Raw genomic sequence first — 63901 nt, 5'->3', positions numbered from 1 at the left:
TGGACACATTACCATGTACGGTGGGTTCATGATGGACACATTACCCCATATGTTGGGTCCATGATAGCCACATTACCATGTGTGTTGGGTTCATGACAGCCACATTACCATGTACGGTTCATGATAGCCACATTACCATGTATGGGTTATGACAGCCACAGTACCATGTACGGTACATGACAGCCACATTACCATGTACGGTTCATGATAGCCACATTACCATGTATGGTTTATGACAGCCACAGTACCATGTACAGTTAATGATGGACACATTCCCACGTGTGTTGGGTTCATGATAGCCACATTACCATGTACGGTTCATGATAGCCACATCACCATGTACGGTTCATGATAGCAACATTACCATGTATGGTTTATGATAGCCACATTACAATGCACAGTTAATGACGGCCACATTACCATGTACGCTTCATGATGGCCACATTACCATGTACGGTTCATGATAGCCATATTACCATGTACGGTTCATGATAGACACATTACCACGTGTGTTGGGTTCATGATAGCCACATTACCATGCACGGTTCATGATAGCCACATTACCATGTATGGTTTATGATAGCCACATTACCATGTACGGTGCATGATAGCCACATTACCATGTACGGTTCATGATGGACACATTACCACGTGTGTTGGGTTCATGATAGCCACATTACCATGTACGGTTCATGATAGCCACATTACCATGTACGGTTCATGATAGCCACATTACCATGTACGGTTCATGATAGCCACATTACCATGTACAGTTCATGATAGCCACATTACCATGCACGGTTCATGATAGCCACATTACCATGTATGGTTTATGATAGCCACATTACCATGTACGGTGCATGATAGCCACATTACCATGTACGGTTCATGATGGACACATTACCACGTGTGTTGGGTTCATGATAGCCACATTACCATGTACGGTTCATGATAGCCACATTACCATGTACGGTTCATGATAGCCACATTACCATGTACGGTTCATGATAGCCACATTACCATGTACAGTTCATGATAGCCACATTACCATGTACGGTTCATGATAGCCACATTACCATGTATGGTTCATGATGGCCACATTACCATGTATGGTTTATGATAGCCACATTACCATGTACGGTTCATGATAGCCACATTACCATGTACGGTTCATGATAGCCACATTACCATGTACGGTTCATGATAGCCACATTACCATGTATGGTTCATGATGGCCACATTACCATGTATGGTTTATGATCGCCACATTACCATGTACGGTTCATGATAGCCACATTACCATGTACGGTTCATGATAGCCACATTACCATGTACGGTTCATGATAGCCACATCACCATGTACGGTTCATGATCGCCACATTACCATGTACGGTTCATGATAGCCACATTACCATGTACGGTTTATGATAGCCACATTACCATGTATGGTTTATGATAGCCACATTACCATGTACGGTTTATGATAGCCACATTACCATGTATGGTTTATCATAGCCACAGTACCATGTGCAGCTAATGATGGCCACATTACCATGTACGGTTCATGATAGCCACATTCCCATGTACGGTTCATGATAGCCACATTGCCATGTATGGTTTATGATAGCCACAGTACCATGTACGCTGTGCAGTTAATGATGGCCACATTACCATGTACGGTTCATGATGGACACATTACCACGTGTGTTGGGTTCATGAGCCACATTACCATGTACGGTTCATGATAGCCACATTGCCATGTATGGTTTATGATAGCCACAGTACCATGTACGCTGTGCAGTTAATGATGGCCACATTACCATGTACGGTTCATGATGGACACATTACCACGTGTGTTGGGTTCATGAGCCACATTACCACATGTGGTGGGTTGATGATGGCCACATTACCGTGTAGGGTGGGTTCATGATAGCCACATTACCATGTACGGTTAATGATAGCCACATTACCATGTACGGTTCATGATAGCCATATCACCATGTACGGTTCATGATAGCCACATTACCACGTGTGTTGCGTTCATGATAGCCACATTACCATGTGTGGTGCATGATAGCCACATTACCATGTGTGGTACATGACAGCCACATTACCATGTGGGGTACATGATAGCCACATTGCCATTTCCGGTTCATGATAGCCACATTACCATATACGGTTCATGACAGCAACATTACCATGTACGGTTCAAGATAGCCACATTACCATGTACGGTTCATGATAGACACATTACCACGTGTGTTGCGTTGATGATAGCCACATTACCATTTCCGGTTCATGATAACCACATTACCATGTATGGTTTATGATAGCTACAGTACCATGTACAGTTAATGATGGACACATTACCACGTGTGTTGGGTTCATGATGGACACATTACCATGTACGGTGGGTTCATGATAGCCACATTACCATGTACGGTTCATGATAGCCACAGTACCATGTACAGTTAATGATAGCCACATTACCATGTACAGTTCATGATGGACACATTACCACGTGTGTTGGGTTCATGACAGCCACATTACCATGTGTGGTACATGATAGTCACATTACCATGTACGGTTCATGATAGACACATTGCCATGTACGGTTCATGATAGACACATTACCACGGGTGTTGGATTCATGATAGCCACATTACCATGTACGGTTCATGATGGACACATTACCATGTACGGTTCATGATGGACACATTACCATGTACGGTTCATGATAGCCACATTACCATGTACGGTTCATGATAGCCACATTACCATGTACGGTTCATGATATCCACATTACCATGTACGGTTCATGATGGCCACATTACCGTGTATGGTTCATGATAGCCACATTACCATGTACGGTTCATGATAGCCACATTACCGTGTATGGTTTATGATAGCCACATTACCATGTATGGTTCATGATAGCCACATTACCATGTATAGTTCATGATAGCCACATTACCATGTGGGGTACATGATAGCCACATTGTCATTTCCGGTTCATGACAGCCACATTACCATGTACGGTTCATGATAGCCACATTACCATGTACGGTTCATGATAGCCACATTACCATGTACGGTTCATGATAGCCACATTACCATGTACGGTTCATGATAGCCACATTACCGTGTATGGTTAATGATAGCCACATTACCATGTGTGGTACATGATAGCCACATTACCATGTACAGTTAATGATGGCCACATTACCATGTCCGGTTCATGACAGCCACCATGTACGGTTTATGAAAGCCACATTACCATGTACGGTTAATGATAGCCACATTACCATGTACGGTTCATGATAGCCACATTACCATGTACAGTTAATGATAGCCATATTACCATGTACGGTTCATGATGGACACATTACCACGTGTGTTGGGTTCATGATAGCCACATTACCATGTACGGTTCATGATGGACACATTACCACGTGTGTTGGGTTCATGATAGCCACATTACCACATGTGGTGGGTTGATGACTGCCACATTACCATGTGCGGTGGGTTCATGATAGCCACATTACCATGTACGGTACATGATAGCCACAGTACCAGTACCATGTACGGTTAATGATAGCCACATTACCATGTACGGTTCATGATAGCCACATTACCATTTCTGGTTCATGATAGCCATATTACCATGTTGGGTTTATGATAGCCACATTACCATGTGTGTTTGATTCATGATAGCCACATTACCATGTACGGTTCATGATAGCCACATTACCATGTACGGTACATGATCGCCACATTACCATGTATGGTTAATGATAGCCACATTACCATGTACGTTTCATGATAGACACATTACCATGTGTGTTTGATTCATGATAGCCACATTACCATGTACGGTTCATGATAGCCACATTACCATGTACGGTTCATGATAGCCACATTACCATGTACGGTTCATGATAGCCACATTACCACGTACGGTTCATGATAGCCACATTACCATGTGCGGTTCATGGTAGCCACATTACCATGTACGGTTCATGATGGCCACATTACCATGTATGGGTCATGATGGCCACATTACCATGTATGGTTTATGATCGCCACATTACCATGTACGGTTCATGATAGCCACATTACCATGTACGGTTCATGATAGCCACATCACCATGTACGGTTCATGATCGCCACATTACCATGTACGGTTCATGATAGCCACATTACCATGTACGGTTCATGATAGCCACATTACCATGTACGGTTTATGATAGCCACATTACCAAGTACGGTTTATGATAGCCACATTACCATATACGGTTTATGATAGCCACATTACCAAGTACGGTTTATGATCGCCACATTACCATGTACGGTTCATGATGGACACATTACCACGTGTGTTGGGTTCATGAGCCACATTACCACATGTGGTGGGTTTATGATCGCCACATTACCGTGTAGGGTGGGTTCATGATAGCCACATTACCATGTACGGTACATGATAGCCACAGTACCAGTACCATGTACGGTTAATGATAGCCACATTACCATGTACGGTTCATGATAGCCATATCACCATGTACGGTTCATGATGGCCACATTACCATGTATGGTTTATGATGGCCACATTACCATGTACGGTTCACGATAGCCACATTACCATGTACGGTTCATGATAGCCACATTACCATGTACGGTTCATGATAGCCACATTACCACGTGTGTTGCGTTCATGATAGCCACATTACCATGTGTGGTGCATGATAGCCACATTACCATGTGTGGTACATGATAGCCACATTACCATGCACAGTTAAAGATGGCCACATTACCATGTCCGGTTCATGATAGCCACATTACCATGTACGGTTCATGATAGCCACATTACCATGTACGGTTCATGATAGCCACATTACCATGTACAGTTAATGATAGACACATTACCACGTGTGTTGGGTTCATGATAGCCACATTACCATGTACGGTTCATGATGGACACATTACCACGTGTGTTGGGTTCATGATAGCCACATTTCCACATGTGGTGGATTGATGACTGCCACATTACCGTGTGCGGTGGGTTCATGATAGCCACATTACCATGTACGGTACATGATAGCCACAGTACCAGTACCATGTACGGTTAATGATAGCCACATTACCATGTACGGTTCATGATGGACACATTACCACGTGTGTTGGGTTCATGAGCCACATTACCACATGTGGTGGGTTGATGATGCCACATTACCGTGTAGGGTGGGTTCATGATAGCCACATTACCATGTACGGTACATGATAGCCACAGTACCAGTACCATGTACGGTTAATGATAGCCACATTACCATGTACGGTTCATGATAGCCACATCACCATGTACGGTTCATGATGGCCACATTACCATGTATGGTTTATGATGGCCACATTACCATGTACGGTTCACGATAGCCACATTACCATGTACGGTTCATGATAGCCACATTACCATGTACGGTTCATGATAGCCACATTACCATGTACGGTTCATGATAGCCACATTACCACGTGTGTTGCGTTCATGATAGCCACATTACCACGTGTGGTACATGACAGCCACATTACCATGTGGGGTACATGATAGCCACATTGCCATTTCCGGTTCATGATAGCCACATTACCATGTACGGTTCATGACAGCCACATTACCATGTACGGTTCAAGATAGCCACATTACCATGTACGGTTCATGATAACCACATTACCATGTGTGGTTTATGATAGCCACAGTACCATGTACAGTTAATGATAGACACATTACCACGTGTGTTGGGTTTATGACAGCCACAGTACCATGTACAGTTAATGATAGCCACATTACCATGTACGGTTCATGATAGCCACATTACCAAGTACGGTTTATGATAGCCACATTACCATGTACGGTTTATGATAGCCACATTACCAAGTACGGTTTATGATCGCCACATTACCATGTACGGTTCATGATGGACACATTACCACGTGTGTTGGGTTCATGATAGCCACATTACCATTTCCGGTTCATGATAGCCACATTACCATGTATGGTTTATGATAGCCACATTACCATGTACGGTTCATGATGGACACATTACCACGTGTGTTGGGTTCATGAGCCACATTACCACATATGGTGGGTTGATGATGGCCACATTACCGTGTAGGGTGGGTTCATGATAGCCACATTACCATGTCCGGTACATGATAGCCACAGTACCAGTACCATGTACGGTTAATGATAGCCACATTACCATGTACGGTTCATGATAGCCATATCACCATGTACGGTTCATGATGGCCACATTACCATGTATGGTTTATGATGGCCACATTACCATGTACGGTTCACGATAGCCACATTACCATGTACGGTTCATGATAGCCACATTACCATGTGTGGTACATGATAGCCACATTACCATGCACAGTTAATGATGGCCACATTACCATGTCCGGTTCATGACAGCCACCATGTACGGTTCATGATAGCCACATTACCATGTACGGTTCATGATAGCCACATTACCATGTACGGTTCATGATAGCCACATTACCATGTGTGGTGCATGATAGCCACATTACCACGTGTGGTACATGACAGCCACATTACCATGTGGTGTACATGATAGCCACATTGTCATTTCCGGTTCATGACAGCCACATTACCATGTACGGTTCATGATAGCCACATTACCATGTACGGTTCATGATAGCCACATTACCATGTACGGTTCATGATAGTCACATTACCGTGTATGGTTAATGATAGCCACATTACCATGTGTGGTACATGATAGCCACATTACCATGCACAGTTAATGATGGCCACATTACCATGTCCGGTTCATGACAGCCACCATGTATGGTTCATGATAGCCACATTACCATGTACGGTTCATGATAGCCACATTACCATGTACGGTTCATGATAGCCACATCACCATGTACAGTTAATGATAGACACATTACCACGTGTGTTGGGTTCATGATAGCCACATTACCATGTACGGTTCATGATGGACACATTACCACGTGTGTTGGGTTCATGATAGCCACATTACCACATGTGGTGGGTTGATGACTGCCACATTAACGTGTGCGGTGGGTTCATGATAGCCACATTACCATGTACGGTACATGATAGCCACAGTACCAGTACCATGTACGGTTAATGATAGCCACATTACCATGTATGGTTTATGATGGCCACATTACCACGTACGGTTCACGATAGCCACATTACCATGTACGGTTCATGATAGCCACATTACCATGTACGGCTCATGATAGCCACATTACCATGTACGGTTCATGATAGCCACATTACCACGTGTGTTGCGTTCATGATAGCCACATTGCCATTTCCGGTTCATGATAGCCACATTACCATGTACGGTTCATGACAGCCACATTACTATGTACGGTTCAAGATAGCCACATTACCATGTACGGTTCATGATGACCACATTACCATGTATGGTTTATGATAGCCACAGTACCATGTACAGTTAATGATAGACACATTACCACGTGTGTTGGGTTCATGATGGACACATTACCATGTACGGTGGGTTCATGATAGCCACATTACCATGTACGGTTCATGATAGCCACATTACCATGTATGGTTTATGACATCCACAGTACCATGTTCAGTTAATGATAGCCACATTACCATGTACGGTTCATGATAGACACATTACCACGTGTGTTGGGTTCATGATAGCCACATTACCATGTACGGTTCATGATGGACACATTCCCACGTGTGTTGCGTTCATGATAGCCACATTACCATGTACGGTACATGATAGCCACATTACCATGTGTGGTACATGATAGCCACATTACCATGTACGGTTCATGATAGCCACATTGCCATGTATGGTTTATGATAGCCACATTACCATGTACGGTTTATGATGGCCACATTACCATGTACGGTTCATGATAGCCACATTACCATGTACGGTTCATGATCGCCACATTACCATGTACGGTTCATGATAGCCACATTACCATGTACGGTTTATGATAGCCACATTACCATGTATGGTTTATGATAGCCACAGTACCATGTACAGTTAATGATGGCCACATTACCATGTACGGTTTATGATAGCCACATTACCATGTATGGTTTATGATAGCCACATTACCATGTACGGTTCATGATGGACACATTACCACGTGTTTTGGGTTCATGATAGCCACATTACCATGTACGTTTCATGATAGACACATTACCATGTACGGTTCATGATAGCCACATTACCATGTACGGTTCATGATGGACACATTACTATGTACGGTTCATGATAGCCATATTACCATGTACGGTTCATGATAGCCACATTGCCATGTACGGTTCATGATAGCCACATTACCATGCACGGTTTATGATAGCCACATTACCATGTACGGTTTATGATAGCCACATTACCACGTACGGTTTATGATAGCCACATTACCATGCACGGTTCATGATAGCCACATTACCACGTACGGTTTATGATAGCCACATTACCATGTACGGTTTATGATAGCCACATTACCATGTACGGTTTATGATAGCCACATTACCATGTACGGTTTATGATAGCCACATTACCATGTACGGTTTATGATAGCCTCATTACCACGTACGGTTCATGATAGCCACATTACCATGCACGGTTCATGATAGCCACATTACCATGTACGGTTTATGATAGCCACATTACCATGTACGGTTTATGATAGCCACATTACCATGTACGGTTTATGATAGCCACATTACCATGCACGGTTCATGATAGCCACATTACCATGTACGGTTCATGATAGCCACATTACCATGTACGGTTTATGATAGCCACATTCCCATGTACGGTTCATGATAGCCACATTACCATGTACGGTTTATGATAGCCACATTACCACGTACGGTTCATGATAGCCACATTACCATGTACGGTTTATGATAGCCACATTCCCATGTACGGTTCATGATAGCCACATTACCATGTACGGTTTATGATAGCCACATTCCCATGTACGGTTCATGATAGCCACATTACCATGTATGGTTTATGATAGCCACATTACCATGTACGGTTTATGATAGCCACATTACCATGTACGGTTTATGATGGCCACATTACTATGTACGGTTCATGATAGCCATATTACCATGTACGGTTCATGATAGCCACATTACCATGTACGGTTCATGATGGACACATTACTATGTACGGTTCATGATAGCCATATTACCATGTACGGTTCATGATAGCCACATTGCCATGTACGGTTCATGATAGCCACATTACCATGCACGGTTTATGATAGCCACATTACCATGTACGGTTTATGATAGCCACATTACCACGTACGGTTTATGATAGCCACATTACCATGCACGGTTCATGATAGCCACATTACCACGTACGGTTTATGATAGCCACATTACCATGTACGGTTTATGATAGCCACATTACCATGTACGGTTTATGATAGCCACATTACCATGTACGGTTTATGATAGCCACATTACCATGTACGGTTTATGATAGCCACATTACCATGTACGGTTTATGATAGCCACATTACCACGTACGGTTCATGATAGCCACATTACCATGCACGGTTCATGATAGCCACATTACCATGTACGGTTTATGATAGCCACATTACCATGTACGGTTTATGATAGCCACATTACCATGTACGGTTTATGATAGCCACATTACCATGCACGGTTCATGATAGCCACATTACCATGTACGGTTCATGATAGCCACATTACCATGTACGGTTTATGATAGCCACATTACCATGTACGGTTTATGATAGCCACATTACCATGTACGGTTTATGATAGCCACATTACCACGTACGGTTTATGATAGCCACATTACCATGTACGGTTTATGATAGCCACATTCCCATGTACGGTTCATGATAGCCACATTACCATGTACGGTTTATGATAGCCACATTCCCATGTACGGTTCATGATAGCCACATTACCATGTATGGTTTATGATAGCCACATTACCATGTACGGTTTATGATAGCCACATTACCATGTACGGTTTATGATAGCCACATCACCACATGTGGTCACTGCCGCCACGTTGGCCGCAGTGGCGGCGCCGTTAACAATATCCAGATGTGTGAAGGAGGGAGTGAGGAGGGAGTCACGAGGGGGTTGTGGCCAAAGGAGGTTTCAGAGAAAGATCCACGTTTTGAGTTTATTCAAGGGAAGGAAGGACCAGTTCCGAGTCGGAGTGTAATGAGACATGTCGATGTGCGTTGTGCTGTCACTGCTGCTGTTCTACTGCTGTCTGCTGCACAAAGTGTCCGCAGCTCCTGGTGATGGACACCTATCCGGTGTTCCCTTGGCAAAAGACGGATCCCTGAACGGCGACTACATTAAGGAGTCCCTGTTTGGAGGCGTCAGAGAGGTGGACAACAGCAAGCTTGGGCTTCTCTTCGACATGTGGGTTCTTGTCTGTGTCTGTCTGTCCAATCGCCTCGAGGTATGTCCGAATTATGCACAACTGCTTTTGAGATGTCGACTAACTAAGGAACTAACCAACTAACTGACAGGGTATTTTAAAGCAATTTGAATGGTTTCTCGAAGACAGGGCAGCATGTAGAATCATACCAACACAATCATAAGACTTTAAACAAACAAACAAACAAACTAATCCCTATTTTGGGAGGGGCCCTCTCCCCTCCCAACCTGTATACCTCCTCAGACCACAGTTTTTCCAATGCTGTGAACAAACATTGCTACATCACGTATGATGAAGGTTGTGGTGAAGTTTCAACAAAATAGTGTGTGTAGGTTCTGAGAAAAAAGCAAATACCTATTTTGGGGGGCAAGCCCCCCCCCCCCCCCATAGACCACCTTAGACCCTGATTTTTTTTTAATGCCAGGCTCAAACTTTGGTACAACAAGGGTGATTAAGGTTGTGCTCAAGATTCATCAGAATTGCACATGTAGTTTCTGAGAAGAAAGCAAATGATGTGTGTGTGTGATTGTGATTGATGCCCGCACATTACGCGACATGTGACCAGTCTTCTTTAGGTGTGTGTGTGTGTGATTGTGATTGATGCCCGCACATTACGCGACATGTGACCAGTCTTCTTTAGGTGTGTGTGTGTGATTGTGATTGATGCCCGCACATTACGCGACATGTGACCAGTCTTCTTTAGGTGTGTGTGTGTGTGATTGTGATTGATGCCCGCACATTACGCGACATGTGACCAGTCTTCTTTAGGTGTGTGTGTGTGTGATTGTGATTGATGCCCGCACATTACTCGACATGCGACCAGTCTTCTTTAGGTGTGTGTGTGTGTGATTGTGATTGATGCCCGCACATTACGCGACATGTGACCAGTCTTCTTTAGATGCATGTGTATGATTTGATGCCCACACGTGCTTGTTGTTAAAAAAAAAAAATTATGTTGAAGGTTCCAGTCACGAACTGCATAGTCCTCACAAGGTCAGGCCTTAAATAAAGGAGCTGCATTGATAGAAAAGTGAAGAAAGAGAGAGTCAGGGGTTTTTGAGAAGGGGGAGATCATAAGTGTATGGAAATACAGGGTAAGGTAAAGAGTTCCAGAGTTTGGCAGCGGAGAAGAAGAAACAAACATCATCACGGGCCACCCTTGATTTGCCAATGGCCACACAATAATCACGTGATGAAGGGGCTTGTAGAGTATTCCGTGGTCTCGCTAATAGTTGAGGTACACAACTGTCGTGGGTTTAATAAGCACCTGGTTGAACTCGGACAGTGTACAAGAGATTTATTAATTATAAAAATAATACATGCATGGGAAATGCTGAAGTGGCGTGTAAGATAGTAGCACCACCATGGATGACATCACAGTCATTACAATCATCTACAGCCCGCACCAACATCTCCGCGAGCTGCAACCCGTATTGGCTTTATATACGTTCCCCCAGGGTCAGAATAACTGATAACACCGCTCCAAGTTGACAATAAGCCTCATTCTGAGAATGTTTTGCCAAGGCCAAACATGGGATATGGTCAACAGTTTATACGACAGTCAGACGCTAATGAAAATAGGTCATAGTGTGTCGCTGCTGCCACCATCAGGATAGGGAACCACACAAGCAGAAAGTTCTTTGGAGCAGAAACCAAAGTAATATCTGTAGAAAAGAGAGAAAGAGACAACTTTGTGACGTAATTTGAGAGAGTCGAGTTTTGAGGTCAGATTGGGAGCGTTCATGAGTCGGACCACTTTTGATTCAATTTTGTCTGTAAGTATGTGGAGCTAGAACCTCCCCAGGTGTGAGAGAAGTTTTCTATACAAGGACGAATCAATCCTTCATACAGATGAAGAAACTGTTGAGAAGAGAAGAAACTTCGACATCTGAACAGGAACAGACTAGTTTCGTCGAGGCAGATTTAGATATTTGTGTAATGTGTGGATTCCAGGATAAAATTGATGTTAGGGTAATACCTAGTAAGTTTATTGTATCACATGGTGTAATTGTGGAGCTTTCAAAGGAGATTGGAAAGTTGAGAGGAGTTTTAGAGAGAGATGGGAAGAAATTGAATTTTAGAAACATTAAATTTAACCTGATTACATTTGTCCCACTGGGAAATCTTGTCCAAGTCTGAATTTAAAGAGGAGGCTGTGATCAAACGAGGTGTAGATCGAGTGAGGGAGGATGGAACAGATGGGAAAAACATGGAGGAATGAAATGTAGATTCATCAACATACGAGTGCATTTGGTTATTTGTTGAAGAAAGCAGGTCATTGATATAAAAAAAAAAAGGAAGAGTGTTGTAGATAGGACAGAACCCTGAGGAACACCGCTGTTGATAGGGAAGGAGGGAGATGTTGAGCCTTGGACAATTGCAGAGATAGAGTGGTCAGAGAGAAAGCTCAATATGAGAGAGCAGAGTGATGGAGGAAAGCCGAAAGAGAGAATACCTGGATATCAGACCCCGATGCCAAACTCTGTCGAAGGCTTTTGAGATATCAAGACCGACAGCAAAGGATTCCCCAAAGTCTCTCAGAGAAGAGGCCCAGACATTAGTAATGGTAAGAAATGATATCATAAAAGAAAAAGGATATCACCATGTAAGAAAGGATATCACCGGTAGATCTTGCCTTGCGGAAGCCATATTGATGGTCAGATAGAAGACTGTGGGATTCAAGATGCTTGAGGAAATGGGAATTGAGAAAACATTGAAAGACTTTGGAAATAGAAGTCAGAGCAATAGGAGGGTAGTTGGAAGGGTTTGAGGATTACCCTTTTTTTTTCTTTTTTTTTATACAAGATCGAGGCTCGTGAAAGAGCGAACATTAATCACACAGAAAGACAAACAGACACATCAAACAAATAACATCGGGAGCGGTAGACAAGATGGGGAGAGAGGGGGAAGGACACAAACACAACATTTGAGAGCAGGGACCGAGAGACATGGAGACATCGAGAGATCTGTGGGAGGGAGAGGGCTTTGGGGGGGAGGCATGTGAAGGGGGGGGGGGGGGGGTGGGAGAGGTATAAACATATTGACACTGCCAGGACTTCCAGGAAAGAAGTTGGAATTTCAAACAAGGTGGATCTGGGGTGAATTAGTGGGGGTAGAAAAGATCAAGGTTTTGGATGGGGGAAGATAGGCTGTGCTAAGGCATGCTTCCAGGAAAGACAGTTATTTTAGGTTTTTTTGGATTGTTAGTCATCCAGTGTGGAATTAGAGGAGAAAGAGAAGCAAAAAGAGTTGCTTTATCATTCGGAGAGATAGCGATGGTATTGGTATCATCGGAACGGAACAACGAAGGAGAGGTAGAGCCACACAGGTAGCGAAGAGGCCAAAAAAAGATCAATTAATGGAAGAAGATGAGAGGTTGACTCATTTCTTTTGGATAAATGAATACTTCGTCTCACGAATAATATGATGATTTCCAGCAGATATGAAAGCTCAATGTGAGTTGGAGGAAGAAGAGTTTTTCCATGTCCCATATGGCGCATCCCTTGCACGAATGAACAAACAGTTGGTAGGGGAGACGGACATTATCATCAAACGCCAAACGGGAAAGAAGGATATTCCTGTAATCGTCCCGGTCTTGTCTACAATATCTGCTGTGAGTGCGATACTTTGCATAGCATGCCTGAAAAAAATACTCGAACGTCAGGACGTCAGGCCTCGCCAGCCAGTTTGTGAAAAGCTTGGGCCAAAAACTACACCCGACAACACCACAAGAACGTGGTAATAATCGTGGTTGGTAAAGAAGAAGAAGCTACACACTGTGGCAACGCCCGTGGTTGTCAATACATCATACACTTCGATCCGAATGCAGCTTGCACATCTTTTTTTTTTTGTCTTCGTTTTGTTAGTTTATTACGTCCTCTTATTCTGGCTTTTCTGTTTCACTTTTATCAAATCTACAATAGCGATCGTTCGGGGCGGTGTATAATCATACATCAGCGTCAAGTCGCCGATTCAGTTGGAGACGTGGCACGGAAAAGGGGCGGGGCTAACAAAGAGGAGGTCGCTCGCCCGGATGTAGTTATTAAATTTTAATCATTCCAATCATGTATAAATTTAAAAGGTTCGCAATTTGTTTATTCGCGCATCAATCGCATCGCGACGAGAATAAAGGTACGTAATACGTATGGTGTACACAACTTGATGTAAATAACACTCCCCTCCTGGTCTTGAGGGTGTGCGTCCCGGAGTTCTGAGGGAAGTGGCACAGGTATTATCAGGTTACCGCTTACAAATGTATGAGAAATCTTTGTGTGAAGCCGAAGGTGTTTCCATCGCGATAAATCAGTAACTCAAGAGGTAAATCTAAATCTGCAAGTAGAACAAGTCCAGAGACAGAAGGGCCGCTAAATTAGTCTGTGGTAACTATGGTGATAGGACTTGTAGGTGTATAGAAAAAACTAGTCTGTGGTAACTATGGTGATAGGGCGTGGGGTGTGTAGAGAAAACTAGAGTGCCTGTGGTAACTATGGTGATATGACGTCGGGGTGTGTAGAGAAAACTAGAGTGCCTGTGGTAACTATGGTGATATGACGTGGGGCAGTGTAGAGAGAACTAGACTGCCTGTGGTAACTATGGTGATAGGACGTGGGGCAGTGTAGAGAGAACTAGTGCCTGTGGTAACTATGGTGATAGGATGTTGGGGTGTGTAGAGAGAACTAGTGCCTGTGGTAACTATTGTGATAGGACGTTGGGGTGTGCAGAGAAAACTAGAGTGCCTGTGGTAACTATGGTGATATGACGTGGGGCAGTGTAGAGAAAACTAAAGTGCCTGTGGTAACTATGGTGATAGGACTTGTAGGTGTATAGAGAAAACTAGAGTGCCTGTGGTAACTATTGTGATAGGACGTCGGGGTGTGTATAGAAAACTAGAGTGCCTGTGGTAACTGTGGTGATAGGATGTTGGGGTGTGTAGAGAGAACGAGAGTGCCTGTGGTAACTATGGTGATATGACGTTGGGGTGTGTAGAGAGAACTAGAGTGCCTGTGGTAACTATGGTGATATGACGTTGGGGTGTGCAGAGAGAACGAGAGTGCCTGTGGTAACTATGGTGATAGGACGTTGGGGTGTGTAGAGAGAACTAGAGTGCCTGTGGTAACTATGGTGATATGACGTTGGGGTGTGCAGAGAAAACTAGAGTGCCTGTGGTAACTATTGTGATAGGACGTCGGGGTGTGTAGAGAAAACTAGAGTGCCTGTGGTAACTGTGGTGATAGGACGTCAGGGTGTGTATAGAGAACTAGAGTGCCTGTGGTAACTATGGTGATAGGATGTTGGGGTGTGTAGAGAGAACTAGAGTGCCTGTGGTAACTCTGGTGACAGGACGTCGGGGTGTGTAGAGAAAACTAGAGTTCCTGTGGTAACTATGGTGATATGACGTGGGGGTGTGTAGAGAGAACTAGAGTGCCTGTGGTAACTCTGGTGACAGGACGTCGGGGTGTGTAGAGAGAACTAGAGTGCCTGTGGTAACTATGGTGACAGGACGTCGGGGTGTGTAGAGAGAACTAGAGTGCCTGTGGTAACTATGGTGATAGGATGTTGGGGTGTGTAGAGAGAACTAGAGTGCCTGTGGTAACTCTGGTGACAGGACGTCGGGGTGTGTAGAGAGAACTAGAGTGCCTGTGGTAACTATGGTGATAGGACGTTGGGGTGTGTAGAGAGAACTAGAGTGCCTGTGGTAACTATGGTGATATGACGTGGGGGCATGCAGAGAGAACTAGAGTGCCTGTGGTAACTATGGTGATAGGACGTTGGGGCGTGCACAGAGAACTAGAGTGCCTGTGGTAACTATGGTGATAGGACGTTGGGGTGTGCAGAGAGAACTAGAGTGCCTGTGGTAACTGTGGTGATATGACATTGGGGCGTGTAGAGAGAACTGGAGTGCCTGTGGTAACTATGGTGATATGACGTTGGGGTGTGTAGAGAGAACTAGAGTGCCTGTGGTAACTATGGTGATGGGACATCGGGGTGTGTAGAGAGAACTAGAGTGCCTGTGGTAACTATGGTGATATGACGTGGGGGCATGTGGAGAGAACGAGAGTGCCTGTGGTAACTATGGTGATAGGATGTTGGGGTGCGTAGAGAGAACTAGAGTGCCTGTGGTAACTATGGTGATAGGACGTTGGGGTGCGTAGAGAGAACTAGAGTGCCTGTGGTAACTATGGTGATAGGACGTTGGGGTGTGTAGAGAGAACTAGAGTGCCTGTGGTAATTATGGTGATATGACGTGGGGGCGTGTAGCGAGAACGAGAGTGCCTGTGGTAACTATGGTGATATGACGTGGGGGCGTGTAGAGAGAACGAGAGTGCCTGTGGTAACTATGGTGATATGACGTGGGGGCGTGGAGAGAGAACTGGAGTGCCTGTGGTAACTATGGTGATATGACGCGGGGGCGTGTTGAGAGAACTAGAGTGCCTGTGGTAACTATGGTGATATGACGTGGGGGCGTGTAGAGAGAACGAGAGTGCCTGTGGTAACTATGGTGATATGACGTGGGGGCGGGTGGAGAGAACTAGAGTGCCTGTGGTAACTATGGTGATATGACGTTGGGGTGTGTAGAGAAAACTAGAGTGCCTGTGGTAACTATGGTGATATGACGTGGGTCCGTGTGGAGAGAACTAGAGTGCCTGTGGTAACTATGGTGATATGACGTTGGGGTGTGTAGAGAGAACTGGAGTGCCTGTGGTAACTATGCTGATATGACGTTGGGGTGTGTAGAGAGAACTGGAGTGCCTGTGGTAACTATGGTGATATGACGTGGGGCCGTGTGGAGAGAACTGGAGTGCCTGTGGTAACTATGGTGATATGACGTGGGGGTGTGTAGACATAACTAGAGTGCCTGTGGTAACTATGGTGATATGATGTGGAAGTGGGTAGAGAGAACTAGAGTGCCTGTGGTAACTATGGTGATAGGACGTCGGGGTGTGTAGAGAAAACTAGAGTTCCTGTGGTAACTATGGTGATATGACATTGGGGCGTGCAGAGAGAACTGGAGTGCCTGTGGTAACTATGGTGATATGACGTTGTGGTGTGTAGAGAGAACTAGAGTGCCTGTGGTAACTATGGTGATAGGACGTCGGGGTGTGTAGAGAAAACTAGAGTTCCTGTGGTAACTATGGTGATATGACATTGGGGCGTGCAGAGAGAACTGGAGTGCCTGTGGTAACTATGGTGATATGACGTGGGGGTGTGTAAAGAGAACTAGAGTGCCTGTGGTAACTGTGGTGATATGACGTTGGGGTGTGTAGAGAACTAGAGTGTCAGTGGTAACTGTGGTGATAGGACGTGGGGGTGTGTAGAGAGAACTAGAGTTCCTGTGGTAACTTTGGTGATATGACGTGGGGGTGTGTAGAGAGAACTAGAGTGCCTGTGGTAACTATGGTGATATGACGTGGGGGCGTGTAGAGAGAGAACTAGAGTGCCTGTGGTAACTCTGGTGATATGATGTGGGGGCGTGCAGAGAGAACTAGAGTGCCTGTGGTAACTGTGGTGATAGGATGTTGGGGTGTGTAGAGAGAACTAGAGTGCCTGTGGTAACTATGGTGATAGGACGTCGGGGTGTGTCGAGAAAACTAGAGTGCCTGTGGTAACTATGGTGATATGACATGGGGGCGTGTAGAGTGAACTAGAGAGAACACAACATGTCCCCTCTTTCTTTAACCACATACAGTCACGTGAGAAAGTTAGTCCACCCCATGTAAAGTTTTGACTTTTACAATATATTTCAACATACAGCTATTTGATCTTCATTTCAACAATATTGATAGAAAAAGGTGATATTGAAGCGCGGTGTTACGCGCGCTGCTTGTAAGCAAGGAGGAAGCGGACAACGCGGTAAGTTGTAAGAGTCTTTATTCAAGAGCTCCACTGTAACACTGGAGCGTTCCGGGCTGCGCGCCCAATGTATATCCCGTGGCCACGCCTACCCCTAGGGCGTGGCCGCCGCCCACTTGGCGCGCGGAATGATGTCATCACGCCAGTGAGCTTTCGTGTCCGCCACACGCGCCCCACCAGTATTCCCGCGCACCTGGAGGGCCAGTTTGCGGGGCAAACGGATGACCCGGCCGAAGCGCCCTCTGGCGACTGGCGGCGTCCGGGGTGCAGGGATGCCAACTCGCATGCCTCCGCTGCACCCGGGATGGGTGCAGGCTCGGGGGGCGGCGTGCCGGCGGGGCCGGGCGGTGCCGGGGGTCCGCCTGCAGGGGGGCGGCCCCGACGCGGGGGCCGAGCCACCGGCGGTGGGTGGTCCACGTCGAGGTGGGCCGGCTTGAGGCGGTCTATGGAGACACGGTCAGGAGTGCCGCCGATGTCCAAGGTGAAATGTTTCACCCCGGTCTCCAGCACGCGGAAAGGCCCGTCGTACGGGGGCCACAGTGGTGTCCGGTGGGCGTCGTGCCGGACGAAGACGTACTCCACGGTGCGAAGCTCCGGGGCAACGTGCGTAGGTGGGTGCCCGTGGTGCGCCGTGGGCACCGGGGCGAACCTCTGGGCAGTCTCCTGCAGCGCTGAGCGCTCCTGCGCCGCGGACCATGGTGCCATGGAGTCGGGGAGGAACTCGCCCGGCACCTGCAGCGGTTGCCCGAAAACCAACTCCGCCGCGGATGCGCGCAGGTCGTCCTTGGGTGGCGTCCGTAGGCCCAGCAGCACCCAGGGGAGCCTGTCGACCCAGCCGCCGTCGCGGAGGGTCGCCCGGAGCGCGGCCTTCAACGAGCGTTGGAACCGCTCGCACAGGCCGTTAGCCTGGGGGTGGTAGGCCGTGGTGCGGTGCAGCTGGACCCCGAGCCCCTGCGCGACCGCCCCCCAGAGCTCCGAGGTGAACTGGGGGCCGCGGTCGGACGAGATGTCTGAGGGGGCGCCGAACCGGGCGACCCAGGTGGCGATGAGCGCCTGCGCGACGTACGCCGCCGTCGTTGACGCCAAAGGCACGGCCTCCGGCCACCGGGTGGTGCGGTCCATCATGGTCAGGACGTGGGTGAAACCCCGCGAGGGGGGCAGAGGTCCCACCAGGTCCACGTGAACATGGTCAAACCGACGTTCCGGCACCGCAAACGGGGCCAATGGGGCCTGGGTGTGTCGGTGCACCTTCGCGCGCTGGCACGCGAGGCACGTCCTGGCCCAGCCGCGGGCGGCCTTCCGGAGGCCATGCCAGACAAACTTGTCGGCGATCAACCTCTGGGAGGCCCTCGTGCCCGGGTGGGACAGGCCGTGGATGGCGTCGAAAATCTGGCGCTGCCAGCCTGCGGGCACGAAGGGGCGAGGCCGCCCGAGGGAGACGTCGCACCAGAGGGCCGTGCCCGCGCCGTTGAACGGCACGTCGGTGACGCGGAGGCCCGTAACGGCGGTCCGCAAGGCCTGGACGTCGGGGTCGGCAGCCTGGTCCGCCGCCATCCGGGCATAGTCGATGCCGAGGTGGACCGCGTGGGCAACGGACCGGGAAAGGCAATCCGCCACCGGGTTGTCCTTCCCCGCGACGTGCCGGATGTCCGTCGTGTATTCGGACACGGCCGAGAGGTGACGCTGCTGCCGGGCCGACCACGGCTCGGCGACCTTGCCCATCGCGAACACCAGTGGCTTGTGGTCGATGAAGGCCGTGAAAGCACGGCCCTCGAGCAGATGGCGGAAGTGCCTGACCGCCAGGTGGAGCCCGAGCAACTCACGGTCGAAGGTACTGTACCAGTGTTCGGGCGGGCGAAGCTGCCGGCTGAAGAACGCCAGCGGTTGCCAAGCTCCACGCACCCATTGCTCGTGCACCGCGCCCACCGCATAGTCCGAGGCGTCGATGGTGAGGGCAATCGGTGCATCGGGCGCCGGGTGCGCAAGCATGGTGGCGTTAGCCAAGGTGAGCTTCGCGCCCACGAATGCCGCGTCCATCTGCTCGGTCCAGGTAACGTCACCTTTGCCCGGCTTCCCTCGGAGGGCCTCGTGCAGGGGGCGCAGGAGCTGGGCGATGCGGGGCAGGAACCGATGGTAAATGTTTACCATGCCCAGGAACTCCTGGAGCCCCCTGATCGTGCGGGGGCGCGGAAACCCCTTCACCGCCTCCACCTTGGCCGGTAGGGGGACGGCCCCGTGCCTGGTGACGCGGTGCCCCAAAAAGTCGATTTCAGTGACACCGAACCGGCACTTGGCGGGGTTCACGATCAGGCCGTGCTGGCCCAGGCGTTCGAAGAGCGTGCGGAGATGGTGGAGGTGCTCTTCGCGGGACGCGCTTGCGACGAGGATATCATCCAGATAGACGGAGACGAAATCCAAGTCGCGCAAGACGCTGTCCATGAGGCGCTGGAACGCCTGAGCCACATTCTTCAAACCGAAGGGCATCCGAAGAAATTCGAAAAGACCGAACGGCGTGATGACAGCCGTCTTCGGGATGTCCTCCGGCCTGACGGGGACCTGGTGGTAACCGCGTATGAGGTCCACCTTCGAGAAGAAGGACATATTCGCCAAGCGGGCAGAAAAGTCCTGAATATGGGGGATGGGGTAATGGTCGGGGGTGGTGGCGTCGTTGAGACGGCGGTAGTCCCCGCACGGTCGCCATCCCCCGCCGGGCTTGGGCACGATGTGGAGCGGCGACGCCCAAGCACTCTCGGAGCGCCGCACGATGCCGAGCCGCTCCAGCGTAGCAAACTCGGCTTTAGCAACCGTGAGCTTCGTCGGCTCGAGGCGGCGTGCCCGGGCGTAGACCGGTGGCCCGGCGGTGGGGTTGTGATGTTCCACCCCGTGCTTGACGGTCCCCGCCGAGAAGGCGGGCCTCGTGAGGGCCGGGAAACGGGCGAGGAGGCGGGTGAATTCGTCCGCTGCCGGAAGCGTGCAGATGAACCTGGCCGGAACCGAACCGCTCAGCAAGCCGCTCGGCGAGCCGCTCGATGAGCCGCTCCGTGAGCTGCTCAACGAGTCGGGCAGCGCGCAAGCGAGCGAGCTGAACGTCTCGGCCTGGACAAGCCTTCTGTGCTTTACGTCCTCCAAGAGGCCATTGGCACAAAGGAAGTCCGCGCCAAGCAGTGCCATAGGCACGTCGGCAGTCACGAACGACCATCGGAAAACCTGCCCTCCGAACCGCAGAGAAAGGCAGCGTTTTCCGTATGTGCGAATGGGCGTACCGTTGGCAGCAAGCAGAGCGGGACCCCGGCCCGCGGACTGCTTGTCGGACGTACCGGCCGGAACGACACTCACCTACGCCTCCCGTGTCGCACAGGTAACGGCGCCCGGATAAGGTGTCCGTTACGTACAGGAGGCTGTTTAATCGGCTGGCGCTCAGTGCCACTACCGAGGGCCGGCCCGGGCGTTTCCCGACCTGCCGAATGAGCACGGCGGGCGACATTGCCGGGCCTCGTGGCCGAACCTAGCGTGGAAATGGCACCAGGTTTGCGGCGAGGCTGCGGTTTCCGCGGTGGTGGTGGGCGGGGCGTGGCGGCCACCACGAGGCGCCCCTCGGAGTAGGGGTGGGCACCCGCAGGAGGTTCAGCGGCTACGCGGTGCGTCGCGTAGTAGGGGTGGGCATCCGCAGCAGTTTCGGGCTCGGGAGCCGCTACGGCCGCACCGAAACTCGCCTGCGTGTCCAAAGCCGCGTAGAACTTGTCGGCCTCGGCCGCGAGCGCTCGGGGTTCCGTTGTCGCAGAACCGGCCAATGCGAGGCGTACTCGTGCCGGCAGCTGGCGGCGAAATAACGCCCGGAATAGAGCGTTCGGGGTTTCGTCGCCCATGAGCGACAGCATATGGTCCATTCAGACCGACGGTCGCGTGTCACTGAGCTCGGGGAGGTCCAAGAGGCGATCGGCCCGTGCGTCCACCGTGAGGCCGAACGTGGCGAGGAGGAGACGCTTGATCGCCTCGTACCTGTCGTCGGCCGGTGGGTTCCTCAGGACCGACACGACGCGGGCGGCCGTGCCGGCCAATGCGAGGCGTACTCGTGCGAGGCGGATGCGAGGCGGACGATGCGAGGCGGACGTGGCAGTAGCGTGTCTCGTCCGCCGTGATGCCTCGAAGCCTGAACTGGGCTTCGGCCTGCAGGAACCAGATCTCCGCCTGAGCTTCCCAGAACTCGGGGAACTTTATCGCTACCGCGTTGGTTGCCATGGCTGTGGCGGGTTCGGGTGGCCAGCGACGGCTGACCAGAACGTCGGAGGTCACCAATGAATCGCGGTGTTACGCGCGCTGCTTGTAAGCAAGGCGGAAGCGGACAACGCGGTAAGTTGTAAGAGTCTTTATTCAAGAGCTCCACTGTAACACTGGAGCATTCCGGGCTGCGCGCCCGGTGTATATCCCGCGGCCACGCCTACCCCTCGGGCGTGGCCGCCGCCCACTTGGCGCGCGGAATGATGTCATCACGCCAGTGAGCTTTCGTGTCAGCCACAATATAATATAACAAATATCATGAAACATTTACATTTTGTGGTTCATTGTATAATTTAAATAAACATCAATGCAAATTTCGCATGTGGAAAAGGTAAGTACACCCTTGGCTCTAATAGGTGGTATTGCCCCCTTTGGCAGAAACAACCTCAAGTAGGCGTTTCTTATAACTGTCTACCAGTCTCTGACATCGACTGTGAGAAATTTTTGCCCACTCCTCCGTACAGAATTCTTTCAGCTGTGCGATGTTTGAGGAGTTTCTTACATGCACAGCTCGTTTCAAATCCCCCCACAACATCTCGATGGGATTTAGATCCGGGCTTTGACTTGGCCATTCCAGAACCCTCCATTTCTTTCTTTTCAGCCATTCCTTGGTGGATTTACTGGTATGTTTAGGGTCATTGTCATGTGGCAAGGTCCACCTTTGGTTGAGCTTCAACTTTCTGACAGATGGCCTCACATTATCCTCAATTACCCTTTGGTACAATGAAGAATTCATAGTGGATTCTATGATGGTGAGCTGCCCAGGCCCTGATGCAGCAAAGCTGCCCCAAACCATAATATTTCCACCACTATGCTTTGCAGTTGGTATCGGGTTCTTGTGGTCAAATGCTGTCTTTGGTTTTCGCCAAACATGTCTTCTGGTACTGTGGACAAATAGCTCTACCTTTGACTCATCTGTCCAGAGCACATTGTTCCAGAAGTGCTGGTCTTTGCCTAGGTGTTCATTGGCAAACTTTAATCTTGCCCTGATGTTCTTTCTGGACAGCAAAGGTTTCCTCCTGGCACACCTCCCATGTAGATCAAATTTGTGCAGCCTCTTTCTAATGGTAGACTCGTGCACTTTGACATCAACAGTGGCAAGAGCTACCTGTCGGTCCCGTGATGACATTCTGGGGTTCTTTAAGACTTCTTTCAGCATCTTGCAGTCTGCTCTCGGGCTGAACTTGATGGGGCAGACTGGCCTGAACAAGTTGGCAGTTGTTTGGAATCTTCTCCACTTGTAGATGATCTTCCGGACAGTTGAATGATTGATTTCAAATTGTTTGGAGATCTTTTTAAATCCCTTCCCAGACTCGTAGGCATCTATAACCTTCTTTCTGAAGGCCTCAGAGTGCTCTTTTGATCTTGGCATGGTGACGCCGCACACTTCAACAACAAAGAGCAAACCAAACGAAATGTCTGAGGTTTAAATAAGACAGGTTCCTCCAAGATCCTCTCTAACGATGTTCTAATCATTTGCACCTGACCTGGTGCACCTGATTCTAATTTTAGGTATTTGAAGTAGTGATCAATGTAGGGGTGTACTTACTTTTTCCACATGCAAAATTTGCATTTATGTTTATTTAAATTATACAATGGACTACAAAATGTAAATGTTTCATGATATTTGTTATATTGTATCACCTTTATCTATCAATATTGTTGAAATGAAGATCAAATAGCTGTATGTTGAAATATGTTGAAAAAGTCAAAACTTTATTACATGGGGTGTACTTACTTTTTCATGTGACTGTACATACCATAACTCGGTGAACAACAATACAGTATATCGCAGTTAACTAGAAGATGAAATGTAGTAATACCACAGCATGGACAAAACATAAAACAAGTAATAATAGACATGGTAACAGTTTATCTTCGCTTCCTTTTCTTACTCTCGAAGAACTTTAGATTACATCATCACATAATCTCGTGTCCAGACTGGAGGTCTGCGATCTCTGGCATCCAGGCCGACCAGCACAGATTCTGATGCGTCTTGAGCTGGTGGAGCGGTGATGTCAGGAAGGAGTGGTTGCTTGGTATCGTATCTTTCATTCCCTTGACGGGCAGATGCTAAATGAGAAGCGTTCCAGATCCGTCCATCAGGAGTTTGTACGTGTGAGATCCTCTTCGCTCCATAACTTGGAGAGGCGCTGAAAATTTAGATTGTCCCTTTCGGAGGATGCCAGATTTCCTCACTCGGACGAAGGAGCCACATTCAAAGTTCACGTCCTTTGCCCCCCGCCGTTTGACGGTGTTCGGCTTTTTCTTGTTCTGCTTCTCTTGTACTGTGAGTGCTGTGTCTTTGCGTGATGGTGTGTTGGCCTTTGGCATCTGTAACCCAGATACATGCAGCTTGGTGTGCATCTCTCTCCCATGAAGCAGTTCAGCAGGTGATCACTGTGTTGTGGCATGTCGGGTTGCCTGGTATGTAGGTGCTCTGCTCCCACCACCCCCCCCCCCCCTCAAACAACCCCTCACTGTGCCTCATCCCATCACCATCAAACCTTTTGTCCTCCTCATCCTTCCCTTTCTCCTAGCTCTTCTGAAATCTCCAACACACTATCAGCTCTCCCTACCTCCCCCTCTCCTCCCTCATCTTACCCTACCCTTCCCCTCCGCTGTCCTGTACCCGATGCTCCCCCTCCCTCTTCCTTAACGGTATGGACCTCAAACATCCGGGGCCTTTGCTCAAACTTGATTGATCTCTCCGTACAGGTTGCTTTTGACAAACCAGACATAATCTGCAAAACAGAAACTTTCCTCCTTCAAGATGTCTCTGATTCCTTAATATCTCTTCCTGGTTACTCCCTCCTCCGGTATGATAGACCTGAGCCTCGTCCTGGTGGTGGGGTTGCTATCTTTATCAAAATCTCTCGTCCTCACTCTCCTTGCGCTGTCCTCTCTCCACCCACCTCCAGGAGTACCTCTGGCTACGGCTTCCCCTCCTCTACTCCAAACAGTGATGACTATTTACATCTCCCTGTCTGACAACATGGACCAACTTCTATCCACTCTACTCTCTCTTCCTCATATGTGGTGACTTCAACTGTCGTCATGCCAGCTGGCTGGGTGTTGGTACCTCTCACCAGCCACGGCACCTCAGCAAAGGACTTCTGCGACCAACTGGGACTGACACAATCTGGCAATTTCCCTACTCAGATCTCAGTCAACGGAGCATCTTCTCTTCTTGACTCGGTTATGACAAACTTCGCTGCAAATGTCTGCTGCTCTTCTTCTGCTCCAATCGGTTAATCCTCATCCTAGTTCTTCTAAAATCTCTGACTTCAGTGTCGACGAGTCTGGCGTTTCACTCAAGCCGAATGGCACGGTCTTCAAGCAGTCATCAATCATCTGGACTGGTCTCCCATCTCTACTGCCTCTGACATAAATTCTTCCTGGGAATTCTTCCAAAGTAAACTGCTCTCTCTCACGCACAGATTTACCCCATCTCGTCTTCAGTTGTCATACTCTTCCTCCCGTCCTTGGTACACTGGAGCTTGTGGTGAGGCAGTTGTCTTGAAACAACTTGCCTTTGCCTCTTGGAAGGCAAATCCAACTGACGGCAATCTCCATTCACAAAGCTCGGGACAAGTGTGTGTGTCTACCCTCAGGAGAGCCAGGAAACATTATCTCTCCAGTCTCCACTCTCAATGCTGAACTCTCAAACCTGTCTCCTTCCTCCAAATCCTCGTGGCATCTGGTCAAATCTGTTGCTGGTGTTTGTTCTCCCTCCATCCCCTCCCTTCCCTCAAACGGCTACGCAGCTGATTCCGCACGTGACAAAGCCGAATGCCTCAACTCTGTGTTTGCTTCAAAATCTTGTGTCCCAAACCAATCTCTCTGTACCCACCTTACCCAGTCGAACCTAGCTGCTCCTGGACTATGTGTCCTCTCCTGACAAGGTGGAGAAGTTTGTGTCAAACCTTGACTCTGATTCTGCAACTGAACCAGACCGCATCAGCCCACGGGTCCTAAAATCCTGCTCTGCCACTCTATCTCACCGTCTCTCTGTTCTCTTCACCCTCTCTTTTGCTCAATGTCATCTGCCATCTACTTGGAAATCAGCAAACATTACCGCTTTACACAAGAAAGGTGCAAAAACAGATCCTTGCAATTACAGACCAATCAGCCTGCTCCCAATAATCAGCAAGGTCATGGAATCCATCATCACTTCTGACATGAAATCCTTCCTCTTCTCCAATGGCTTGATCTCTGATCATCATTTTGGATTCAGACCAGTTCTTTCTTCTCTGGACATGCTGCTTCTGCTGTCTCAGCAATGGATGGAGGTCCTCAATGCCAAACGGGAAATCAGAGCTGTCTTTCTTGACATATCACGTGCCTTTGATATGGTCTGGCACCCAGCTCTGCTCACCAAACTCTCCTCCTATGGTATCCATGTAAATCTCCACGCATGGCTTGCGGACTTCCTCTATGGTTGCAGTCAACGTGTGGCCCTGAATGGATTTCTCTCATCTCCCCTTCCTGTTTAGGCTGGAGTTCCTCAAGGCAGTGTTCTGGACCCTGTGCTTTTTCTGGTCTTCATCAATGATCTCTCCGACTCTCAGGAAAATCCTCTCTATCTCTTTGCTGATGACTCCACTCTCTGCCGCTCCATTCCTCATCCCTCAGATCGGCAGGCAGCAGCCTCCTCACTCTCTGCAGACCTGGACAAAATCACAGATTGGTCAAACAAGTGGAACATATTTTTCAATCCTGACAAATCTCACACTCTTACTTTGTCTCTCCGAAAAGACTGTCTGGAAAACCCTCCCATCTACTTTCTCAACAATCCTCGACACTCGCCTCTATTCTGTATACAAAAACAAAACAAACAAACAAAAAAAAGAGCATTTGCATTGTGCCTCACTGAATTGGGAAACCAACTATTTTGAGGTCAAAGGTCAACTCTTGGTCAAACTTCTAAAATCATCATTTTTCAGCTGAAAAATCATCAATTTTCATCTTATTGACCTGAGCTTTGATCAAGATCGTCAATTTTAATCTTGATGAAATGGACAATTTGATCGATCAATGGCAACCTTTTAGCTCTTTCACGAGCCTCGATTCAGTATACAAAAAAAACAAACAAAAAAAAACAAAAACCTTTTTGGGGGGATTTGGGGATGGATTTTGCAAGTTTCGTGCTCTGTATGACATCTTGTTTAATTATTTACAGACGCGTTTACGTTTTTTTGCTTAAATTTTCATTTACTAGGGCATGCCCGTACTATATATATGCCCGTACTATATATATATCTAAAATTATATCCCCCCCCTCTATTTACATGAAATGGTTTGGTCCATTCGCAACGCCAAAGCGAACGGCGAACGGCTTGCGAGTACAGTGACAATCCCCCCCCCCCCTCTATTTACATGAAATGGTTTGGTCCATTCGCAACGACCACAGAACCCCCCCCCCCTCTATTTACATGAAATGGTTTGGTCCATTCGCAACGCCAAAGCGAACGGCGAACGGCTAAATCGCCATAGCTCGGTAAGTACTTGTCCGATTAATTTCAAACCTTGAAAAGGCACATCCTCGGGTCCCCAGCAATATACCTGGCAAGTTTCAAGTATATCGGACCCGTGGTTGTCGAGAAACAGCGGTCACAGACATACAAACATACAAACATACAAACATACAAACATACAAACATACACACAGAGATTACTGGAATTATAGATAGATGGATTCTTTCTTTTTTTGATTTACCGACATTATTGTCATGTTTATTTCACAGTTTATAGTAAAATAAATTAAAATTTTCAAGTGCTAGATATTGAGGTTTAAAAAAATATTTTTTACATATGTGTTTACAGTTTGTTTTTTTTACATAAAGTTTCATTTACGGACGCCTTCCGATGGTTCTGTGATTTTCTTCCCGGTGTACTGGCTTCAATGTCCATCGGCACGCCAAATTTCAGCTTTCTTCGACACTCGGAAGGTACTGAACATTAATATCAGTCCGTCAGTCAGTGGTTAGAAAGAGCTTAATACAGACTTGGCATTTAATATGGAATATTTTTTTTGTGGGGGTGAACTTACTTTTCAAGATGTCTTAGAACCAAAAGTTCATTGGAATTATGTTGAAATTATTCTAGATTTTGTTAATGTGACCTTTAAAAGAAACAAAAACCACATTTGACATTTCGAAGCAAATAAATTGATCCTTGAAAGTGATGTAAACTGATATCGAACTCAATTCATGGACAGTACTGTGTTAAACTTCTGTGCGTTTTCCAGAAGTATCTCTTTATTTTGCACATCAGCCAAATTTTTTTTAACAAAAACAAAAGTTAAATTACGACTGGGATTACGGACAGTAAAATTACAGTTCAGTACTTCGTGTAACCCCCACGAGCATTCAGGAGAGCACGTACACGTCGAGGCATGCTGTTCATGAGATTTGCCAAGGTTTGAACAGGAATCGCTTGCCATGCAGTGACAATAGTCTGCTGCAATTCACGCACAGAGGTCGGCTGCTGGTCCAAGTGGTCGATTTGACGCGTTAATTCTGCCCACAAGTTCTCTATCGGATTCATATCCGGGGACATGGCAGGCCACTCCATATGCTCTACACCACGGTCAGCAAGAAAGTGTTGGATCATGCGAGCACGATGAGGCCGTGCATTGTCATCTTGGAACACAAAGTTTCCTCGAAAGGCTGCACGAGCAAATGGAAGCAATGTTTCTTCCAGAATGACCCTGTACTTGAACTGGTTCAGGTTTCCATTCAGAACAACCAGGTCAGTTTTGCCCCCTGCATGAAAAGCAGCCCAAACGGTCACCCCACCACCTCCAGCTTAGACTCTTGGCACTATACAATCTTTGTTGTAGGCTTCATGCACTTGTCTGCGCACTCGGACGCGGCCTCTTGACGATAGACCAGAAATCTAGACTCGTCACTGAAGATCACGTGATTCCAGTGTCCTGGCTGCCATTGACGGTGCTCTCTCGCCCACTGCAATCGGCGCTGGCGGTGTTGTCTGGTCAGGCGTGGCTTTCTCAGGGGACGCCTGGCATGATAGCCTGCTTGAACCAGTTGTTGGTCGACTAGCCTTCTGGATACAGGCACATTTGTCAGTTGCTGCCACTCAGCCCTAAGCCGATTAGCTGACTTGGTACGGCCATTGCGGACTAACCGGTGCAGCTGGCGATCATCCCTCCTTGTGGTTCTGCGGGGACGTCCTGGCCTCGGTATTGGAGTAGGGACACCCCTCTGAGCATTTCGTTTCAGGATCTCTGACACCTGACCTTGAGTGATGCCATACTGCCGAGCAATAGCACGCTGTTTCATGCCGTAATTTCGTAAAGCCACCACTCCATGACAAACAGCATTGTCGAGTTGACGGACCAGCTCCAGAGGAAGCGGCAATAACCTTTGGAGATGTGCAGCAGTTGTTTTCCACTAATACAGAACGCAACAACCCTTATATACCCGACTGTGAAGCCAATCATCAAATGTACCTGTCCGTACATTTTGCCACGCCACCTGTGATATAATCATGTTGTTGACTTCTTGCTGCGACAGACAATCAGTGACATGGTTCTTTTAACAAATAAATCACCAAAGTGTAAAAGAAACTCACCAGATTGATATACTGAGTTAAGAAAGTAAACCCAAGTCAAGAAAAAAATATATTCCATATTAAATGCCAAGTCTGTATATAAGATGACAAAAATATTTTATTATTTGAAATTATAAAATAATGTTATTTTATTTTACTTTGTTTTTATTTTTTGGGGGCATGGGGTGGCCATTGTTGTCGGGTGAAGAATTGACAAACACAGCACATTCGACTTTTTCCGACCCTCTCACAGACAACAATCGTGGCACAGGTGTACTATCACTGATCCCTGTTTAGCATGACGCGTGTTCAATGTGTGGACATTCATGATCAAACGGTATCTTTGGAAAAACAAGGCTATTGTGTAATTGGTAGTTATTCTTCTGGGAATTCTATGGCGTGGACATGATGGGTCAAATGGCCTTTCCTGAGCCTTAATTATCTTTTCATGAAGGTTGTCGGTAATTAGGTTTGTTTACTTTTGATGAAGGTTTGTTGATTTAGTTTTTGCCACTTTGCCACGATTGTCAATCTCAGGGCAGACCGGAACAAAGACAAGAGGTTGAGTGAACGAGAGATCCAGTCATGGATATTGACAAAGACCCAGGAACACATGGACGAGGCAGACGCCGAGGTTCACGTCCAGTTTTCGTCAGTCGATCCAGACAGGGATGGTATGATTCCACTTCAAAACAACATATTTTGTACACCTCTGGGCCAATTACTCATTAGCTTTCACTTGTGCAGTGTCAAACCTGTATTTGTATTTACCCACAACGAACCACAGCTAACGAACCCCACATGTTTCACAATGCTCGTGATAACAGGCATGCCATACAGCAAAGATTTGCTATGGAATATTACAGTGTATATTTGAGAAATTATTATTTTTATAAAATGCTTTTCTTTAACTCAAACGTATGCAGGGTTTGTGACTTGGACCGAGTTTGGTTCCAGGTATTTGGAAGGACAAGACCTACAAGAGGATGAAATACTTAATATACTCCATAAGAACCTCTCTCTCATCCCGGATCCAAATGGTAAACTCTCAAGATATTGCACACTTATTATGGCACACACACACACACACACACACACACACACACACACACACACACACACACACACACGGTGTGCAAGTGCAATCTGCCATCAGTGCTACACTCATGAAGGGGCAGCTTGTATCTCAGCACCAAGGCCATTATAGGACATAAATGCCTTTTTACTTTGTCCCTGATGATCTGACACGTGTATAAACAGCATATCTATCAGGATGTACCCAGATATGAAGCATACCCATCGGGATGTAGCCGGATACAGAACATACCCATCATGATGTACCCAATTACACAGCATACCGATCAGGAAGAAATGATAAATTCCTGCTCTAACCTATAGGGGCACTGCATCTTTGGCATTGGCACACCCCTGCTGGAACCACATTGCATTCAAATGAACAAAGCACATCTACATAAATTACGTACAACTTATTTCACTTGGCCCGTAGTAGAAAGTAGACGTTTCTCAAAGCATTCACCATGCTAGATGACGTCATGACATTTAGGTTGTGGCTTCAAGCCTAACTGTCACACGGGATTGTTGTTGCTGTTGTTGTTGTTCTATGGTACTTCCATTCAATGAAATGTTGATCCATCCCATCAAACGTCCCTGATGGCCATGTCCGCCAGTTTAATATATTTATCAAGATTCATAATCTCACTCTGCATATTCAACGTGAAGCCGCTGTGAGAAAATGTTCTGGTTTTGTTTCGCCACCATAATCTTTTTATATATTTATTCTCCTCTTCCACCAAAAACAGTTTGGCCTGGGCCAAATGATTTGCCATCACACAGGGACCAAATGGCCAGTCATGTCACACAAGCACCAAATTACTAGCCACGTCACACAAGGGCCAAATTACTAGCCACGTCACACAAGGGCGAAATTACTAGCCACGTCACATAAGGGCCAAATTACGAGCCACGTCACACAAGGGCCAAATTACTAGCCACGTCACACAAGGGCGAAATTACTAGCCACGTCACATAAGGGCCAAATTACTAGCCACGTCACACAAGGGCCAAATTACTAGCCACGTCACACAAGGGCCAAATTACTAGCCACGTCACACAAGGGCCAAATTACGAGCCACGTCACACAAGGGCCAAATGACTAGCCATGTCACCCAAGGGCCAAATGACTAGCCACGTCACACAAGGGCCAAATGACTAGCCACGTCACACAAGGGCCAAATTACTAGCCACGTCACACAAGGGCCAAATTACTAGCCACGTCACACAAGGGCCAAATTACTAGCCACGTCACACAAAGGCCAATTGACTAAACACGTCGCACAAGGGCGAAATGACTAGCCACATCACACAAGGGCAAAATTACTAGCCACGTCACACAAGGGCCAAATGACTAGCCATGTCACCCAAGGGCCAAATGACTAGCCACGTCACACAAGCGCCAAATGACTAGCCACGTCACACAAGCGCCAAATTACTAGCCACGTCACACAAGGGCCAAATTACTAGCCACGTCACACAAAGGCCAATTGACTAAACACGTCGCACAAGGGCGAAATGACTAGCCACGTCACACAAGGGCCAAATTACGAGCCACGTCACACAAGGGCCAAATTACTAGCCACGTCACACAAGGGCCAAATTACTAGCCACATCACACAAGGGCCAAATTACGAACCACGTCACACAAGGGCCAAATTACGACCCACGTCACACAAGGGCCAAATTACGAGCCACGTCACACAAGGGCCAAATTACTAGCCACGTCACACAAGGGCCAAATTACTAGCCACGTCACACAAGGGCCAAATTACTAGCCACGTCACACAAGGGCCAAATTACTAGCCACGTCACACAAGGGCCAAATTACTAGCCACGTCACACAAGGGCCAAATTACTAGCCACATCACACAAGGGCCAAATTACTAGCCACGTCACACAAGGGCAAAATTACTAGCCACGTCACACAAGGGCCAAATTACTAGCCACGTCACACAAGGGCCAAATTACTAGCCACATCACACAAGGGCCAAATTACTAGCCACGTCACACAAGGGCCAAATTACTAGCCACGTCACACAAGGGCCAAATTACTAGCCACGTCACACAAGGGCCAAATTACTAGCCACGTCACACAAGGGCCAAATTACTAGCCACATCACACAAGGGCCAAATTACTAGCCACGTCACACAAGGGCCAAATTACTAGCCACGTCACACAAGGGCCAAATTACTAGCCACGTCACACAAGGGCCAAATGACTAGACACCACACGTTGGTTCAAAGGATTCTGGGTGTGAGAAGACTTTTAACTTATCCACTCCAATGACTTTTGTACATGGTGTAAGATCCCAATGGATCAGCAAAATATTTAAAGGTTTATTAAGGACCAGCAGACATTGTGACCTTTTCTTCCTCATCCCCCTGCCCTTCCTTTTCGTCGTACGCTTCCTCTTTCTCATCCTCCTCTTCTCAAAGCTATTCCAAGTATTATTTCAATTAATTTGAATTTCCATTTAGTTGTCAATGTCATTGTGAAAACTGTTCATTTCAGTCTTTAATTCACGAACACATTCCCAAACTCCAATGTGAGTGCGGAAAGTAATGCAATGCTGCGTGGAGCACTGGTTGGATCGAGTCGCGTGTGAAATGGTGCACTGTGGAACATGTGTCACTGTGTGCAGTGCACAAAGTGCTAAGCGAGATGTGGGAGTCGTGGCGGAATGCCGATGAGAATCCAACGGATGGGAGATTGACTGAGGAGGAGTTTTCTACTTTCCTGCATCCGGAGCACAGCCGCGCCACCTTGCTGAACCTTGCCAAAAGCATCCTCCAAAACCTTGGTACGATGAATGAATGTGTGTGCAAGGACAGCCAAGTGAGTACAGGGAGGTGTGTTTATTTGAATAATCAGCAGAAGCACATCCAGGATTTTAAATGGGCAGCACTACAGTTTTACAGGTACACATCCGTTTTTAGTCTTTAACCCGTGATTTTGGGATCCCACATTCCCACCCGTTACCGGGGTGCGCGGTACTGACCCCATCCATTCCCAAAGGAGGAGGAGGAGGAGGAGGGGGGCGGGGGCGGGGGGGGGGTGAAGGGACCACGGAACGTCACGGTTTGGTGCTTCTATTGTATGCGGTCATACATTATATGTGGAATATCTTAGTGTTGAAGGAGCTGTGCTCCAACTCGAATCGAAAGAATGGACGCGACAAAAAGCTGGAATTCGTCCGAGTTTCTTTATTGCATCAACTCGGGTAAAACTGAAAAGCCCGTTTATCGGGTAGCATTATATACAAGCACTCGAATATCTCATGCCGGAGCGTTTGCCCTTAAAAGGCGCGACTGGGCGTGTCCGGGCGGTCTGGGCGAGCCCGGCACAGCGATCGCTCCGTGGTTGCGTCCTCGGCAGGTGTAAGGCGATTGTGTATGTTCAGCGGCAACCGCTACAGTGTGGTACTTCTATTGTATGCGGACATACATTATATGTGGAATATCATGGTGTGGTACTTCTATTGTATGCGGACATACAGTATATGTGGAATATCATGGTGTGGTACTTCTATTGTATGCGGACATACAGTATATGTGGAATATCATGGTGTGGTACTTCTATTGTATGCGGACATACATTATATGTGGAATATCATGGTATGGTACTTGTATTGTATGCAGACATCCAGTATACATGGAATGTCATGGTGTGGTACTTCTATTGTATGCGGACATACAGTATGTGTGGAATATCATGGTGTGATACTTCTATTGTATGCGGACATATAGTATACGTGGAATATCATGGTACGGTACTTGTATTGTATTGAGACATCCGGTATATGTGGAATATCATGGTATGGTACTTGTATTGTATGCAGACATCCAGTATACATGGAATGTCATGGTGTGGTACTTCTATTGTATGCGGACATACAGTATGTGTGGAATATCATGGTGTGATACTTCTATTGTATGCGGACATATAGTATACGTGGAATATCATGGTACGGTACTTGTATTGTATTGAGACATCCGGTATATGTGGAATGTCATGGTATGGTACTTGTATTATATGCAGACATCCAGTATTTGTGGAATATCATGGTATGGTATTTGTGTTGTATGCAGACATCCAGTATATGTGGAATGTCATGGTGTGGTACTTCACCAGAGCCTCCGCTGGGTATGTGGGTGGCCCCCATCAAACCTCACGTTGCGTCCCTTTCTATTGGAGGGCTAATAATATGGTGACAGATCTTTAGGCAAAGAATCGATTCATACCTCGGTTCCGGAGGGGTTAGCGAAGTGACCAGTTCTGTCTGTCTCTGCATGTATTTGTCTTTCCACACTATCATGGGTAATGTATTGTCATATCTTGGCTATGCCTGTGCCGATTGGAATCAAACTTGATAGGATAGTAGTATGGGTCAACCAGAGTGTGATATGTGGCCAACAATGAACCAAGTCAAATGTCAAGGTCATCAAAGGGTGAAAATCACATTTCTAACAATAACTCTGGAATGAATCATCAGAGAAAGAAGTGGGTTTTTGCATTAAAGCCCATCAAATCTGTGAATTAAGGCACATCAAATCAAATCTGAGTTAGGAATTGACTGTCAGGTTCCATGGGGATACAAAAATAAATATCTGACTTTAAAAATCACAATGACCAAAAATGCAAACATTAAAAAATCTTTATACCTCAGAAACTGAGCTGCGATTATCTCAGAAATACTTCAAAATTAGCTTGTGGAACCCTCTTTAAAACCCCAGTCAATCGCTAAAATAGAATGATGAGAGAAGAAATTCCGACAGGGAAAATGACGTCGTTTATTCGAATTTCACGATGTGAAGAGCAAATGCAGATCTGATGATTTCTGAATATATCTATATGCACATAGCTCTGGGAATAATGAACCGATCTGTCGATCACTAACAAACTGGGCACAAATGTAGTACAGACTGAACAGACAAAAATGACGAATTCCTGCAAATAAAGGTCAAAGGCAACAACTCGAGAACAGAACAAAGTGAATGTCACGTCATTCTGAAAAGTGCTGAAAAAGATCATTGTTTTGAAGTATTACGTGGTGGAATTGGTCAATTATGGATACTAGTGAGGTACCCGTGCTACGCACGGGTGGGAGGCCAGAAGCAAACAGGCAATGCAGATACGGCGAATGCTAAAGCATGAAACCAATAAATTCCACATTCCTGTAGCACCTTCAGTCGCACATCAGACATGGACAGCAAGTTCGTGAAGGACTTCCATGAAAAACGTACCCGTTCGCAAACAAACGGGTACGTTCGCGTATAGAAACATCGATCGTGGGTCCGTGGCGAATCTGCATATGGCGATCCGCGAAGTTCACGTTTAGAAAGTGGAAATTTTTGCTCTTTCACGAGCCTCGATCTTGCATACAAAAAAAACAAAAAAAAACATCACGGCATGTCGTCATTCACTTGAACTCGATATCTCTTTTTTCATTCCAAACAACATAACTCCAATCACAATTTAATCACAAAATAAATTTTTAACAACATTGTTAATGTTTCCTTCATTGTAAAAACTACCAAGTCAACAGTTAAAAGGATTTTGAGCCGATAGGTGTTACGGCCTTGGCAAGATCAATGGAGACAGCGATCTGTTAGCTTATACACCGCCCAAATAGCTATGTGGAATTCTCTCATGTAGAGATTAAACCCACGTCGTTTGAACTTTGGCCGAGTTCATTATTTACTTTTAATGATGTTTATACACGAATCAAAAAGAAGATAATTGGTTTTGGGTCGTCCTTTCTGCATATCTCGTGGGACTGCGAGTTGGAGAGATGACCGTGATGGCGGGGAGGGGGTTGGCATTCTCTCAAGCAGGGATTCAACCCATGTCCTTATAAAAGGTCTTTGTCCGAGGTCACCGAGTCCGATCAGTGCAGCCGATCGGTGCAGCTGTGCAGCGATCGGTGCAGCTGCTTGTGCGACACCCGGGAAAATAACGTTATGCGGGAGTCCAAACCTGAAAATGCTGGAGGCCAAAGCTGAAATTGGAAAAACAATATACCCTATTTTACTCAAGGGGATCCCAGGATTACCCACCCAAAATATCGTTGCGATCTGTTCAGCCGTTTTTGCGGTACCTTCGAACGGACAGACAGACAGACAGACGGACGGACATTTGGTGAATTATAGTAAGATAAATTCTTCAGATATTCACTGAGGGGATGCAGAGCATCAAACGTGTATGAGTCATGGAGTCAAAATATCATCACACACACACACACACACACACACACACACACACACACACACACACACACACACACACACACACACACACACACACAACAATCATTGATGCTTTACAGTTTCACCCTTCTACTTTTCCTGGATGCAAAATCGTAAATATTGTCATCATACTTCAGTCTTTGTCCTAAGTCCTTGTCGATTGAGATGATGGCCAGGTGTGACAGTCTGTCCTGTGGCATTGTAAAACGCAAGAAGCTCTTTGTGAGATTCAGCTTTGAGGAAGAGTGTTCTGCAGATGAAACAGTTACGGGCATCGTCAGGAAAACCATCAGATCCACATGTACATTTGGATAAGTGTCCATGAGGGAGTTTTTAGTTGTTTGGGTCAGTGTTTCAAGTGGAGAACATCTTTCCGGAACTGAGTTGCGCAAAAGCTTGAGTTCTTCCAATATCTCGGTGGGTTCCAAATCGCTTGAATTTGAATCCGTTAGCAGGATATGTAGGTCGTTACAACTTTTTCTAAGATCATTGTCACTTCACGCTTTAGTGGCTGTGATGTTAAATGGAAAGTTGAATGGCTGTTAAATAGAAAGATGCAGCGCTCCACTCAAATCTACTGTCTAGTACAGTCAGACAAACATCAATAACCCTGTAGAAAAATTCAATTTTTAACTTTGTCTGTGGGTCTGAAACTGGTTCATCTGCAGACTCGTAAGAAAAGTAACGTTTATTGCTACCCTTGCGAGTGTCACGAAACGTTGTTTCTGCCTCCACTGACAGCGCAAGACACTTGGCAGTATCCATGGCCTGATCAAATCCAGAATCGCGATCGTTCACCAAGTGAGCATGACATGCCTGGATTAGGTCTAATGCAACATCCAACTGCACGTCCTTTGACTGCAATACTTTGCTGACTCGGTTGATCTAGACAAGTGTATTGTACCAGATGACCAGACATATGAGAAATCTGAAAGTCCCCACTTCCTTCACTAGGCCCATTGCTTTACTGTAACATTTCGCATCCTTTCCTTTTGCAGTGTCAGCCAAACTCAGTAGAGCAGCCTTTATCTTCTGCAGCTGATAGTGCACGACCTTCACAGCTTCAGTTTTACATTCCCATCGTGTTTCAGAAAGTGATTTCACGGAAATGGAGGTGTGTTCCCTTAGAATGTTCCATCCTTGTGTCGAAGCCGCAAAAAGCGTGTGGAGCTGTTGCATGAAGCCGAAAAATGATATTGACACTATTGAGCACTGAGGAGCATCTGAAACCACAAGGTTGAGACTATGAGCACTGCAGAGGACATAAAATGCCTGAGGGTTCATCTGCAGAATCCGAGCCTGAACGCCAGAACATTTCCCTTTCATGTTGCTGCCGTAGTCGTATCCTTGGCCTCTGCAGTCAAAGGCAGACCAAAGCTGTCCAATATTTCCAATAACTTCTCTGTTAGTTTCATACCGGTCGTGTATTTCACAACAAAGAATGAGAGGAAATGTTCGCATATTTCAGAAGACTCTCCATCTCGCACATGAACAAAGCGGATGATTATGGAATGTTGCTCTTGGTGGCTGATACCTGGGGTCCAATCGAGCAACACCAGGTAGGACTTGTAAGTTGAAACACGTGCAAGTATTTCACTTCTGATTTTGTTGGCTAATAATAATCCAAGGAGATCTTTCTGAATATTGGCACTCAGATAGTTATCTCTTACTTCCCCAGTTAATGATCTTCGAATATGCTCCTGCATGACCGGGTCAAATCGAGCCATCAACTCCAACTACCCAAGAAAATTCCCACTGTTAGGCTCGTAGAGGCCTTTCGATGACCCAAGGAATGCCAGATTTATATCGGCTAAAAAATGAACAATCGCAATCAAACGCTCAAGGACGTTTCTCCAATGTTTTTTTTCTCCAGGTCTATCAAACTCTGGAGCTCATCATCGAGAGTTTTTCCGGCTTTTAACCTTGCATCCAATTCCTTCCACTTTTGCATTCAAGCCGTGTGGTGTGGTGAGGTTTCATGTCGGGACAATGTTTTTGACAAATCTTTCCAGGCTGAAAGACATTCACAGGTGAGATCCATGGCGACATTTCCAAAAAGCTTTCAACAGAAGCGGTGCACGGTGTCGGCCGCTATACAATATATATTAGCCATGTGCGCTCGATTCATTCACCATTTTTGAGCTTTCTATAATCATTTTCAGCTGAGAATCTCCAATTCGCATGGTTTTTTGGAAAATCATGGACTTTCACATGCTTTGGACCGAACTTGACAATGACAGAAATTGTCACCTGGTGCAGCACTTGAGGCCACTCTGAAGGGTCAGCAAAATTTGACAATATCCGCAAAGTGCTCACCTCCTCTAACTTTCTCTACCTGTCCAGGCATCTGCTCTTCCATTGAAAGTGTTGTGTCTTCATCCATGTCCACAGAATTCCTATCTTGCTCCTGGCGCTGGAGCTGCGACGTTGAGTCAAATGTGCTGTGCTCTGGGTGCTTTCATCAGACATTTCTCAAGACAGCCTCTCAATTTCGTTTCTCCAACCTTCGGCGTCTCTTGTTTTTTTTTGCTGCTCCAGACTCGTAATGTCTCGGACTTCGGTTTCTGTGCCTATCACGATTCATCATTGCCAGGATAGCTTATGTGAGCCTAATGCCGAGTGTATTAAGATAAAGAAAGATAACGCTGACTCACGTCCTAAAGGTACTTCCGGAAGATGGAGGAAATGACGTAAATCGAGTAAATAATTCATAGTAAATTTCATTCGATTTACTTTGAGGTCGTTGGAAAGCTATTTAGCAAGGAATAAAAACATTTAAAAAGAATGAAAAAGGATGTCGGGATGTTACTGGAAAAAGTATGGAAACAAGAAGAAATGATCGATTAATTATACTTGGGAAAAAATCAATGTCTGTTTACATAAAGATACAGGTTTATATTTTAAAAGTCCGTCTGTCTTTCTGAATTGGATGAAGATGTTTAATGTGTGGCGGCAGGAACCATTTAAGATTTTAGAATAAAGCGTGACGGATACGGAAGCAGCACTTAAACAACAACAACAACTCTTCCACGAAAGGTCCGGTTTTCGCGTGTTTCACTGTATTTTTCATCGTCATTGAGAATTGCGATTTACAGATATGTTTACCATGTGGTTGTGAAGTGCAACATGATGTCTTTGATTAAACCCATCAGTGAAGCGATTGGGAGCCGGTCGGTATGCAGGAACGTCGATGTTGCACAACTGGACTTTAAACTAAAGAAAGCCGATGTGGGGGGCCCCTTATTTGTGGGGGGCACCTAACGGAGGCTCTGGGTACTTCTATTAGTTCTATTGTATGCAGACATCCAGTATATGTGGAATATCATGGTGTGGTACTTCTATTGTATGCAGACATCCAGTATATGTGGAATTATTATCATGGTGTGGTACTTCTATTGTATGCAGACATACAGTATATGTGGAATATCATGGTGTGGTACTTCTATTGTATGCAGACATACAGTATATGTGGAATATCATGGTGTTTTAGGGGTCGCCAGTTTAGGAGTCGTGCGGCCCCCGAATCCGTTCGGGGGTAGTCGAGGTCACCAGTTTAGGGGTCGCCAGTTTAAGAGTCGTGGACGGCGAGAGAACGAAGCCATTTGGTTGAGTTCTCAAAGCATGTTTATTCGTACAGAACCCGGCACACTCTGTAAAGCCCGTTTATCGGGCAGCAATATATATACACATCATGCCGGAGCGTTTGCCCGGGAAAGGCGAGACTGGGCGAGCCCTGGAAAGGCGAGTCTGGACATGCCCGGGCGTCCTGGGCGAGCCCTGGAAAGGCGAGAGCGGGCATGCCCGGGCGTCCTAGGCGAGCCCTGGAAAGGCGAGTCTGGACATGCCCGGGCGTCTTGGGCGAGCCCTGGAAAGGCGAGAGCGGGCATGCCCGGGCGTCCTGGGCGAGCCCTGGAAAGGCGAGAGCGGGCATGCCCGGGCGTCCTGGGCGAGCCCTGGAAAGGCGAGAGCGGGCATGCCCGGGCGTCCTGGGCGAGCCCTGGAAAGGTGAGAGCGGGCGTCCTGGGCGAGCCCTGGAAAGGCGAGAGCGGGCATGCCCGGGCGTCCTGGGCGAGCCCTGGAAAGGCGAGAGCGGGCATGCCCGGGCGTCCTGGGCGAGCCCTGGAAAGGCGAGAGCGGGCATGCCCGGGCGTCCTGGGCGAGCCCTGGAAAGGCGAGAGCGGGCATGCCCGGGCGTCCTGGGCGAGTCCTGGAAAGGCGAGAGCGGGCATGCCCGGGCGTCCTGGGCGAGCCCTGGAAAGGCGAGAGCGGGCATGCCCGGGCGTCCTGGGCGAGCCCTGGAAAGGCGAGAGCGGGCATGCCCGGGCGTCCTCGGCGAGCCCTGGAAAGGCGAGGCTGGGCGTGCCTGGGCGAGCCCTGGAAAGGCGAGGCTGGGCATGCCCGGGCGTCCTGGGCGAGCCCTGGAAAGGTGAGAGCGGGCGGGCATGCCCGGGCGTCCTAGGCGAGCCCTGGAAAGGCGAGGCTGGGCGTGCCCGGGCGTCCTGGGCGAGCCCTGGAAAGGCGAGAGCGGGCATGCCCGGGCGTCCTGGGCGAGCCCTGGAAAGGCGAGAGCGGGCATGCCCGGGCGTCCTGGTCGAGGCGAGGCTGGGCGTGCCCGGGCGAGCCCTGGAAAGGCGAGAGCGGGCATGCCCGGGCGTCCTGGGCGAGCCCTGGAAAGGCGAGAGCGGGCATGCCCGGGCGTCCTGGGCGAGCCCTGGAAAGGCGAGAGCGGGCATGCCCGGGCGTCCTGGGCGAGCCCTGGAAAGGCGAGAGCGGGCATGCCCGGGCGTCCTGGGCGAGCCCTGGAAAGGCGAGAGCGGGCATGCCCGGACGTCCTGGGCGAGCCCTGGAAAGGCGAGAGCGGGCATGCCCTGGCGTCCTGGGCGAGCCCTGGAAAGGCGAGAGCGGGCATGCCCGGGCGTCCTGGGCGAGCCCTGGAAAGGCGAGAGCGGGCATGCCCGGGCGTCCTGGGCGAGCCCTGGAAAGGCGAGAGCGGGCATGCCCGGGCGTCCTGGGCGAGCCCTGGAAAGGCGAGAGCGGGCATGCCCGGGCGTCCTGGGCGAGCCCTGGAAAGGCGAGAGCGGGCATGCCCGGGCGTCCTCGGCGAGCCCTGGAAAGGCGAGGCTGGGCGTGCCCGGGCGTCCTGGGCGAGCCCTGGCAAGGCGAGAGCGGGCATGCCCGGGCGTCCTGGGCGAGCCCTGGAAAGGTGAGAGCGGGCGGGCATGCCCGGGCGTCCTAGGCGAGCCCTGGAAAGGCGAGGCTGGGCGTGCCCGGGCGTCCTGGGCGAGGCTGGGCGTGCCCGGGCGTCCTGGGCGAGCCCTGGAAAGGCGAGAGCGGGCATGCCCGGGCGTCCTGGGCGAGCCCTGGAAAGGCGAGAGCGGGCATGCCCGGGCGTCCTGGGCGAGTCCTGGAAAGGCGAGAGCGGGCATGCCCGGGCGTCCTGGGCGAGCCCTGGAAAGGCGAGAGCGGGCATGCCCGGGCGTCCTGGGCGAGCCCTGGAAAGGCGAGAGCGGGCATGCCCTGGCGTCCTCGGCGAGCCCTGGAAAGGCGAGGCTGGGCGTGCCCGGGCGTCCTGGGCGAGCCCTGGCAAGGCGAGAGCGGGCATGCCCGGGCGTCCTGGGCGAGCCCTGGAAAGGTGAGAGCGGGCGGGCATGCCCGGGCGTCCTAGGCGAGCCCTGGAAAGGCGAGGCTGGGCGTGCCCGGGCGAGCCCTGGAAAGGCGAGTCTGGACATGCCCGGGCGTCTTGGGCGAGCCCTAGAAAGGCGAGAGCGGGCATGCCCGGGTGTCCTGGGCGAGCCCTGGAAAGGCGAGAGCGGGCATGCCCGGGCGTCCTGGGCGAGCCCTGGAAAGGCGAGGCTGGGCGTGCCCAGGCGTCCTGGGCGAGCCCTGGAAAGGTGAGAGCGGGCGTGCCCGGGCGTCCTGGGCGAGCCCTGGAAAGGCGAGTCTGGACATGCCCGGGCGTCCTGGGCGAGCCCTGGAAAGGCGAGAGCGGGCATGCCCGGGCGTCCTAGGCGAGCCCTGGAAAGGCGAGGCTGGGCGTGCCCGGGCGTCCTGGGCGAGCCCTGGAAAGGCGAGAGCGGGCATGCCCGGGCGTCCTGGGCGAGCCCTGGAAAGGCGAGAGCGGGCATGCTCGGGAGAGGCGCGTCTGGGCCTGTCCGGGCGGCCTGGACGAGCCCGGCATGGTGATCGCTCCCTGGCCGCGTCCTCGGTAGGTGCAAGGCGATTGTGTATACCCAGCGGTAACCGCTACAGTGTGGTACTTCTATTGTATGCAGACATACAGTATATGTGGAATATCATGGTATGGTACTTCTATTGTATGCAGACATACAGTATATGTGGAATATCATGGTGTGGTACGTCTATTGTATGCAGACATACAGTATATGTGGAATATCATGGTGTGGTACTTCTATTGTATGCAGACATACAGTATATGTGGAATATCATGGTGTGGTACTTCTATTGTATGCAGACAAAGACGGTGATGGAAAACTGAACGAGGCCGAGTTCTCCAGACCAACCTCTGAGGACTATTCTCCCAAAGAGCAGGAAGAGCGTGCCCAGGAATTCCGTTTGGTCATCGACAGCAACAAAGATGGACATGCAAGTGCTTCTGAAATGGAGGTATTTTGGGTGGTGATAGACATTGACCTGGGTGTGAACATGCGGACTGCAGAATGGACCTCTATCTTGCTGTTTGTGCAGGAATTCATGGATCCCCTCAATGAGCACACCGCCCTGAAAGAAGCGCGTCACATGATCGCCATTGTCGACCGGGACCATGATGGCTTTCTCGAACGATCCGAGCTGTTCGACGCTGGAGAATACTTCACCGGCAGCAAGTTTATGGACTTCATAACTCACCATGAAGATTTGTGACGGGACAGACTTTTAACCAAGAGCGACGACCCGTGGCATGACTTTGCACATCACGACGGGTCCATGCACCGTGCCTCAACGTCGGGGCTCGTCTGGATGTTAAAGTTCTGGTACGAGTGGTCCTGTCCGTTTAACAATAACACCGTTTGATCGTGGTGATGTGGACCGGTGAGCTCGAGCTGCTCACCCTGTGGCTTTGCAGGAACCTTTCTCAGTATTTTTTAAAGCCAGAATGTTGAGCCATGTGCGGCATGCTGAGCAAAAGAGATTGTTGTGAAGTAAGAATGTTTAGCTCGATGGCTAAAAACAATGCTTAAAGTGAAATAAACAGAGCAAGTACATCAACTTCATGGTTGTCTACATATTGGTACACTGGTACAGGGTGGGGCCTTGGGATAAAATTGAGAGAAGGAAGGATGACGTGAACGACAATTGATGGATGGGAGTGCAAGGGAAGAGGAGGTTGGGAAGGGGAGGAGAGAGAAGAGGGGGTTGAGGAAGGGGAAGAGAGGAGAGGGAAGGGTGGAAGGGGAAGAGAGGTGAAGGAGTGGAGTGGAGTGGTAGGGAAGGGGAGGAAATACAATTTGAGAATTCCACAATTTTAAAATGTAGTCTTTGTTTTGTGTTTGTTACGTGTTTTTGGTGTCTTTTATTCTAAAGAAAATATTTTCCTTTTCCGTTTCTTTTTATGTCTTTCTTTTTCTGTGTGTCTACGGAAAGGTGAACGCTTGCAAATTATTTTTTGTGAGATTCACATGGGTGTGAGGGTGGAGGACGAGCAGCCGAAACCCGAATACCATATCCGAATTCCTACTGATATCTCAAATATTGTATTTGGTTTTTCGTTTGATAATAAATGTTTGGGATTGTGCGGGAACTCGGGCTTTGGAGGGCGTTGTTCATATCGAGATGAATAATGGGATAAACTTGTCCTTTAGGATCAATGTCGATTTAAAGGGCGAATGCAGCAATTATTTTGTGTCGTTCAACAAAACGAGAGAGAAAAGCAACACAAAACGACTCAAACCCTGCACTCCTTCACTCACCCTCACAAACTCTGCACTCCTTCACTCACCCTCACAAACCCTGCACTCTTTCACTCACCCTCACAAACCCTGCACTCTTTCACTCACCCTCACAAACTCTGCACTCCTTCACTCACCCTCATAAACCCTGCACTCTTTCACTCACCCTCACAAACCCCACACTCCTTCACTCACCCTCACAAACCCTGCACTCTTTCACTCACCCTCACAAACCCTGCACTCCTTCACTCACCCTCACAAACCCTGCACTCCTTCACTCACCCTCACAAACCCTGCACTCCTTCACTCACCCTCACAAACCCCACACTCTTTCACTCACCCTCACAAACCCTGCACTCCTTCACTCACCCTCACAAACTCTGCACTCCTTCACTCACCCTCACAAACCCCACACTCCTTCACTCACCCTCACAAACCCCACACTCCTTCACTCACCCTCACAAACCCTGCACTCCTTCACTCACCCTCACAAACCCTGCACTCCTTCACTCACCCTCACAAACCCCGCACTCCTTCACTCACCCTCACAAACCCCGCACTCCTTCACTCACCCTCACAAACCCCGCACTCCTTCACTCACCCTCACAAACCCCACACTCCTTCACTCACCCTCACAAACCCCGCACTCCTTCACTCACCCTCACAAACCCCGCACTCCTTCACTCACCCTCACAAACGTCGCACTCCTTCACTCACCCTCAGAAACCCCGCACTCCTTCACTCACCCTCACAAACCCCGCACTCCTTCACTCACCCTCACAAACACCGCACTCCTTCACTCACCCTCACAAACCCCGCACTCCTTCACTCACCCTCACAAACCCCGCACTTCTTCACTCACCCTCACAAACCCCGCACTCCTTCACTCACCCTCACAAACGTCGCACTCCTTCACTCACCCTCAGAAACCCTGCACTCCTTCACTCACCCTCACAAACCCCGCACTCCTTCACTCACCCTCACAAACCCCGCATTCCTTCACTCACCCTCACCCTCACAAACGTCGCACTCTTGTGTTCCACAGGGTTCTTTGGACAAAATAAATTCTGGTGTCCCACAGGGTTCTGTCCTTGGTCCCACTCTGTTCCTTGTTTATATCGATGATCTTCCTGATGATGTTCCGTCTCAGGTAGCCATGTATGCTGATGACTCCTCACTCTACTGTACATCTGCTGATTCACTCAATGCCACTCGCAATGAGGTTGGAGCTTCACTGGACAATGATTTAGAGAATGTGTTGAAGTGGAGGCACAACTGGCAGGTAACCTTCAATGCAAAGAAAACTAAACTGTTGTCCATATCTCGCTCTCGAAACAGGTGTCACTTCTGTGCACATGGGATCTTCAACTTTAACATAATCATCTGAGCTTCGGCTTCTTGGTCTGGACATGTCCTCTAACCCCCGTTGGCATTTTAAGGCCATTTCCCTGCAAGAGCGGGGATAAGTCTAACCCCCCTTGGGATAAGTACATTTCTGGTATTGCTAAGAGTCCAAGCGAGTTGGATGTCTTTATCGAGCGCAGAGGTATTTACCTGGTGAGGCTGTTTTGTACCTGTATAAGACAACGATACGTCCCTCAAGGAGTACTGTTGTCACATTTTGGCTGGAGCACCAACCTGCCACTTATCTTTACCTGATGGGCTCCAGAAACGCATAGTCAACCTGGTTGGTGTGGAGATGGGATCAACTCTTCAACCACTCTCTCACCGCAGGTCGATTGCCACTCTTGGTTTGTTCTCCAGATATTTTCATGGTAAATGTTCTCTTGGACTTTCTAACTTGGTTCCTCCCGTACTGGTGTTTGGATGCAAGACTCGGTTTGCCATCTCTGCACCCACAAACACTGTCGCTGATCCAAGATGCAGAACGAAAGGCCTCGTGCTGTCTCACTCTGGAATTCATAACCTGCAATGTGCTTCCCGTTATCCTGCGATCTACTCGGCTTCAAAAGGGATGTCAATTCCTACTTCCTACATCTTTGAGGTTTCATTACATTTTACCTGACTTCTGCTACGTCCTGTGTCTTGGATTAGATGTTTTCGAGTTATTTTTTCTTTATTTATTTATTACTTGCCAATTATTTATTTTTTTGACAAGCATATTGATCACTCGCGTGTGTGTGTGTGTGTGTGTGTGTGTGTGTGTGTGTGTGTGTGTGTGTGTGTGTGTGTGTGTGTGTGTGTGTGTGTGTGTGTGTGTGTGTGTGTGTGTGTGTCCACTCATACTTGCCTACAGGTCACAATTTTAAACCGATCTTCACAAAACTTCACCAAACGATAAAGTTGGTGGTCCGACAGAATCCTCTATTTTTGAGGTCAAAAGGTCAACATAGGCCAAAGGTCAACCACTTTTATCAAATTTCTAAGATCCTCAATTTTCATCCGATTGACTTAAAATTTGAATCGGATTTATATAAAAGCTAACTGAAGTCAACCACTAACTATTTTTGAGATCATCATAGGTCAAAAGGTCAACATAGGCCAAAAGGTCAACAACCTTTTCAAATCATACTAAAATACACCATTTGTGTCTGATGAATTTTTGACGCCAATACATTCCGTCCTTACTTATTCAATCTCAACCAAACTTGACAGGATGACCAAGGGTTACATAATGAAGGTTGTAGCGCATTCATTTGCCCCCCTCCCTAAGGGGGTTTTCTCCCCCGAGCGGGTTTTCCCCGCCATTGCCGTCAATGGCGTTGTATGTTGAGGTGTATATCAATGTTAAATTATCTTTATCGTGGCGTTTTTCCAAAGACGCTTTTAATAACAAAATTAATGATAATCGCATGTTATATTAATGTTATTACAAAACAATATTAATACGAATAATGTCCCACTTCCCCAAGGCGTTTTTCCTGCAGTGATAACGTGTATAAATAGCTTATAGTTAGAATGGCGTTTCTGTGGTCGCAACGGCATCTACAGGAAGTAAAAATATTATAAACTACAAACACGTATGCTTAGCTTTTTAAACAGTCGCTAATGCTCTTTATAACACTAAATAAAGAAATTTGGAGTAATCCCGACATCTGTGAAGTAAGGTTTACTTACAGAACTGAGTGAAGATCTACTGTACTCTATATAACCCACAAATGTTGGTATAATAACATGGCCCTTCCTGCCACTAACATGGCATTTTTCGTAGCGAACCTTTGAAACTCGCTCCTGCTGTTTAACACAAAACTGAAAGGAAGGAAGACCGGGGTGTGCTCATTTACCAAGCAGCTAGCTAGCCAGCTGTTCCTTAACGGTTTTGAATGGAGTGCTTGCTTGAATGCTCAAACCACTTGGCGATCTCTCCACAAGAAACTTGGTAAATAAACACACACCCAATGTTTTTGAGACCCACCTATAGCTCGACTGTAATCTATATACCCCAAAGAGGAATGACCCTTCCTGCCCCTCCCGGAGTCTGCGGGTGTACTAGTTTATAAAATCCTCAATTTTTATCCGATTGACTTGAAATTTGAGTAGGATTTTCATATCAGCAAAATGAATTAAACCACCAACTATTTTTGAGGTGAACAGAGGTCACAGGTCAACATAGGCCAAAGGTCAACCACTTTTTTCAAATTTCTCATTTGAAAAAGGTCAAATAACACCGCACTCCTTCACTCACTCTCACAAACACCACACTTCTTTGCTTACCCTCACAAATGGCACACTCCTTGAATCATCCTCACAAATGCCACACTCCTTGACGCACCCTCACAAATGGTGCACTCCTTGACTCACCCTCACAAATGGCGCACTCCATGACTCACCCTCACACATGCCGCACTCCTTCACTCACACTCACCAACTTTCACTCACACTGATTACACTCTTCAAGTCCACTCACACCCTGAACACACGCTCCGAGCCCACTCACACCCTGACCACACTCTTCTTGTCCATTCACACCCTGACCACACTCTTCCTGTCCACTCACACCCTGACCATACTCTTCTAATCCACTCTCACTCTGACCACATTCTTGTGGTCCACTCACACCCTGACCAGGCTCCCACACCCTGACCAAACATCCTCTCCCACAATCCCACATCCTCTCCCACCTCCCCCAAAGCCCTCCGCCTCCCACATTTCTCTCGATGTTCCTGTTCTCAAATGTTGTGTTTGTGTACTTTGCCCTCTCTCCCCATCTTGTCTACCGCTCCCCTTATTTTTTGTGTTTTATGTGTCGGTTTGACTTTTTGTGTGATTAATGTTAGCTCTTTCACGAGCCTCGATCTTGCATACAAAAAAAAACCAAAAAAAAAACTACCACACCATGACCAAACTCTCACACCTTGACCAAACTCTCACACCCTGACCAAACTCTCACACCCTGAACACACTCACACCCTGACCACACTCACACCCTGACCACACTCTTCTCGTCCACACACACCCTGACCACACTCCTAGTCCACTCACACCATGACCATACTCTCACACCCCGATCACACTCTGACCACACTCTCACAACCTGATAACACTCTTCTCATCCACTCACACCCTCACCACACTCTCTCCTAGCCCACATTCTTCTTGTCCACTCACACACTGACCACACTCTTCCTGTCCACTGACACCCTGACCACACTCTTCTAATCCACTCACACCCTGACCAAACTCACACCCTGACCAAACTCACACCCTGACCAAACTCACACCCTGACTAAACCCTCACCCTGACCAAACCCTCACACCCTGACCACACTCTCACACCCTGACCACACTCTTCTAGTCCAAACACACCCTGACCACACTTCTAGTCCACACACACCCTGACCACACTCTTCTAGCACTCTCACACCCTGACCACACTCTTCTAGTCCAAACACACCCTGACCACACTCTTCTAGTCCACACACACCCTGACCACACTCTTCTAGCACACTCACACCCTGACCACACTCTCACACCCTTATCACACTCTTCTAGTCCACTCACACCATGACCATACTCTCACACCCTGATCACACTCTGACCACACTCTCACCCCCTGATCACACTCTTATAGTCCACTCACACTCTGACCACACTCTCCTAGCCCACTCACACCATGACCACACTATTCTAGTCCACTCACACCCTGACCACACACTTCTCGTTCACTCACACCCTGACTACACTCTTCTAGTCCACTCACACCCTGACCACACACTTCTCGTTCACTCCCACCCTGACTACACTCTTCTAGTTCACTCACACCCTGACTACACTTGTCCACTCACACCTTGACCACACTCTCCTAGCCCACTCACATCCTGACCACACTCTCCTAATCCACTCATACCCTGACCACACTTCTAGTCCACACACCCTGACCACACTTTTCTAGTTCACTCACACTCTGACCACATTCTTGTAGTCCACTCACACCCTGACCACACTCTCCTAATCCACTCACACCCTGAGGACACTCTCCTAATCCACTCACACCCTGACCAGACTCTCGTAATCCACTCACACCCTGACCACACTCTTCCAGTCCACTCACACCCTGACCAGACTCTCGTAATCCACTCACACCCTGACCACACTCTTCTAGTCCACACACCCTAACTACACTCTTGTCCACTCACACCCTGACCACACTCTCCTAATCCACTCACCCTGACCACACTCTCCTAATCCACTCACACCCTGACCAGACTCGTAATCCACTCACACCCTGACCAGACTCTCGTAATCCACTCACACCCTGACCACACTCTTCTAGTCCAAACACCCTGACTACACTCTTGTCCACTCACACCCTGACCACACTATCCTAATCCACTCACACCCTGACGACACTCTCCTAATCCACTCACACCCTGACCAGACTCTCGTAATCCACTCACACCCTGACCACACTCTTCTAGTCCACTCACACCCTGACCAGACTCTCGTAATCCACTCACACCCTGACCACACTCTTCTAGTCCACTCACACCCTGACCACACTCTCCTAATCCACTCACACCCTTACCACACTCTCCTGGTCCACATTCTTGGAGTCCACTCACGCCCTGACCAGACTTATAGTCCACTCACACCCTGACCACATCCTTCTAGGGAACTCACACCTTTTTTTTTCTTCTTTTTTTTGTATACAAGATCGAGGCTCGTGAAAGAGCGAACATTAATCACACAGAAAGACAAACCGACACATAAACATATAACATCGGGAGCGGTAGACAAGATGGGGAGAGAGGGGGAAGGACACAAACACAACATTTGAGAGCAGGGACCGAGAGACATGGAGACGTCGAGAGATCTGAGAGAGGGCGAGGGCTTTGGGGGGGGGGGGGGGCATGGGAAGGGGGCGGTGGGAGAGGTATAAAACATATGGACACTGCCAGGACTTCCAGGAAAGAAGTTGGAATTTCAAACAAGGTGGATCTGGGGTGAATTAGCGGGGGTAGAAAAGATCAAGGTTTTGGATGGGGGAAGATAAGAGATGGTGGTGAACAGCTGTTTTAAAGACCTGGAGGGAGGAGTGGGATTGAAGGGAGTTTGTTCCAGGGGCGGGAGAAAAGAGGAATGAAAGAGTGAAGGTGAGCAGAGAGCCGAGATTTCGGCAGTTTAACCATCAGAGGGTTGCTGGCAGATCTTGTGCGACCTGTAGGAATATTTGGGGGACAGAGCACAGAGAGAGCTGGGGGTGCAAGGCCGGAGTGGAGTCGGTAGAAGACAGAAAGACCACCTACCTGCCTGCGGTGAGTGAGTGAAAGGCCCTCAGAGATAGCTTCATCGCGGGAGATTCCAATAATTCTGAAAGCTTTGGTTTCAACAGCGTGAAGCCGAGCTAGGTGTGAGGCAGGAGCACCGGCCCATAGGGGAGAACAGTATTCCATTGAGCTGCGGATGAAAGCCTTGTATGTGGTGAGGAGCTCAGGTGTGCCGAGGAAGGACTTCGCACGACGGAGGATGCCCAGTCGGCGACTGGCTTTGGAGGCCAGCTTGGAAATGTGGTTTTCCCAAGAAAGATCATGGCACATAGTGAGACCCAAAAGCTTGAGCGACACAACTTCTTGGAGAGGATTGTTGAGAAAGTAGATGGGAGGGTTGTCCAGTCGATCTTTTCGGAGAGACATAGTAAGAGTGTGAGATTTGTCAGGATTGAAAGACATGTTCCACTTGTTTGACCAGTCTGTGATTTTGTCCAAGTCTTCAGAGAGTGAGGAGGCTGCAGACTGCCGATCTGAGGGAAGAGGAATGGAGCGGCAGAGAGTGGAGTCATCAGCAAAGAGATAGAGAGGATTTTCAAGAGAGTCAGAGAGATCATTGATGAAGACCAGAAAAAGCACGGGGCCCAGAACACTGCCTTGGGGAACTCCAGCCTGAACAGGAAGAGGAGATGAGAGAAACCCATTCAGGGCCACACGTTGATGACGACTAGAGAGGAAGTCCGCCAGCCATGCGTGGAGATTTCCATGGATATCAAAGGAGGAGAGTTTGGTGAGCAGAGCGGGGTGCCAGACTGTGTCGAAGGCACGTGATATGTCGAGGGAGACAGCTCTAATTTCCTGTTTGGCATTGAGGACCTCCATCCATTGTTGAGACAGCAGAAGCAGCATGTCCAGAGTAGAGTGACCTGGTCTGAAACCAAATTGATGATCAGAGATCAAGCCATTGGAGAAGAGGAAAGATTTCATATCCGAAGCAATGATGGATTCCATGACTTTCCTGATAATTTGGAGAAGGCTGATTGGTCTGTAGTTGCTAGGATCTGTTTTTGCACCTTTTTTGTGCAAAGCGGTGATGTTGGCTGATTTCCAAGCAGATGGCAGTTGACCTTGAGCAAAAGAGAGGGTGAAGAGAACAGAGAGAGGGTGAGAAAGAGCGGCAGAGCAGGATTTTAGGACCCGTGGGCTGATGCCGTCGGGTCCAGTTGCAGAATCAGAGTCGAGGGTTGACAGAAACTTTTCCACCTTGTCAGGAGGAAAGGACACGGAGTCCAGGAGCAGCAGGGTACGACTGGGTATGGTGGGTACAGAGAGGGATGGGTTTGGGACACAAGATTTAGAGGCAAACACAGAGTTTAGGCATTCAGCTTTTTCACATTCTTCTAGTCCCCTTACCACACTCTCCTGGCCCACATTCTTGTCGTCCACTCACACCCTGCCCACACTCTTCTATTCTAATCCACTCACACCCTGGCCACACTCTTCTAGCCCACTCACACCCTGACCACACTCTCAAACACCCTGATCACATTCTTCTAGTCCACTCACACTCTGACCACACTCTCTTAGCCCACTCACACCATGACCGAACTCTTGTCCACTCACACCCTGACCACACTCTTCTAATTCACTCACACCCTGACCGAACTCTTGTCCACTCACACCCTGACCACACTCTTCTAGTTCACTCACACCTTGACCACACTCTTGTTCACTCACACCCTGACTGCACTCTTCCAGCCCACTTACACTCTGAACACACTCTTCTCGTCCACTCACACCCTGACTACACTTTTGTTCACTCACACCCTGACCACACTCTCCTAATCCACTCACACCCTGACTACACTCTTGTCCACTCACACCCTGACTACACTCTTATCCACTCACACCCTGACTGCACTCTTCCAGCCCACTTACACTCTGAACACACTCTTCTCGTCCACTCACACCCTGACTACACTTTTGTTCACTCACACCCTGACCACACTCTCCTAATCCACTCACACCCTGACTACACTCTTGTCCACTCACACCCTGACTACACTCTTATCCACTCACACCCTGACTACACTCTTCTAGCCTACTCACATCCTGACCACACTCTCCTCGTCCACTCCCACCATGATCACACTCTTCTCGGCCACTCACACCCTGACCACACTCTCCTAATCCACTCACACCCTGACTACACTCTTCTAGTAAAATCACACCCTGACTTCACTCTTGTCCACTCACACCCTGAATTTTGTTGTCCACTCACACCCTGACTACACTCTCCTAATCCACTCACACCCTCACCACACTCTTCTAGTCCACTCACACTCTGACCACATTCTCAAACCCTGATCACACTCTTGTAGGCCACATTCTTCTCGTCTACTCACACCCTGATCACACCCTTCTAGTTCACTCACACCCTGACCACCGCTCACACCCTGACCACCACTCACACCCTGACCACCACTCATACCCTGACCACCATTCACACCCTGACCACCACTCACACCCTGACCACACCCTTCTAGTTCACTCACACCCTGACCACCACTCACACCCTAACCGCCACTCACACCCTGACCACACCCGTCTAGTTCACTCATACCCTGACCACATTCTCACACCCTGATCACGTTCTCGCACCCTGACCACATCTTTCTCGATCACTCACACCCTGACCACACTCTTGCAGCCCACACTCTTCTAGTCCACTCACACCTTGACCACACCCATCGATTTCACTCACACCCTGACCACACCCTTCTAGTTCACACTCACCCTGACCACCGCACACAACCTGACCACACCCTTCTAGTTCAATCATACCCTGACCACACTCACACCCTGATCACGTTCTCACACCCTGACCACATCCTTCTAGATCACTCACTCCCTGACCACACTCTTGCAGCCCACACTCTTCTAGTTCACTCACACTCTGACCACACCCTTCTATTTTACACACACACACCCTGACCACCGCACACACCCTGACCACACCCTTCTAGTTCACTCACACCCTGACCACACCCTTCTAGTTCACTCACACCCTGACCACACGCTCACACCCTGATCACGTTCTTACACCCTGACCACACCCTTCTAGATCTCTCACACCCTGACCACATCCTTCTAGATCACTCCCACCCTGACCACACTCTTGCAGCCCACACTCTTCTAGTCCACTCACATCCTGACCACACCTATCTATTTCACTCACACCCTGACCACACCCTTCTAGTTCACTCACACTCTGACCACACCCTTCTATTCACACACACCCTGACCACACTCTCACACCCTGATCACGTTCTCACACCCTGACCACACCTTTCTCGATCTCTCACACCCTGACCACACTCTTGCAGACCACACTTCTAGTCCACTCACATCCTGACCACACCCTTCCAATTCACTCACATCCTGACCACACTCTTCCAATTCACTCACACCCTGACCACATTCTCACACCCTGATCACGCTCTTCTTGTCCACACTCTTCTCGCCCACTCACACCTTGTCCACACTCTTCTCGTCCACTCACACCATGATCACCCTCCTTTTTCTTTTTCACTCTCCCTGTTTTTTTCTCCCTCGCTCGTGCATCACGTGCTCGCTCATGACGTCACCTTGCGCTCCGCGCTGTGTCATCTCTCCCCGTTCTTCCCGCGCCTTTATCGATCCCTGATCTCGTCCCTTCGATCGAACCCTCCCTCCCTCATTCCCCACCTCATTCCCATCGTAAACATACTCCGTCGGTTCTTTCTCCCCGGTCCCTTCCCGGTCATTCCTCCCGTCCTCCCCAACCCAGTGATTACTCGCTCTGCTGTCATTCTCCCACCCAACCGGTCGTTCCACCTCCTCCATCCCTCGTTCCCTCTCAGACCGCAGGTTGCGCGTCCCATCGCGTGTCCCTGCCGGCTCCTTGTTTACAGGTGAGGAGATCGCGTGCTGGCTCCGTGATACCGGGGATTCGTACCTGGTGCTCCTCGTCCCGGGATTCTGCACCTGGATCTTGTAACCGCGACACCGACTCGCCATTCTCGCCTCTGCTTCGGCAGGTGTTGTTTCTATTCGATGTGAATGAACGATCCTTCATTGTGATTCTAATAATAATATAATGGAGGTATTTTGGGCACGAGCGTCGGTTGCCGTCACGTGATCGGAACATGGGATTTGCGGCAATGGTTTTGAAGGTACCAGAAATGAATTGAGGTGTCGCACCACAGGGGGGCACTGCAGGTATCATGGGGGTATGGTAGAATACCACATGGGGGGCATAGCATGCTACCACAAGGCCGAGGGGGGCATGTGTAGCAGGTACCACCAGGGTCATGGTATGGACCACTGGGGGGCATAGTAGAATACCACAGGGGGGCTATGGCATGCTACCACAGGGGGGGCATGGCATGCTACCACAAAGCCTAGGGGGGCATGGCATGCTACCACAGGGGGGCTATGGCATGCTACCACAGGGGGGCTATGGCATGCTACCACAGGGGGGGGGCATGGCATGCTACCACAGGGGGGGCATGGCATGCTACCACAAGGCCGAGGGGGGCACGTGTAGCAGGTACCACCAGGGTCATGGTATGGACCACTGGGGGGCATGGTAAAATACCACAGGGGGGAATACCACAGGGGGTACATAGCATGCTACCACAGGGCCTATGGGGCCACGGTACAAAAATACCACTAGGTGGCATGGTAGGGACCACCGGGCGGGGGAGGGGGGTATGGCAAAATACCACAGCGGGCATATTAGAATACCACAGGGGGGCTATGGCATGCTACCACAGGGGGGGCATGGCATGCTACCACAAAGCCTAGGGTGGCATGGTACAGCAGGTACCACCAGGGGGGGGGGGCATGGTACAGCAGGTACTACCAGGAGGGGGGCATGGTAGGGACCACTGGGATCATGGTAGGGACCACTGGGGGGCATGGTACAGCAGGTACCACCAGGGGGGGGGGCATAGCATGCTTCCACAGGGCCTAGGGGGGCATGGTACGTGCTAGCACAGATGGGGTATGGTATGGTACCACATGGAACGACTGTACATAACACGTGCATGCAGTATCATAATGAATTGTATTTCGACATGGTATTACTGTGGAAGCCATTACCATAGATCCTGGGTAGATTTGTTTGTGTTCCAATCTAAACCCCTGGATCATGATTGCAGGGAATCCGGGTTCAAATCCCACATGCAGGGGTTGTTTGTCCATGGTATATTTAACTATTATAATGTCTTTGTATAATTCAGGTGAAAGTACAACGATGTCCACCAACGTTGTTGTCCTCCATGTGATCCATGTACAAGCTCCATACGATGTTCGAGGCTCGTACATGAACGTAAAATACAAGCTTGATTAAGTTATTGTGGAATACGGACAGTCGGACATCCCTCATCATTGTGAGTTCACTACCCCATGGCAGGTGCCAAATGTGCTACCTAGGCAATGACGCACTTCGCTGGTTTGCCATTACCATCCCAGCATGGTTGGGAATCAAACCTGTAAACATCAGATTCTTGAGCAGTTGAGTGGATTCCTGTATGGTCCAAAAAGGAACTCGCATGGAGGCGCAGGAGCGGAGATCGTCATAATGTTTAATATATAAAGCTCTTTCCAACCACTCACTCACTGATATAAATGTTTAGTACCTAGTAGGTCGGGTAGAAACCTGACATTTTGCATACCGATGTAACTCGAAGACAATATCCGAGGAAAAATCACAAAACCATCGGAAAGTTTCCATAAACGAAAATATCCGCAAATATAAATCAACCAGTGCAGCCTCGGTTTTCTCGCCTGGTCATGTGACCCAAGACAATGGAACTCGCACTCAAACTGGTTGCTGGGCAACACACATGCAATTTTATAACACTTGGCATACACACATTAAAATTACTGTACCTGTAAACTTTTAAATAAAGAGCTCATGCTAATCAATCATTCTTGATTTACTTGAATTATTTAGCTGCTTACAGAATGCAAGCACAATCCACTTCATCAAATATATAAAATTATTTTCCAATGGTGGCCAGAGTGGAAAGATAGGAGGGACGGATAGTTACGGCATGGGTGGTGATACAGAGGCAAATGGTGTGGGCCACAATTTTCCTGTATTTGGCTCCACTCATTGCTCCCTCTATCCTTACAAGTCTCCCAGTCTCTGCCACTGAAAAGCATCCCCATAGCATGATGCTGCCACCGCCATGCTTCACGGTAGGGATGGTGTTAGATGGGTGATGAGCTGTGCTCGGTTTCCGACAGATGTAGCATTTTGCATTCAGAACAAAGAGTTCAATTTTCGTCTCATCAGATCACAGAATATTTTGTCTCATGCTCTGAGTCATTCATCTACCTTTTTGCAAACTCCAGGAGTACTGTCATGTGCTGTTTTCTCAGGAGTGGCTTCCATCTTGCCACTCTCTCATAAAGCCTAGATTTGTGAAATGCTGCAGAGACTGTTGACCTTCCGGCAGGTTCTCCCATCTCAGCTAAGGAACTCTGTAGTTTTGTCAGAGTGGTCGTTGGGTTCTTGGTCACCTCCCTGACCAAGGTCATTCTTGCCCGGTTGCTCAATTTGGTCGGACGGCCAACTCTAGGAAGAGTCTGGATCGCTCCATATTCTTTCCATTTCCTAATGATGGAGCTCACGGTGCTCTTGGGAACTTTCAACACTCTAGAAATAATTATTTTATACCCTTCCCCAGATCTTTGCCCCCTCACAATTCTATCTCGGAATTCTACCGACAGTTCCTTGGATTTCTTGGTAGAGTTTCTGCTCGAACATGCTCTGTCAACTGTGGGACCTTGTATAGAAAGGTGTGTTTCTTTCTAAATTTTGTCCAATCAATTGAATTGGCTACAGGTGGACTCCGATCAAGTTGTAGAGACATCTCAAGGATGAGCAAAGGAAATTGGATACACCTGAGCTCAATTTTAATTCTTTTTTTTTTTTTTTTTTTTTTTTTTTTTTAATACCGGAGGCTCCAGGCATGGACTGTATGGGCCTCATCGAGGCCAGGCCTTAGATAAAAGAGAAGAAAAGTGTATGATGAAAAGTGTATGATTGCGAGAAAGAGAGATTGAAGCTAGGCCGGTCGCTATAGTTTAAGTGAGACAGAAAGTAAGACAAGCAATCCTGACACGGAGAGTGTAAAATGGTTCCAGGCTCCGAAGTCAGGACGGTAGTACTACCCTGGGCGGTTGCTGGCTACAACCTACTACCTAAAAAGTCATAGCAAAGGTGTTGAATACTTATTGACTCAAGACATCACTACTACCTACTACCACTCACTCACTCACCGCAGGCAGGTTGGTGGTCTTTCCGTCTTCTACCAAGTCCTCTCTGGCCCTCCCCCCCCCCCCCCCAGCTCTCTCTGGGCTCTGTCCTGCAAATATTCCTACAGGTCGCACAAGATCTGCCTGCAACCCTCTTATGGTTAAACTACCAAAATCAAGACTCTCTGCTCACCTTCACTCCTTCATTCCTCTTTTCTCCCGCCTCTGGAACAAACTCCCTCACTCTCTTCAATCCCACTCCACCCTCCAGGTCTTTAAAACTGCTGTTCACCACCATCTCTTATCTTCCCCCATCCAAAACCTTGATCTTTTCTACCCCCGCTAATTTCACCCCAATTCCACTTTTTTGAAATACCAACTGCTGTCCTGGAAGTACTTGGTGTCTTTGTGGTGCCCGCTCCCTCCCACACATCTCCTGATGTCCCTGCTCTTAAATGTTGTGTTTGTGTGCTTCCCCTTCTCTCCCCATCTTGTCTTCTGCTCCCTCTTTTTATATATTTTGTTTGTCTGGTTGATTTGTTTGTGAAGTAAATGTTAGCTCTTTCACGAGCCTCGATTCAGTATACAACAAAAACAAACAAACAAAAAAAACATTTCAGATTTACATTTTTTCTTATTTTGTAAACATTTCAAAAAAAAAAAATTCCACTTTGACATTTTGAGGTATTTATTATGTGTAGATTAGTAACAAATAAATCTCAATTTAATCCATTTTAATCGAGGCTGAAACAAAAAATGTCACAAAAAGTCAAGGGGTGTGAATACTTTCTGAAGGTACTGTAAGGTTTTTGTTTGTCATTTACCTTTTATTTTCACGACAAACTTGATGTTGTTATCTTGATGTAATTAGTAATTACAATATCCATCGCGGTTGTTGTTTTATCCCGCAGGTTCCAAGGAAAACCGTGTTGAAGCGCAAACAAGATGGCGGGAGCATCGGTTAAGGTGGTCGTCCGTGTTCGTCCATTTAATGCGCGTGAACTCTCACGCGGAGCGAGCTGCATCATCGGTATGAGTGGCAACACGACGAGTGAGTGGACGGACCACCGAGTACAGGTTGTGGTGTAGCAATAATGGGACATGTTAAGGAGTGAGTGGAGTAAGTTTGAATGTGAAAGTGATTGAATGCAAATGAGCATTTGAAGGAATGAACGAGTGGACAGAGCTCGGATAGCACACCATCGTTGGGCCAACGTAAGTCTGTAAGGGCACCGCCGGCGCGAGGTCGGATGGCTTTTACACCGTATTGCCAACGTTGGCCCAACGTCATTGTGCTATTGTTGACTGACAAAGTGGATTAACCGTTCGTTGTAGTGATTGTCAAATCATTATGAACTGATCGTAGGCAACAGGTTTCTGAATGGCTTGGATTGAACAGGAAAATTATGCTCGATTGGAATGTTTAGCTTGAACAAGTTTCATGGGTTTGTTGGCCCAGGTACGATAACAGAAAGGTTAGACAGGTAAAGGCATACCAAGGCCTCCTGATATCCTCGTTGATTTAGCATATTGCTCGAAATGGGATATGCAGCATGGTATGTACCAGCTCCTCCATGAGGCACCAATACCGATGATGAAATAATCAAGTAAACAAGAAGACGTCATGCTGAGCACGATACTTGCAAAATCCATCCACCCTCTCCCCAAAAAGGTTTCCATTTATCCAGCAAATTGTCCATTTCATCCAGATTAAAATTGACGATCTTGATCAAAGCTCCGGTCAATAGGATGAAAAGTTATGATTTTTCAGATGAAAATGGATCATTTTAGAAGTTTGACCTAGAGTTTACCTTTGACCTTTTGACCTCAAAAATAGTTGGTTTCCCAATTCAGTGACTCAATATGCAAATGCTGTTAAATTTTCAAATCAATCGGTTGAAAAGTTATGATTTTTCAGATGAAAATGGATCGTTTTAGAAGTTTGACCTAGAGTTTACCTTTGACCTTTTGACCTCAAAAATAGTTGGTTTCCCAATTCAGTGACTCAATATGCAAATGCTGTTAAATTTTCAAGGCACTCGGATTAAAATTGGCGATTTTAGAAATTTGCTCTTTGACCTCAAAATCAATAGGCTTCTCAATTGTGACGACTTTTACAAGTTGGTGAAGTTTCATGACGATCGGTTTAGAATTGTGACCTGCAGGCGAGTGACAAACAGACAGCCAGACAAACAGATGAAAAATCACTCATAGAGTGACACTTGGCAAAACAGAACAAAGTAGAATGGCACTCAGTACAGCATCCTGTTGACCTCAAAAATAATTAGTGGTTGAATTCAGTGACCTGATATGCAAATCATCTTCAAAGTTTAAGTTAATCGGTTTAAAATTGACAATTTTAGAAATCTGGCCCATGTTGACCTTTTGGCCTATGTTGACCTCAAAAATAGTTGGTGGTTGGTTTCAGTAAGGTGATATGAAAATCCTTTTCAAATTTCAAGTCAATCGGATGAAAATTGAGGATTTTAGAGATTTGAAAAAAGTGGTTGACCTTTGGCCTATGTTGATCTCAAAAATAGTTGGTGGTTGAATTAAGTTTGCTGATATGTAAATCCCATTCAAATTTCAAGTGAATCGGATGAAAATTAAGGATTTTAGAAATTTGAAATTGTTGTTGACCTTTGGCCTATGTTGACCCTTTGACCTATGCTGATCTCAAAAATAGTTGGTGGTTGAATTGAGTTAGCTGATATGTAAATCCTATTCAAATTTCAAGTGAATCGGATGAAAATTAAGGATTTTAGAAATTTGAAATTGTTGTTGACCTTTGGCCTATGTTGACCCTTTGGCCTATGCTGATCTCAAAAATAGTTGGTGGTTGAATTGGGTTAGCTGATATGTAAATCCTATTCAAATTTCAAGTGAATCGGATGAAAATTAAGGATTTTAGAAATATGAAATTGTTGTTGACCTTTGGCCTATGTTGACCTTTTGGCCTATGCTGATCTCAAAAACAGTTGGTAGTTGAATTCAGTTAGCCCATATGTAAATCCTATTCAAATTTCAAGTCAATCGGATGAAAATTGAGGATTTCAGAAATTCAAAAAAAGTGGTTGACCTTTGGCCTATGTTGACCTTTTTCACCTTTTGACCTCAAAAATATATAGGATTTTGTCAGACCACGAACTCTACCATCTGGTGAAGTTTAGTGACGATCGGTTTAAAGTTGTGACCTGTAGGCAAGTATAAGTGAGCGAACAGACAAACATACAAACACACACACAACACACAAACAGGAGTGATCAACATACTTGCAACAACAAAAAAAAAACTTGCCAAGTAACAAACAGACAGAATAATAATCGCAACCGACCAATATACTTGAAAAATCTTCCTATATTCATGGCGATTTATACCAGTTATTCTTATATTTCTGGAAAATGCTTAAACATGAACACAGTACAGTATATGGGATTTGAACCTGGGATCACAGTATCCTTGAGGCATATGTTCATAGGAAGACCAAGCTGGAACCAAAACATGACACGTGACTTTCCTTTTCCTTTGCAGCAATTTTAAACCCCAAGCAGCCCAAGGAAGCTCCAAAGACATTTAGCTTTGACTTCTCCTACTGGTCACACACTACGGTACGAATCAAAATGAATGATCGCAAACTGGACTTACTACCATCCACCTTTCTCGTCTCACGCCATTCCACACCCACCCCCACACTTTGGTCTCACCCCATGACCCCCTCCACTCCACTTTAGCCTCATATGCCCCCACCCCACCCTCGCTTTAATGTCGCTGACCCTTCCCTTCTGTGGCACCCTCCCACTTCTTTCACTGGCCATCACTTCACCCCTCCCCCACCTCTCCTTCAAACATCTCTGCTGTCACAACTCTTCTCTCCACCCAGTCTCATCGCCCTCACTTTTATCATGATCTTCATTCTTCCTGATATCCCTTCCCTTCATCCCATCACCTCCTCCCTCAATCTCATCACCCTCCCTTTTATCATGATCTTCATTCTTCCTGATATCCTTTCCCTCCATCCCATCCCCGCCTCCCTCAATCTCATCACCCTCCCTTTTATCATGATCATCATTCTTCCTGATATCCGCCCCCTCCCCTCCATCCCATCCCCTCCTCCCTCAGTCTCATCACCCTCCCTTTTATCATGATCATCATTCTTCCTGATATCCGCCCCCCCTCCATCCCATCCCATCCCCTCCTCCCTCAGTCTCATCACCTTCCTTTTATCATTATCATCATTCCTCCTGATATCTCCCCCCCCCCTCCTCCATCCCATCGCCTCCTCCCTCAGTCTCATCACCCTCCCTTTTATCATGATCTTCATTCCTCCTGATATCTCCCCCCCCTCCTCCATCCCATCGCCTCCTCCCTCAGTCTCATCACCCTCCCTTTTATCATGATCTTCATTCTTCCTGATATCCACTCCCTCCCCTCCATCCCATCCCCTCCTCCCTCAGTCTCATCACCCTCCCTTTTATCATGATCTTCATTCTTCCTG

General features: G+C 48.0%; 2 protein-coding genes across 7 annotated transcripts in view; both read left to right on the top strand.

Annotated features, from left to right (window-relative positions):
• Positions 1-10069: 10069 nt before the first annotated feature.
• Positions 10070-44747, top strand: LOC137417459 (45 kDa calcium-binding protein). Its single transcript, XM_078771552.1, has 6 exons — positions 10070-10480; positions 30741-30877; positions 31130-31243; positions 33920-34078; positions 43996-44147; positions 44229-44747. Exons 1-6 carry the CDS (start codon positions 10281-10283, stop codon positions 44400-44402), a joined length of 936 nt encoding a protein of 311 aa, XP_078627678.1. The 5' UTR covers positions 10070-10280; the 3' UTR covers positions 44403-44747.
• Positions 44748-55992: 11245 nt separating this feature from the next.
• The window catches only part of LOC137417460 (kinesin-like protein KIF1A), a 158085-nt gene continuing 150176 nt past the window's right edge, over positions 55993-63901 (top strand). For 3 of the 6 annotated variants that reach the window (XR_013622347.1, XM_078771546.1, XM_078771542.1), the window contains exons 1-3: positions 56038-56174; positions 60318-60457; positions 62938-63014. Coding sequence is in view for 5 of the 6 variants with exons in the window: in XM_078771546.1 (XP_078627672.1) it covers positions 60352-60457; positions 62938-63014 (183 nt within the window). In the remaining variant the exon portion in view is untranslated. Of the gene's footprint in view, positions 56193-60317; positions 60458-62937; positions 63015-63901 lie in introns of all 6 variants that reach the window. The other 3 variants (XM_078771545.1, XM_078771543.1, XM_078771544.1) reach the window with 3 other exon arrangements.

This window comes from Myxine glutinosa, chromosome 2 (genome assembly GCF_964187855.1).
Source record: "Myxine glutinosa chromosome 2, kmMyxGlut1.1, whole genome shotgun sequence".
Taxonomy (NCBI): domain Eukaryota; kingdom Metazoa; phylum Chordata; class Myxini; order Myxiniformes; family Myxinidae; genus Myxine; species Myxine glutinosa.
This window is presented reverse-complemented; position numbering and strand designations above follow the sequence as displayed.

What these genes read in the sequence shown, in the direction of transcription:
- LOC137417459 (XM_078771552.1), top strand. Translation starts at nt 10,281, where the DNA reads ATGTCGATGTGCGTTGTGCTGTCACTGCTGCTGTTCTACTGCTGTCTG. An exon ending in AGTCGATCCAGACAGGGATG is followed by an intron (nt 30,878 to 31,129) that starts GTATGATTCCAC and finishes AAACGTATGCAG; the next exon opens with GGTTTGTGACTTGGACCGAG. An exon ending in CAAGTGCTTCTGAAATGGAG is followed by an intron (nt 44,148 to 44,228) that starts GTATTTTGGGTG and finishes CTGTTTGTGCAG; the next exon opens with GAATTCATGGATCCCCTCAA.